The sequence below is a fragment of the Rattus norvegicus genome, chromosome 1, assembly GCF_036323735.1.
Source record: "Rattus norvegicus strain BN/NHsdMcwi chromosome 1, GRCr8, whole genome shotgun sequence".
Taxonomy (NCBI): Eukaryota; Metazoa; Chordata; class Mammalia; order Rodentia; family Muridae; genus Rattus; species Rattus norvegicus.
The window spans coordinates 214,108,028-214,180,116 of NC_086019.1; the positions used below are offsets into that span (position 1 = coordinate 214,108,028).

The 72,089-nt window shown below is 41.4% G+C and overlaps 2 protein-coding genes and 1 long non-coding RNA gene across 8 annotated transcripts; 1 reads left to right on the forward strand and 2 right to left on the reverse strand.

Moving 5' to 3' along the window:
• Positions 1-972: 972 nt before the first annotated feature.
• LOC102551693 (uncharacterized) lies at positions 973-2,136 on the reverse strand. Of its 4 annotated transcripts, none has more exons than XR_010061192.1 (3): positions 1,996-2,136; positions 1,433-1,489; positions 973-1,324 (listed from the first exon to the last, which is right to left on the reverse strand). It is a non-coding gene; the product is annotated as an uncharacterized LOC102551693 (long non-coding RNA). The 4 variants fall into 4 exon arrangements; XR_010061193.1 differs by having other exon boundaries at positions 1,897-2,036; XR_010061191.1 differs by having other exon boundaries at positions 1,861-2,001.
• On the forward strand, positions 2,100-43,071 carry Atl3 (atlastin GTPase 3). Of its 3 annotated transcripts, none has more exons than NM_001044241.1 (13): positions 2,100-2,398; positions 19,767-19,981; positions 20,187-20,330; positions 26,440-26,544; positions 27,744-27,794; positions 29,364-29,420; positions 29,698-29,790; positions 31,080-31,218; positions 38,730-38,857; positions 39,394-39,450; positions 40,293-40,364; positions 41,667-42,098; positions 42,840-43,068. In NM_001044241.1, exons 1-13 carry the CDS (start codon positions 2,368-2,370, stop codon positions 42,924-42,926), a joined length of 1,611 nt encoding a protein of 536 aa, NP_001037706.1. In that variant the 5' UTR covers positions 2,100-2,367; the 3' UTR covers positions 42,927-43,068. The 3 variants fall into 3 exon arrangements, with proteins under 3 accessions (NP_001037706.1, XP_017444746.1, XP_006230874.1); XM_017589257.3 differs by having other exon boundaries at positions 2,253-2,384; positions 42,840-43,071; XM_006230812.5 differs by lacking the exon at positions 2,100-2,398 and adding an exon at positions 2,562-2,692 and having other exon boundaries at positions 42,840-43,071.
• Positions 43,072-69,286: 26,215 nt separating this feature from the next.
• On the reverse strand, positions 69,287-70,630 carry Cdca5l1 (cell division cycle associated 5 like 1; the record flags this gene model as incomplete). The annotated part of the gene is made up of 1 exon (XM_039098061.2): positions 69,287-70,630. A coding segment is annotated over one exon (615 nt), but the record flags the coding sequence as incomplete, so codon positions are not given.
• Positions 70,631-72,089: the final 1,459 nt, after the last annotated feature.

Consider the following 72,089-nt stretch of genomic DNA (forward strand, 5'->3'; position numbering starts at 1 on the left):
ACACAGAAGTTGAATTGGCCATCTTCTGTAATTAGTCAAGGCCTCAAGTCGAGTGACGGGGACACCAACCCAGCCACAAAATCTTCCACTTATAGTTTGTTCTGCCTGCACAGTGTTCTGGACCAGAACCTAAAAAAATCATCAGAGACACCAGAGAGACTTCATCCAGTAACTGATGGGGAACAGATGCAGAGTCCTACAGCCAAACCGGTTGTAAGTGGAGCTCTGGGGGTCCTGTGGAGGAGGGGGAGGAGGGATCAGAGGAATCAGAGCAGTCAGGGACACCAAAGAACACAGAATCAACTAAGACTTACTGGGGCTGGAAGAGATCAGAGAGCCTGTCAGGATGTGACCCAGGTCCTGTACATATATGTTCTGGCTGAATAGCTTGATGTCCTGTGGCAGCTGGGGCTGTCATTGACTCTTCTGCCTGTTTGTGGGAACCCTTTCCTCCTACTGGGTTGCCTTGATCCAGCCTTGATGTGATGGTATGTGCCTGGTCTTATGCCATTTGAATTGATGTCCTTGGGAAGCCTGTTCTTTTCTGAGGGGAGGTGAAGGGGGTTGCTTATGGAGGAGAAAGAAGGGGAGGGAGAGGTGGGGGAGGGGAGGGTGGAGAAACTGCAGTTGGATGTAATGTAGAAGAATAAAAAATAAAAATTTAAAAAGGAAAATATATTTTAGGAAAGGAGACTGGAGAATGCTAGGATGTGTGGGTGATTTTAAATTCTTACACAACATTTGCAATTGTGACAAAGTCATTGACCTTTGGCTCTCCTATTTGAGCAAGTAACAATGGATTTGGGTTATGCCCTTTAGGTCATGCCTTCTTAATCTCTTCCCCTGATGTTTACTTCTAGTTTCTTGATAGACCAGGTTGGCCTATGCTGTGTTACTTTTTCTTGGGAGAGAGAAAGGCCTAGTCATTCTTGGGGGAAGGGCACTGACAGACCAAAAAGAATCCTATTCAAGTTCAGCTTGGTGAACCATTGAATTTATTGAGGCCACTTATAGGTACATGGGTGACTCAAGGCAGTTACATCACCAGGAAGTCCCTTGGGCAGTTTAATGGGCAACTATACCAAATTAAAAGTCTCACCTGTAGCAGGGATGATTCACAAAGAACCCACACCACTGAGGAGTCCTTGGGTCACTTATGGGAAGCTTCAATAATGGAAGAGTCCTGGTCAACTTGCTCCTGAATATGGACCTTTTCCTCATGAGGGGATATTAATAGGCCTAGTTCCATGAACCTCTCCTGTGGCTGATTCAAGACAGCAACGGTCACGTTCGTCTTAGATCTAATCTGGTTTAAATCTAAAAGCTGGAAGAGAGTTTCCGAAGTGTTTAGAGTTTGGGGATGAGGGGGCACAAAAAGGGGCTAAAGAAGTGTAAACAGGATTTCTTTAGGTAGGCTAAGAATAATCTTTACCTCATTACCTCAGGCTTCATTGCTCAGGAAGTAGATAGCTGAAAGGCTTGGCAGGGTCTAGAGGGAAGAAAGTGAACACTTGCTGAATGAATGAAATAATGGAGAGGGCAAATGGTGGTCACGGGGGCGATGCTACCTACCTCCATCTGTAGGATTTGTGAGAAAACTATTCAGTCACGGCAAATTGTATTGTCACAATATGTCAAGTATGAATAAAAGCATTTCCCAACAAACTTCCTTTTGAAAAGTAATTTTGAAATAAGGTCCTATGAGCTTAAAGCTCACAAAAGGTGGGTCATGGCTTAGAATAGAGAAACTCTAGCAGAGGTCTCACTAAAAGAAAACAAAACAAAAAAACCCAACAACAACCCTCCCTCCCCCCTTTTGAGAAAGAGACTCGCTATGTAGTTCAGGAAGGTATCGAACACCTGATCTCCTCCCTTGGTCTCAAGTACTGAGATTACCAGCGTGCCACCGGAGTCCGATTTAGTAAGGTCTTTCTTTAGCTTTTAGTAAGACTTGGTCAGTTCAGAGATTAGGGATGATGATGATAATGAAGTCACCATGGTCTGTCCTTGTGAAGTCAAAGTCATCAAAGCGTTCACGTCATCACGTCATCACGTCATTCTTTCAGACCACCACCTGTAGTCCTGGCCAGCGAGGAACACCAGAGCCCACCACACGGGCCGGGTTGGGGCTCCCGGCGGGAACCGGGTGGCCGAAACCCGGCCCTGGTCTACGTTTTAGGCGCTGGGCAGGGTCTGCCGAGAGCCCTCCTCGTTTTCTCCCTTTGCAAGGCCTAATGGGAGTTGTAGTTTAGCGGTAGGAAGACCCGCTCGCCCAGTCCCTTCCCCCCATTTCCTCTACGCCCCGGATGAGGGCGAAGACTCAGGACAGCGGGGCCCGGCCCAGAGAAGGCCGAACTACAATTCCCGATGGACCCGAGATTCCAGTACGCAGTCACAGGTACCCGCGGCAACGCTCTGGCGCACGCGCACAGAATGGTGGCGGGACTCGGCCGCGTGCGCTTTCCCGCCCTCGTCACGCCCTGCGCCGTCGGCAGGGCTGTCTCATAAGCTGTAGGCTCTCTCTACGCGCTCCTCCTTCTCCGTTTCTCCCGAAGTCCAGGCCCCGCCTGTTTCCCTCCTCCAGGGCCGCCTCAGCCCGCTCCTGTCTTCTGTGCCTCTGCTACTTCTGCTGAAGGAGGAGGCTCCATGTTGTCCCCTCAGCGAACTGCAGCGGTGGCATCGAGAGGAGCAGGTGAGGCGTCCAAATTTTCCCGGACCCGCTCCGTGGTCACCCACGCCGCCTTTCAGTGCTTTGGCTCTGAGGTGACAAGCCGCCCCCGTCGCCATCATTTTTGGTGTGGCGGCAGGGGTCTGCACCGCCCGGTGTCTCGCCTCCGAATTCAGGGCCGGGGCTCCTGGAGCAGGGAACGTTCTCAGTCTCAGCCCGGAGCCTGCGCGGCCTGGTGGTCTGGCCCGTCGAGCTCCGCCCTGTGCTGGGCAGGGCGTGCCGGGCGGTGGCGCGCTCCGGGTCGGGAAGTGAGACTGACGGTCTTAACGGGCCGGGATTTGCGGGAAGGCTTTAAAGCGCTGGATGCTGCGGTGCAGCCTCGTTTTATTTTAATCGGAAAGACCTTGAGTCTTAATAAAGACTTAATAAAGGCAAGTCTTAATAAAGTTCGTTTTCCACCCGCGCTTATCTTATGTTAGGAGATAAAAGAACTTGGCCTAAATTTGGTTTTGTTTTGCAAGTTTTTTTTTTTTTAATTAAGTTTACTTTCCCCGAGACATAAAATGAGGTAGTAAAAGTACTAAATTAAAGCCAAATAGTCCCACCATAAATTCACAGATGCGATTTTGCCTGTCATTTTACCTGGCACTGTGCTTTTTAATGGGTATGGCCCTGAAATGATTGCCAAGTTTCACTTGCGAAATCTAAAGGAAAAAAGAGTCAACAGTAGTGTTTGAAGAATTTTTTTTTTTTTTTACCAAACCCCAGTCTTCAAATTTGAGTATGAAGTGGAATGTTTTGTGAAAGGTGAAGAAAAAAACCTAGCAGACTAAAACAGCATGGGTCTCAGTTTTGTTTTGGAGAAGTGGAGTTAAGTAAAATCTATGTACAAGTTACGGACTTGTAACTTGTCACGTAGCTCCGTACAAGTTGGAACGTCAAATGAGGGCTGTTTTGCTTCCTGCGGAAACCAGCTTGTATTCTAGAAATTCCTGTGCAGTTTTAACGTGAATGAGGAAAGGAATGGTTGAAAAAAATTTTTTTTCACATAATGAAGCATATCAATTAGGCCAATACCAACATACTATTTTATTTGCAATGGTGTACTGTATCTTGCAATAGTCTTAACCATAAGAAAAACAGTTGGGGGGGGGGGTGCATGCCTTTAATCCCAGCATTTGGGAGGAAGAGTCAGGAGGATCTCTTGAGTTCAAAGCCAGCCTGGTCAACAGAGAGAAAGTTCTAGGACAGCCAGAGCTACACAGAAAAACCATGTCTGGGGTACAGGGGAACAAAACGAACCAAACCAAATAACAAAAACAAACCCCCCAAACCAAACCCACAAACAACAAAACAAAAGACAAAGAGGAGGGAGGTGTGATTGTATACCATAATAATTTTCTTAGTGTTTAGTAAATAAGACCAGTTTGTTATGTGGTGGTAGGGATTGAACTCAGTTTTTTGCTTTTGCAGAGCTTAATCCTAACCCTAGTTACTAGGGCTCCTCGATATAGTGTTTTAAAACAAATGTTTTTTGAATGGCCATGTCTTTAATCATCATAGCCCTTGAGGGGCAGAGACAGTCAGGATTGTGTTTGGCTACATAGTGAATTTGAAGTTCAGACTCTTTCTCAAATTTCCACCCCCAAAAAATAGGAAGAAAAGAAATTGGTTTATAAATAAAAGTTATAGTCACTAATTAAAACAAAATAATGGAGTGGGGTTTGGTGGCATAGAGCTGTGACTTAGCACTCTGGAGGCTGAAGCAGGAGGATTTGTTCTGAGAAACCACGAAAAAATCCTAAAGTGAATAGTAGAGACTCACGTAAAAGAGAAATGTGAAGTCCGCCCCTGCCTGTCCTGGGAGCAGCTTAAATGGATGTGAACCTGTTTGGAAATTGATAATAGAATTTACCCATAGTAGGCCAGCCCGATGGCTCGGCAGATAAAGGCACTTTTTACCATCTAAGCTTAGCCAAGGTTTGCTCCCTGGAACCCACATCATACAGGGAGAGAACTGATTCTTACGAGTTCTTCTCTTGACTTGCACATTCGCACTGTACATGTGAACACACATTAGATAAATAAACAAGTGTAACTTAAAATTTTATCTGTAATGACCAGCATGTCTGTTAATCTTTGGTTTTCTTTTTCTGAGACAAGGAATCTTTTACGGCCTAGGCTGGCCTCTAGTTGAGGAGGACCTTAAACTTCTGATCTGTTTCTGCCTTTGAAGTGATGTGATTGCAGACTTGTACTCATTGCACCAGATGCCGTTAAAAGTTCCTTATGTGTTTTGTGTTGAGAAGTGTTAAAGTAAAACAATGACATTTTAATATTCGAATTTTAAAACATTTTCCTGGTTGTCTGTCAGATTCTAGGAGCATATTTAATGCTTAGGGGAAATAGTGAGGTCCTCCTAGGCCGTAGAAGATTCCCGTCTCAGAAAAAAATGGAATATAGTTTAAGACCTGGGTTGTTTTAGAGCTGTGGTTATGTTCTCTAGGAGCTTAAAGCCTGCATATGCTTGGGTTAAACTTGTTGGGTCTTGAGTGCATTGATGCAGGTCTTTAATCCCAGCACTTGGGAGGCAGAGGCCAGCAGATCTCTGAGAGTTCAAGGTCAGCCAGGACTACATGATGAGTAGGACAGCTAGAGCTACACAGTGAGAGACCTTGTCTGGAAAAAACTAAAAAAAAAAACCCAAAAACTGGATCTCAACAAAAAAGAAAAAAAAAAAACCCTGCATAGCCATGGTTGGCCTGAAACTTTTGTAGATGAGGCTGATCTTGAACACACGGAGATCTGACTCCCTCTCCCCAGTTTTCGGATCCCCACTATTCTAAGCACAACTTATAGATCCTGATTTTATTTATTCAGGGTCCAGGAAACAGTGAAAAGGAAAATCCTCATTTTGCATATTTATAATCAAATTTCTCCAATGGTAGTTGTATACATTTCAATAATTTATTTGATAGAAAATAAAAAATAAGCATTTGTTAGCTATTAGTATTTGTTGAAATTTTGTTGCTTCTTACAAATTAAAAAATGTTATTTGAATTTCTTTTGCTAGAACATGCTAGATATCTCACAGCTAAAAGTATGTTATAAATAAAGTGATAGACTTTACTTATGGCTTTATTCATACATAGTAAGTAAAGGAATAGAGTAAGAGCATGGTTACCTTGAAATGGTAAATCTAAGCTGAGTAAATATTGCCAATTAAGATATTCTTGTTTTTAAGCACCTTTTCTCTAAAAAAGCCTTTTTTAAGCTCGATGTGGTGGCTCACATTTGTAATCTCAATATTTGGAAGGTGAGACAAATTGCCGTGCATTTGATGCCATGCTAGACTACATAGTGAGTTTCAGGACAGCCTGAGCTCTAGAATGAGACCCAGTCTCAAAAAACAAAAAGTAAACGCAAACAACAGCAAAGAAACCAATCCTGACTAGGAAACAAGAAGAAACCAAGAAAGGTTTATTTAACTGTAATTTGATTAATTAAAACTTCTAGATTAGTTAGATTTCCTGTCGGAGGCAAGTACAGTCACTATAGGCAGAAGCAGGCAAATGTCTGAGTTCAAGGCCAGCACTGTCTACAGAGCCAGTTCCAGCACCACACAGAAAAACCCTGTCTTGAAAAAAACAAACACAACAACAGCAAAAACAAAAAGAAATTTGTTCAGCCCTTCCCCAGGACTGGAGAGATGATGGCTCAGTGGGTTAGCAGGTTTACTGCTCTTGTAGAGGATACATTTGGTTCCCAGCACCACAGCCTAGTCTGTACCTTCTGCTACAGTGGATTAGTTGTTACTCTCTGGCCTCCTTGGGCTCCCAAATGCATGTGCTGCTCATAAATTCAGGAGAGTACACACATGTATACATGAAAAAAAAAGTCATAGCCAGGTTGTGATGGCACACACATTTAATCCCAGCACTTGGGAGGCACAGGCAGGCGTGGTCTACAGGGCAAGTTCCAAGACAACCAGGATTACACAAAAAAAACCCTGCATTGAACACCCCCCACCCCCCAAATCTTCAGATTTTTTTTTCCTCTGGCTGATAAAAGGCTGAATAATTTTTATTTTTGTTTCAAGATGAAGGAGTTTCTGTGTTGCCTAGGCTGTCTTTGAACTCTGGATTTAAGTGATCCCCAGTTCAGTGACTGCTGGTATATACCATCTCAATTAACTTTTGATTTAAATTTTAGATTCAGCCCTGTCTTTGTAGTTTCTGAATTTTATTTAGTTAAAAATTATTATCATCATTAGTGTGGTGTGTGTGTGTGTGTGTGTGTGTGTTCATGATGGATGTGTGTGGGTGATTATTCCATGGCCTGTATATGGAGGTTGGAAAACAACTTAGTATATTCATTTCTGCATCTGGGTTCCAGCGATGGAATTCAGGTCAGCACACTTTCAAGGTAGAACCTTTACTTGCTAAGCCTTCGACTGCCAAGTTTCTGAATCCTAAATACTAGTCATACTTTGTTGTTAAAAACCCACAACACATTAGATGTTTCTGTCAGCAGATAAAACAGTTTTGTTTAGCATCTTGTGCTAAAGCACTAAGATTGTCTATAGTAAATGAGTTGGAAAAAACTTTCCTCCTAAATGCTTTAATTAGAATATACATTTTTCCCAGTGTTCTGGTTGGTTGAGTTTGAGTAGCTTCCTGGGAACAAGGTTTTCTGTGTATCTACTGGCACATTTACTGCCTTAAGGTAAAGTACAACATAGAAACTGGAAAGAACAACACCCTGTAGTTGTGGAGTCAGGGGAGGGCTTCTTAGCTTACTTCCCTTGTCTGCAATGTTTTCTCTGGCTGTGTGAATCAGGAGCTGTAAGGACTGCCAGCAAAGGCAGGCCATGGAAATGGTATGCCTCTTTTTGGGTGTGTTGCTCTTGCCCTTTAGAGAATATGTTATTTCAGAAGGGGACTGGAAAACTCAGGTCATGACTCCACCATGAGTCATATAGTCTACTGAGCAAAATGTTTTTGTAACTTTGGTTGCTGTGCTTTTAAGACTCCTGGGCAGAGAGAATGAGTACTGACGACGTTTCTAGCATAGTAGTTCTTTTTATTTAAGTTGTTTTACTTGTTTGGTTTTTTTTTAAGAGACATTTTCTGTGTATGTTTTGCCTGCATGTATGTATGTGCACCATGTGCATGCCTGGTGCCTGCAGAGATCAGAAGAAGGCATTTTATACCCTGGAAATGGAGTTATGGATAGTTGTGAGATGCTCTGTAGGTGCTGGGAGCCAAATTGCAAGTCCTACAAGAGCAACAGCTGTCTTAACGACTGAGTTATCTTTCCAGCTCCTCGGTGGTACTTAATAGAAGATGATTTTTGTGACTATGTATCTTTTAAAAATGTCTGTAGGTAGTTTTGGATGTCAACCTATGGGTACTACTGATACCACCATTATGTAGTGGGTTCAGACTAGGGATGCTGCCAAATCTCAAGTAGTCTGTAGAATCCCTTTCTCCACAAAGGGTTTTCTGGCCACTAGTTGTCAGTATTGCCAAAGCCGCCAAACTTATCCTACACTGTAATTAATCCATTAAATTAATTTTTTGAAGTAGCAGTGGTGACTGCTTTCAGTTAGCCATTTTCATTGAATACCTCACTCTTCAGATGGTATTCTTAAATACCGAGAATCACATAAACTTACTCATTATGGGACTGGGCATGTACCACAGTTGGTAGAATACTTGTGCAGCATGCCCTGAGACATGATTTGTATTCCAGAACCCCCATGAAACCGGGCCAATGATCCCAGTATTCAGGAAGTGAATTGTGGGGGATCAGAAATTCTTCGGTTATTCTAGCAAGTTCAGGGACTCCCTAGGCTACATGATATTCTATCTCAGACACATAAACCAAAAACCTTACTAGTTTTTTGTGTGTTTCTGTTTGTGTATTTGTGGTGTTTGGGATCAGATCCAGAGCCCTGTGCATGTTAGACAACTACCCTACCACTGAACCATACCCTTAGTCCTCCTAATAATGTTCTTATGGTTGAACTTGAAATAGAATAGGTTTTATGTATTCTTTTATAAGATTGAAAAGGCTAACCATGATTACTAGCCAACCTATGCTGTGCTTTTTAACCTATGCCAAACTTTTTTTTCTTTCCTCTTTGGCAAGGGAGACAAGGTTTCTCTGTTGTGTACCTCTGGCCTTGAACTCACAGAGCTTCACCTGGGGTCAAAGTTGTCCTCTATTAGGATCCTGTGCCAGATGGTTTTTGTTGGTTTAGGTATTAAATCCAGGACCTAGTTTATCCTAAGCATGTGCTACAATGTTGAGCTACATTCCTAGGCTTCCCAGCTCCCTCTATCCTATTTTAAGACAGGATTTTACTATGTGGAACTTGCTGTGTAGAACAGGCTGGCCACAGAAATCCCACCCTTCTGCTTTCCAACTGCTGGGATTGAAGTTGAGAAGCATAATTTCTGGCTTTGTTTTTAAGGCCTGTAATGTAGGAATCAGTGCTGTAATATCCATCTAACAATTTTCTAATTTACCTGTTAGTCTTTTAACTTCATTTTTTATTCAGTGCCAGTGATTGTCATTTTAGTGTGGAAACTATATGGAATGTAGTTTATTAGGGAGATTGTTTGAATTGGTCTATTAAACCTCTTGGTTAATGTGGATTAGATACATTGTGCCAAAAGTAAAGGTAAGTCAGCAGTTCATAAGTAATCAGGCAAAAGGTTGTAATGTCCTCATAAGCTGTTAGACTACTTTTGAAGATTACTTTTTCATTACTAATGATTTTCAACATGCTAAGATGTTGACAGAGTTATCAAGAGCAATTTTCAGCAGTAAGTAATCAGACAATACAGATAACTGCATTTCTATTTTCTTGAAGCAAAGGCTTAAGTTTATGTACATGGATATGGATGTTACTCTTGATAGGCCAGAGTTTTGCATATTTTCATGTCTCACATCTGTTGCTCACATTTGTGTAAGTGCTTATAATCTATTGTAGCATCTATCTCCCTCCTGTCTCAGTGTGCAGGTGGGTACTTTGGAAAATAACTGCTTCTTTAAAGGGAAAGGAGACTATTATTCTTGAGATTAAATGAATCAAGAATTTTGAGAGATAAGCCAGATGTGGTGGCTCATGCCTGTAATCCCAGCAGATATCTGGGAGGCCAAGTAAGGAGGATTGCCCTGAGTTCTAGGCTAGCCTGACCTACAATGTGGGACCCTGTCCCTGAAAACAACCCCAAACCAAAAACATGACAGAAAAATGTAGCAGTTAGATTTTAGAGCTAAACAGATAGTTTCTGCCTGGCTTTGTAGCACAAATGGAAATGTTGATTTATTCAGTGGTTTATTCAGTGCAGAACCAGGGCCAGAACTCTAGTATTGTCATGGAGGGTTTTCTTCCCCGCACACTGCCTCATTACAGTGATGACTTTTGCCTTTAATCCCAGCACTGTAATGCCAGCGACTCTGGAGGCTGACGCAAGAAGATTGAGAGTTTGAGGTGATCCTGGGCAAGACCTTGTCTAAAAACAAAAAGCTCAAATAAAAATACCCCCAAATAACCTTTGCTAAGGCAGACACTTCAGTTATGGAAGTGAGAAATGATGACAAGACTTGGTAATATATTGCCTATAGGGAGATAAGGCTGGGAGAATGCAGAGGACTTGGGAGAGATGGAGTAATTGAGAGGAACCATTTTGAAATACTAAGTGTAGACTTGTAAAAATGTCACCACTGGGGCATTTTGAAAGGAGACTGGAGGTGAACCAGTCAGATCACACAGGCTGAGTGGTAGAACTGGAATAAAGACTTGTCTCCTGACTCTTCAGGTCAGTGTGTTTGCACATAACCCTCCTGCTAGTATGAGTGGAACATTTAGTGACTGTACTTAGTTAGGCCTTTGAACATGTCATTTCTGAGGTTAGAGAGGTGGGGAGTTAAAGTATTAAAATACAGGGTAGAAAAAGAAAGAAAAATGGTAAAAAATGAGCATAGGCTTAATATTATAAAATAGAGAGCTTATTGAAGCTGGCCAGAGTGGCCAGGTCTGTAACCCTAGCACTTGGGAAGTAGTAGTAGAGATTGGGAGTTCAAGGTCAGCCTTGGCTACATTTTGATCTTGAGACCCTCTGTTTCTCCTAAAAAGCTCAGGAACAGTAGGAACTGTAGGAGATTCAAGAGGAGCATTGGTGTAAATCAGCCACCGAGGGTGAGGAAAGAAAAGAACTTCAGGGAGATGCCAAAGGGCATGCTAAGATTTATCCTGAATAGAGGTTTTATGTTGCCCTCCCCCCAACCCCCTGCAAGAGAGGAGGGAGAGACAGGGTCTCTGTGTAGCCTAGGTTTGCCTCAAACTTTCAATCCTCACTAGTTCTAGGATTAGCAGGTTATAACTCCTAGTCTGATTGCTAAATTTTTTTGTGAGGGTTGTTTGTTTGGGAGGGGGATAGAGTCTCATATAGTCCGGAGTATCTTTTGTCTCCCTGTGTTTCTGAAGCTGGCCTAAAGTGCTTGATTCTCTTTTGCATGAGGGATTGCAGGCATGTGCGACCATTCCTACCTGATTATTATGGTCTGATAATATTGTAATGAATGGAGTAATAGTATGTATAGATCTCAGTGGAAACAGGAATATGGGTAGGGAAACTGTTTATTGAACACCTAATATGTCAGATGCTATTCTTTAGCCTTTAGATTTGTTTTGTTTTTGAGACAGCTTCTCAGTATATAGGCCATTCTAGACTTGAGCAGATAATGTAGCATAGTTTGGGTTTGAATCAACTTGTTCTTACTCTTCCTCCTTCTTGCAGCTGGGTATTAGATTTATAAATGGAGGCTGAAGTGGTTATGTTTCCTAGAGTTACACTGAGACAAAGTCATAGGCTTTGGTTATGTCACAATTTTTGTTGTCTGTTGTTTGTGGGCATTGTTGGGCATTGTTCTGGGGAGGTCATAACATTGAACAAAAGACAAAAAATTCCTGCCCTTATGGAACTTATGTTTTGGAGTAGAGAAAGCCAAAATTCAGGCTTTGTTCTGATTCTAGAGCCTATTTTCTTAATTCATTTTATTATACTATTTTAGAGGGCAGGTCAGATAGCTTCCAGTACTTACTGCTAAGCCTGTCATCCTGTGTTCAACCCTTAGGACCTACATGGTAGAAAGAGTGCACCAATTCCTGTAAGTTTTCCTCTGCTGTCTGTATATGTAACTATACACCAGTGCAAGCATACACACAGTCACATAGAGACACACAATAGGATGAAAATTAAAACTAAGTACTCAGAGGGTAGGGTGGGTGATCCAGACAAGGGTAGTTGAATATTGAAGTCTAGGTCAAGAGCAAGAAGCATTTCAGACCTTGGGAATAAGTAGTTGCATAGGTCATCTACTTGAAATTGTGGAGTTAAGACTTGAGCCCTGGCTTTCTCCCCGTAGAAGTACCAGTGAGAATGCATTTTATAAGTAGGACAAGAACAGTTAGGATAGGATGGGGAATAGTGAAAGTACTTACAGGATGGAAACTTAGCTTTGAGCTTTCAGTCCATAAATTGTTTTATTTTGTATTTTTGTATAGCCAGGGGTAGAACACAGGGCTTTATACATAGGCAGGCCTCTGCCACTGAACTGTATCCCTATACCTTATAATTTTGATAGCTTTTAATGTGGCGTCTTCATGGTATTTATATTTTAGTTTTTTTGAGACAGGGTTTCTCAGGACAGTTCTAGCTGTCCTGGAACTTGTTCTGTAGTCCAGGCTGGCCTTGAACTCAGAGATCTGAATGCCTTTGCCTCCTTAGTGCTGGGATTAAAAGCATGCACCACCATTGCCTGGCTATAATATACTTAATATGTAAAGAAGTCTAAGAGTTAAGCCTCAAGGGATGAGGTAGTGATGTAGTTAAAGGAGCAACAGAGATAGTGACTGTGCTAGATTGAGAAGGGAAAGGGAATGCTGGTAAGAACAGGACTCTTTAAGTTTTCATATTTTATTTTACGGAATCTTTTTCTAAATTATATTATATTTTACTTTTTTAATTATTCACTTCACATTCTGCTCACTGCTTCCCTCCCAGACACCCCTTCCCACATTCTTTCCCCCATCCACCTTCCCCCTACTCCTCTGATTGGGTAGGGGCCCCCCCTTAGGCATTCCCCTCACCCTGGTACTTTAAGTCTCTTCGAGGCTAGGTACTTCCTTTCCCACTTAGGCCAGACAAAACAGTTTAGCTAGTAGAACATATCCCACACACAGGCAACAGTTTTTGGGATAGCCCCCGTTCCAGTTGTTCTAATTAAGGAATCTTAATGATTGTAGAATTCAAGATAAATCAGCAAAGGCCCTTTATCTACAGTGGGAGGAATTAAAATGAAGTTTTTTTTGGAAATCAGTTATTAAAACCCTGTTGTCTTTAGGAAGCAAGATGGTGATGGTATGGTAAAAAGTAGGGTGCTCAATGTATATAAATTGATTTGCTGGTGATGTGTACATTTCAAAATGTTTTTTTTTCTTTTTTCTGTTTTTGTGACCCAAATCAAAGAGACACTGTGAACATGGTCCTTTTTAGCCTAGAGGATGTTAATGACTGCTTATATTTCCAATGAAGGGACACGTAGGGTCACCCCAGCTCTCACACTAATATAGCCTGTTTTTCTTTACTCTTGTCTAATGTATTGCAGGAACCAAGAGAGGTATACATGAGCAACAACTTCCTTTTCATTCTCTATGTCCTCAGCAGTGTCCACTTTTCTTGCCATGCAGTTCATTGTGTATATTGCATATCTTTTTGTCTTTGGATCATTCTGTCTTGCCTATAATCTGTACAGTCTTATCTTTCATGCCTTTTGGCTGATAGTGCCACCAGCATCTTTAGGATCCTAGCCTTTGACTGTGTAATACTGCATATCACCCATGTTTGCTGTGTGTCATTCTCATTCATTTATGCTGAAATAGAAAAATAGCTGGAATTGAATGGTCTAGTGTATAAACTTAGTAATAAAAATCCTGAGAGACTCTTGTATTGGTTACTTGATTTGGTTGTATTTGAAAGTTGCTATGTTACTGAGTTAAACAAAATACAAACCTTTCTTTCCCATAAAAGTGAATTGGTGGGGCACTTATGCCCTGATTGTCTTGTGCTGGTGTTCTAGGGTGTTGCCCTCCTGTGCCTGGTCCTCACTGACTCACTTCCATCTCTGCATCTATCCTGTTGAAAAGGGGAAAATCTGGAAATTGCTTGTATTTTTTTTTCCAGTTACTCCACTGGTCAAAATTTTCATGTGTCATATGATCACAAAGTTGGTCTGGAAATGTATTTCTTTTGGGCAGTTATAAATCCTGCTAAAACCTTACATAGAGGAGGGGGATGAATTAGACAGTAATGATGCATTGTTGTTAAAATTCCATCCCATAACTCTGTTTACTTCTCCTAAGGGCCCAACCATAAACCAAGGTGTAATTCTGTCAGAGTACACTGGGTAAGTTTATTGAGCTTCCCTGCAGGGCACAGGTGAAGGATTTCTTACAGGGGTGTGAGGGCTGCTTCTCTCAATGGGTCACATGGAAAGCCTTTACCTAGAATGTCAGTGCAAATAAGGTATTGTTGCATACAGTAGGTTGTCTCAGGGTTACTATTGCTGTGATATAACACTATGACCAAAGCAACATGGGAGGAAAGGGTTTAGTTAGCTTAAGCCTCCGTGTTACAGTTCAGCAGCAAAGGAAGTCAGGACAGGAACTCAAGCCAGGCAGTTGGAGGCAGAGCTGATGCAGGAGGAGTACTGCTTGTTGGCTTATTCCCCACGCTTTCTTATAGAACCTTGCTCAGCCTGGTTTCTTACAGAACTCAGGACTACCAACTAGTGGTATCTCTACCCATAATTCACCCTTGACTCACTAATTAAGAAAATGCCCTAAAGGATGTCTACAGCCTGATCTTAGGGAGACATTTTCTCAATTCAAGTGCCTTCCTCTCTGATGACTGTCTAGTGTGTGTCACAAAACTAGCCAGCAGTAGTGGTAGGTAGTGGCTGGATACTAAGGGTAGGGTCCTCAAACTGCCACAAAGCAGTGTAAACAGTCAACAAGCCTACCTGGGATAATCATTTTCTAAGAGGCCAACAGCTGAACATCTCAAGGTGGCAGTTGTTTGGTTGCATATGTATACGAATGCCATAATGAAACCCATTACTTTGTGTGACTGCCTCCTCCCCAAGAGAAACACACACATACACACAAAAAACCCAACCCTGCTACATAACAAGGAGAAATCAGAGAGTACTGGTGTGTCAATACAAAAACTGAGCTTTCAACTTAAAAGGGAATAAGAGATAGTTTGTTCTGGAGCCATATTTGAATGTCCATGATCTGGGAATATAAATTTAGACTACGCTAAATCTTAGGAATGAAGTTTTGTAGTTTTACATAATGTAAAAAATCAAGGCAAGTTTAAAATACATTGGTGGGTATAGCAGAGAAATAGTACAAGAAGATAGGGGAAGCTTTTTTGAGGCCTCAAATGCTGGCTGATGACAACATTCTTTAGCTTTTAGGTTGGTGAAAGCTAGTGGTCTACTAAGTTAATAGATTCCAAAAGACTTTTTATCTGTTAGTAACTGGATATTAGTTAACAGAGAGATGGTCAAGGTGATGTGTTTATAAAAAGATAAAGAGAGAAGGGGATATGTTTGGTGTAGGTATAGGTGTAGGGGAAGGGGTGCCACTGAGGGCCCTTGCTGAGGCATCCCTTCCCCGAGGGAACAGCCACAGATGGTATAGTATAGAATAGAGTTTATTCAGGGCATGGGAAGGGGAGTTAAGAGGGTAGTAGAGGCAGGGAAAGGCAGAGAGAAAGAGTAGAGAAGTAGAGGCCTGCCATGAGCACTTGGAGAGAGGGGGGAAGGGAAGGGAGAGAGAGTGGGGCAGGAAGGCAAGAGCAAGAGAGGAGCAAGAGAACAAGAGGTATGGGTGGGGGTAGCAAGCAGCCCCTTTTATAATGTCAGGCATACCTGACTGTACCAGGTAACTGTGGGGCAAAGCTTAGAATGCTAATACAAGGTATCTTAGGGTTTCCGTTGCTATGAAGAGATACTATCAGCACAGTAACTCTTATAAAGGAAAACATTTAATAGGGGCTGGCTTACCATTTCAGAGGTTTAGTCCATTACCATGGCGGGAAGCATGGCAGTGTGCAGGCACATAGGGTGCTGGAGCAGCTGAGAGTTCTACATCTTGATTCACACAGGCAGCACTATACCACCACACTGGGTGTAGCTTGAGCATAAGAGACCACCAAACCACCCCACAGTGATCCACTTTCTCCACTAAGGCCACACATGAATTTATGAGGGTTATACCTATGCAAATCATCACACAAGGAATCTGGGAGCTAAAGCTAGTCCAGATAAGGTGATGAGCCAACCTCTCCACATTACTACAGTTCTAATCAGTCAGCAGTCTCTACAGACACAAGAATTTCTTCTCAGCCACAGTTGAATTTTGTTTTGTAAACTTCTTTGAGTTCTGTACATTACATAACACTGGGTTTTCCTTAAGGAATAAACTGGGGAGCTGGAGAGATGGCTCAGTGGTTAAAAGCATTGACTGTTCTTCCAGAAGTCCTGAGTTCAATTCCCAGCAACCACATGGTGGCTCACAACCATCTGTAATGGGATCTGATGCCCTCCTCTGTTGTCTCTGAAGACAGCAACAGTGTACTCATATACATAAATAAGTAAATCATGAAAAAGGATAAACTTCCCAGATTTTTCTTTTTTTTTTTTTTTAAGTTATAGGAATGGAACCCAGGGACTTGCATGCATGCACTGGGCAATGACTGTACTACTGAGCTACATCCCAGCCCAGGTTTTCTCAGTTCTTTTGTATGAGAGACTGAAGAACTTTGGGTCTTGGGTTTATTTGCTGCTGTGGCAACAGTTAATCTAAGATAGATAGATAGATAGTGGCACATGCTTGTAATCACAGCACTTGGGAGGCAGAGGCAGGAGAATCTTGAGTTTTAGGCCAACTTCAGGTACATAATAGACTCCAGATTCTTTTTTTAAAATTCCCTTTCCTGTATGTGTGTGTACGCATGTGTGCACACATGTGTAGGTATACTTGGAGGCCCAAGATTGACATCAGGGCCTTTTGTTGATTTATTCTACCTTTGTTGACCCAGGGTCTTTTACTCAAACCCAGAGCTCACAGATATAGCCAGTTTAGTTAGCCAGCTTGCTCTGGGGAGCCAACCTTGTGAGGTTAGAATTACAAGCAGGCTGCCATAACCATCGTGGGTTCTGGGGGTCTGAGTTCTTAAGCATTTTTAACTTCTAAGCCATCTCCTCAGCCTGTTTTTTTTTTTAGCTTTATTTTTTTAAAAAAAAATTATCGTATGTGTATGAGTGTTTTGTTTGCGTGTTTGTGTGTTCTCTACAGGCACGTCTGCCACTCAGAGGTCACAGAACAGAGTGTTGGGTCCCCTGGACTGGAGTTACAGATTGTTGTGAGATGCCCTGTGGGTGCTAGGACCCCTCTAAAAGAGCAACAAGGGCTTTAATAGCTGAGCCATGTCTCCAGCCCCTGTTGTGTGTTTGCTTGTTTGTTTGTTTGTTTTAAGACAGTCTCATTTTGTGTTCCAGGCTGTCTTAGAGCTCATTATATTTCTTTTAAGTGGTATTTTTGACTCATCCAAAAATTGTCTCCAACCTCCACATACATGCACATACAATAATAACAAATAATTTTTAAAAAGTAAATTTGTGGTAGCATACACCTTTAATCCCAGAAGTCAGGAGGCAAAAGCAGACAGATCCCTGAATTTAAGGATTGTATAGTTGAGTTCTAGGATTACATAGTGAGACTGTCTCAAATTTTTCTTTATAAATACATTATATATGTATGAAAATGCCATCAGGAAACCAATTATTATGTCTAATGAATATGTGTTAATATATTACATGTGGAAACCATAGGACAATTTTCAAAGTCTGTCCTCTCTGTTAGAGAATGAGTTCTTGTTATAGAAATTATTTAATCTCAATGGAGGGGGCTTCTACCCTGCCTTTGATCATTCAGTTCCTGGATAAAGGGCAACTACTTTTATTGTTATAATAAGCCTTAATCAGCATTATAGCTGGGCAAATATCTACCCTCTAAGCTATTAGAATCTATTTCCCCACTAATATCTGCAAATTAAAATTTACCATGTTCCATCTGGGCTGCTCTAAACTTCAGTTGGCCAGCCTTCATGGCCATGCTTTTATGACTCAGTTAATTTAGCATCTTCTTTCTCTCCTCCTCCCTCTGCTCATGGTTCTCCTCAGATCCCAAGCCTGGGACTGCCCCCCCCCCCCCAACTCCTGCCTATCTCAATTCTGCACAGCCATAGGCTGTAGGCATCTTTATTCACTGATCAGGGATAACTTGGGGGGCAAGATTCTATAGCATCACTTGGGTCTAAGGCATCCTGGGTAGGGCGGGCATCCAGGCCTTGGGTGCCAATATTTAGTATTACAATACATAGCAAAAGACCAAACCTCAACAATTTCCCATTTTCCTGTTTGGCCAGGTATTGTTTCTGCTGCTAGCTGGCCTTGAACTCCCTAGAATTAATTCTACTGCATCTGGCTTCTTTATGTGAGTTCTGGAGACTGAATTCTGGTCTTCATTCAGGCTTGCAGGACAAATGCTTTTACCTGCTGATCCATCTCACTAGCCCCATGCATAATGTACTTCTATTACCCTCTCCTGTTCCCCTCCTTCTCCCATTGATTACTTTTTTCTTCCCACTTAGTTCCTCTTCTACTTTACTGCTTTTATTATTATTTTTTGATCCACTGAGTTTTATTAGGGTTATTTACATAGTCCTGGGTAAAGCATGTTTATAGGAGTATGAGACTCCTTATCACTGAAGAAAATATCTCTCTGTCTCCCAGTAAGCATTACTTGGCTATAGATATAACTCAGAGAGGTTTGTCTCCATGAGCCCCTTAGCTACCATTATCTGTTTGCTGGTCTTCAATGGGTGTATCCCTTCATGGGCTTTTTCTCCTATGACAGGGTATTGACAAACCCAATCTTGTCTAGTTGTTGTGCTGGTGATTGTAACTGCTATAAGCTCAGGAGTGCAGCAGGGATACCATGCTCTGAGGAGACAGTTCCATGTGCTTTTGCCCTTCGTCCAACTCTTAACCTTCTTTTTTTTTTTTCTTTTTTTTTGGTTCTTTTTTTTTTTTTTTTTTCGGAGCTGGGGACCGAACCCAGGGCCTTGCACTTCCTAGGCAAGCGCTCTGCCACTGAGCCAAATCCCCAACCCCTTAACCTTCTTTTTAACCTTGTCTTCCATGATGATCTGTGAGTCTTGGCAGGGGAAACTGAACATTGAACAGCTCTTTATTCTCAGCCCCCAACCAGCACCCTGACCAGTTCTAAGTCTCTGCACTTTCTGCTTTCTGCTCTTACTGGGACCTTTAAATTTTTTTTTTTTTAAGAGAACCAGCCTCTTTTTTTTTTTTTAAAGTATGTATTTATTTCATGTATGTGGGTACACTGTCGCTGTCTTCAGACACCAGAAGAGGGCATCAGATCCCATTACAGATGGTTGTGAGCCACCATGTGGTTGCTGGGAATTGAACTCAGGACCTCTGGAAGAGCAGTCAGTGCTTTTAACCACTGAGCCATTTCTCCAGCCTAGACCTTTTCATTTTTTAAAAACAATTGTATCTATTTGTGTGTGTGTGTGTGTGTGTGTGTGTGTGTGTGTGTGTGTGTGTGTTGATGTCCTAGCACATCAGCTTATACATTCTGTGTGTGGTGATCAGAGAACACTTCCGGCATTGGTTCTCTCCTTTCAGAATGGGGGTCCTAGAGATTAAACTCAGGCAGCAGGTAACCTTTACCCAGTGAGCCATTTTGTAGGCCTCTGGGATTTTTTTAATTGACAAATATTTTTTGTGTTGATGAAGTTCTAGTGGTACTCCTTCTTTTACAGTTATTCCATATATGTCTTTGGAAAGCTTTTCTCTTTCAGGTGTGTGTGTAACTTAATTTTTTTCTTAATTTTTAAATTTTTTTCTGGTCTATAAATGAGCATAGGTGATGCCATGGAGAATGGAAAACCTGGTCCAGTGCAGGTCGTTTTGGTTCATAAAGAGCAGCACTCCTTTGAGCTAGAAGAGAGAGCCTTGGCCAGCGTCCTCCTCCAAGACCATATCCGAGATCTTGATGTAGTGGTAGTATCAGTGGCTGGTGCTTTTCGAAAGGGCAAATCCTTCATTCTGGACTTTATGCTGCGATACTTATATTCTCAGGTAAGTTAATTTCAAAGTAGAAAGTGAGAAAAATAAGCTCATGAGCTATCCTTGATGTCTAAAATTGCATAAGATTTGGTGAGGGTTGGGGTATGTAGTATAGTGGTCAAGTGTTTGCCTGGCATGTGTGAGGCCCTGTAGTTTATCCCCAGTACTTCTGAAAATGAAACCAAGGATGTAACAGAACATCTTATTTTTCCTATAGAAGGAACATGGTCATTCAAATTGGTTGGGTGACCCAGAAGAACCACTGACAGGATTTTCATGGCGCGGAGGCTCTGACCCAGAAACTACTGGGATTCAGATTTGGAGTGAAGTTTTCACTGTGAAGAAGCCATGTGGGAAAGAGGTAAGGATGTTGAAAGAAAGAAAGAAAGAAAGAAAGAGAGAGAGAGAGAAAGAAAGAGAGAGAGTAGACATTATAACAGAATAACCAAATGAAAACTTGTATTTATTTTGTTTTCTTGAGATAGGTGTGGTTTTTTGTTTTTGTTTTGTTTTTTTTTTTAAGTAAGTTTGCCAGGCTGGTCTGGAACTTAGTAGGTACCCCCAGGCTGACCTTGAATTCTGAGAACCCTCCTTCAGCTGCCTGTGTTCTGAGATCATAAGTGTGGGGAGAGGAGATGGAGTCACGTGACGAATCCTGGGAATTCCGACTCTGGAGAGCAGCATCAGGGTGCAGATCTGAGTGTATTACCCAGTACATTAGCTTATATACAGTGTGTGAGCCAATCGTGTCTCACCACATCATCACTGTCTTCTAGTGAAAGCCTTGCTTGATGAGGGTACTCTGAAGGAGTGGGGGGGAGTATCCACACCTGTTAGGACTTCCATGAAGACAGGGGAAGCAGCTATGCTCTGGCCTCAGTTCTTTGCTGTTTCACTGGTGTTCTGAGAGCAATCTTAGATCTATGCCACGTGAAACAGATCAGGACTCTTATAGCCTATGGTGCCTAGCTCTCTGTCCCACTTTTTCCTTCACAAGGTTTCCTTATTCCCCACACATGGGTGCATACTACGTTGCTTGATTCTAGACGAGAACTTTAACATATGCAGTGTTACTCCAATCAAATAATAAATTGGATCCTTCTAAGTCATGATAACTCCTAGCTCCTAACGTAATTGCTTTTTTCCTGTTGAGTTATTTGATAGTAAATCCTGCAGTGTACTCATTTAAATCCTTTACTAAGTAGAAAACTTGATGCTGGGAGGTATCAGTATACATTTTGTAATAGAAATGTTTGCTTTGTAAAACTGACTACTCACTCAAACCTTCCTTCCATCCTTGAATTCCGTTTATGAAAGAACCACTCTGATGTTAAACAAAAGTGTTGTCAAATGAAAGAAAGCAACTGTTAGAGCTGTATGTGCTATTCATACGTCTTAGGTCACAACTTGGAGGCCGGCCTGGGCTTCTCAAAGTGTACATAAAAGCACTTGGCATGGTGACTTCTGCCTGTAATTCCCACATTCAAGAGGCTGGGGCAGGAAGATTGGCACACATTTGAGGCCAGCATGCCCTATAAAGTGTGGGACCCTGTTTCAAAGATGACAACAAAAAAGTGGTTTGGAAGTTTACTGCGTTTGTCTGTGACATGAGACCATTTCCATCAGTTTTGAGTACACACATAGCTTCTGCTCTTCAGAGGACTTCCAGTAAGTCCTGTTGTTTCCTCTTTAGTCTCATTTTTCTAGTTAGTAGACACATGTGATTGTGAGCTTTTGTTTAATTGGGTATCATGCCGATGAAGTGTTTTTAGTCTAAACATAAAGCTGAACAGGTATCATCACCACCTGACTAAAACATTTCATTTCCTCAGAAGAGGCCTTTAGTGTTAGCAGTCCCTTCCCATTTCCGTCTTCTTCCAGCTCCAGTCTCTACTGATTCACTATTGACTGAGCTGGCAGGAGGTGCAGCCTGGTTGGAGAACTAGGTGTGCTTGCACTTCACCTTCCTTTCTCTCCCTTCCTTCCGGTCATCGTCTCCCTTTCTCTGCCTTCTTGTCTTTTTTTGTATTGGGGAGTGAACCTAGTGTTATGTGTATGGTAGGCAAATGTCCTGCCTCTCAATTACATCTCCCCATGGAGCCGGCTGTTTATATTATGTAAGTGAAATGATATGTATTTTTTGGGTCTGGCCTCCTTTATTCAGCCTAATTCTCTCTCTTTTTTTTCTTTTTCTTTTTTTCGGAGCTGGGGACCGAACCCAGGGCCTTGTGCTTGCTAGGCAAGTGCTCTACCACTGAGCTAAATCCCCAACCCCCAGCCTAATTCTCTTAAAGCATTCATTATTTCTTTACGCCCTTCCATGACAACAATATTCCATTGTATAAGAATACTATACTTTCTAAAAAATACATCTGTTGTGAATATTTGGACTGCTTATATCTTTTTTGTGTTATAAATAATGCTGCCTGTACATGCCTGTGATCTTAGTACTTGAGAAGCTGAGACATGAGTTTCAGATTAGCTTGAGATCCTGTCTAAACTAACCTCTTCCCTCAAAATAAACAAAAACTCAGATCTGGAGAATTAGGTCAGTGTCTCAAGAGCGTTTGTTGTTGCTCTTTTGGGACTTGGGTCCTCTAAAACACTCGTACACACAAAATACTCATGTAGTGATAATTTTGGAGTTTCGGTTCTTTGAAAAACAGAAATATTATGGGAATGTGCTTTCCTTTGAGCCCAGGTGTGTGGATATGGGACTACTTTGGCTCTGATTTGCCTCATGTTCTAGCATACAGGTTGGAAGAGCTATCTTTAGAAGGTATTAGGCATCTTGGGCTTTTTTTTTTTTTTTCTCTAAAGATAGTCACAGGGGCTGCTGAGATGGCTCAGTAGTAAAAAGAGTTGATTCCCTGCATCCATATATTGGGCTAACAGCCATCCATAGACCCAGTTCAGGGGGTCTGATGCCTTGCTCTGGCCTCTGTAGGACTGCATGCACATGATACACAGAAATAACTTGCAGGCTGAACACCCATACACACAAAAAGAAGTAAGTTTAAAAAAATTAAATTAGTCAGCATTGCCGTGTGATACAGAAACACATTTAACATTTTCCCCAAGAAGTTCTTTTGTTGAAGACTTACTGTGAGGTTGTTCATCCCATCAATGGTGACCCACTGGGGAGTTCATACTGACTTGACTCTGAGACAAAGGCTTGCCTTAGCCCCTCCTGTCTGTCTCCAGCTTCCAGTCAACTGCAAAGTGAGCTAATTTGCTCCACCCTGAGCTTCCCACCATGACAGTCAGCCCTGCATTATCATCATTTCTGTCATGTACAGGTTGGCCTCCAGCCCTCAGCAGTAAACAGCTAAAGATGAAAATTTCTGCAGCTGTGACTGAAATAAAATTTTCCTCCCTTAAGTTGTGTATCTCAGGTATCTGTCACAGACATGAAAAGTAAACATATACAAGAGCGCTTCAACCCTAGAAAAACGTGTACATAGATGTTTATGGCAGGTACTGTTTTTTAATAATTTTTGGATGTCTTTTTTTAAATTATTTTGTGTATATGAGTGTATAGTTATTTCTCTACTTTCTTCTTTCTTCTACCCTTCACTCTTCCACCCTTTCAACCTCTTAACCCTAAATAAGAGAGAAAAAGGGGCAGAGAGGAAAGGAAAGAGATCCCTGAATAAAGTCTGGGTTCTGAAATGGGAGACATCACTATACCACTTCCTGCTCATTATGGGTGTTGAGTTCCTTGGGACAAGTTTGATCTTCACTATAAGGCTATCTAATTTCTTCTTGTTTCTTCTTTGGGCTTAACTTCTTAACGACCCAACAACAACCCAACAACATTTTCATTCCCTCTGAGAAGTCCCAATTCCAAATATCACAGTCTCAGAAACTGTTTGAAGCTGGTGATGCAAGAGGTTCTAGTTTCTAGCTCTTGATACTATTGTTTCTTTTACTTTATTTCCTTTTTCTTTTGAGTAAGGTTATATTTTTAAATCAAAGCTGGTCTTCAATGTGATACCTTAGCCTCCAGAGTCCAATATACTTATTTGTTCTTTCTATGTGTATTAACTTATTTGATGGCTTGTATACACCTCTCAATGGCCCCCATTCCCTGTTTTGAGACATCTTGGGGTGGAGGGAATGAGTGTGTGTGTCTGTGTATATTTTTGTGTTGGTGCATATGTGTTTGTGTAGAAGCTTGAGGTCAGAGGAGAGTCTTATCCTTTGGTGTCATCCTTAGGAATGGTTTTTATCTCTCTTGAGACAGTGTCTCATTGGCCTGGAATTTTCCAATTAGGCTAGGATGTTGGCCAGTGAGCTGCACAGGTTCTCCTGCCTCTGCCTTTCCAGAGTTGGTATTACACATGTACACCATGAAGTCTAGGATTTTCACATGGGTTATGGGGATCCAAACTCAAGTCTTCATGCTGTGAGGTAAGCCTTTTACTGACTGAGCCATCTCCTCTCCAACTCCATTTTGTGTGTGTGTGTGTGTGTGTGTGTGTGTGTGTGTGTGTGTGTGTGTGTGTGTATTTAATGGCCAGTTTAGTAGGTAGGAAGTGGTAAGTCATTGTGGTTTTGATTTTAATTTGTATTTTACTAGTGACTAATAGTATTGTATTGAACATTTTTTTCCAGGTACTTAAGAGCCATTTAGACTTCTTTGGAGTAATGTCTATTCAAATCAAATCCAAAGTTTAAAAAAATTTTTATTCTATGTGTATTGGAGTTTTGCCTACGTATATGTCTGTACCAGATATGGTATCTGTAAATATAACTGATATCTGTGCAGGTCAGAAGAGGGCATTGGATCCTCTGGAGCTGCAGTTACATATAAGCTGCCTTGTGGGTTCTGGGAATTGAACCTAGGTCCTCTGGAGGAATAGCAAGTGCTCTTAACCACTGAAGTTCCTGACTTATCTTTGTAAATTAGCCTACAAAGTAGCAGGTTTCCTTGTGATTTTTCATACGTACTTAGTTTTAGTTGACCCTTTCCCTCACCTCCTCCGTTTTGTCCCCATTCCCATTTAAGTATTTTCAGTTCCCAGTATTCCCCCTTCCACTTTAAGATCACATGCGTTCTACTACTCCCACCTCTCTTAGAGCTTCCCAGGGATGGGTGATAGGGGGAAGGGCTACCTGGGGGAAGGACGGAGAGGACAGGAGAGGGCTGAGATCAGGATATAAAGTGAATAAATAAATTAATGAAAAATAGAAGAAAGAAAAAGCTTCCCTTTCCCTCTCTTGTGGGCCCCTTTCTAGGTTTTGGCCTCTACATTTCACCCGCATAAATGATGCATATATGAAAAATTAGAAAACATGGATGTTTGTGTCTCTGAGTTTGGGTCACCCTGGTTAATAAACTACTTTTCATTCCCATCCACTTTCTTGGGAATTTTATTTTTCTTCATGGCTGAATGAAATTTTTTTTGTTTACATTTACCACATTTAATAAACCTAGGGTGAGTTCATTCTTATTGTAAATAGAGAAGCAGTGAACACAGAGGAACATACATCCCTGTAGTAGCATATGGAGTCCTTTGCTATGCATATGGTGGAATAGTGGGATCATACGGGAATTCTATTTTTATTAATTTTTAAGCCACTGCTCTCCATAGTGACTATTCCAGTTTATATTCTCAATAAATAAATATTTCAGAATGTAATTAAAATATTAAAAATGAAATGCCTGGTGGATAGTGAGATAAGTGGCTGGCTGTAACATTGATGTTTCCCTCTGGTGGGATAATTTCATCCTTCTTCATATTGTTGCATGTGCTCATGTGCTGTAACATCTCACTAGGTCAGAGCAGATACTCCCTAGTGAAGTACTCTTACCAAAGCAGCACCTAATTGCTTTCCTGATAGAACCTATAAGCAGCGTTGAGCAGCTCATGTAAATGTTACTTTCAATTTTTCTTTTTGATTTTTTTGAGTCAAGGTCTCATTCTATAGCCTATGCTAGACTATTCCTTATGTATGCCAGGCTGATCTTGAACATACGACTGTCCTCTTGCCTCAGCTTCTCAAGTGCTGGGATTACAGGATTACTGTGTACTGTAGGAATAAACTCTTGTGCATTGTATGTAGGTATCACCTGTCAGTAAAGAGATGAATAGCCTATAGAAAGGCAAGATAGAATAGGAGGTGGGACATCTGATGTAGAAGAATTTTGGGAAGGAGTTGTGCAGGAGATTTACTACCCAGACTTGAAGGAAGTCAGACGTATGAACCTGAGGAGAGATAACCAGCCACATGGCAGACATAAAATAGTGTAAATGGGTTAATTGAGTTATGAGCTAGTTGGGGAACAAGCCTAGTTTAAGGCCTAGGCATTAATTCATAAACAGGCCTCTGTGGCATTATATGGGAACGGGGGTGACATAGAAAAGCCCAAATGGTTACAGTGTACTTTTAATTTACTCTTTGCCTTCTCCTCTTCATTTTAACATTTGATTTTCTTTCTTTATTTCTCTATCTCTTTTTTTAAGGTTGCAGTTGTTCTGATGGATACCCAGGGGGCCTTTGACAGCCAGTCAACTGTGAAAGATTGTGCTACCATTTTTGCTCTAAGCACTATGACTAGTTCTGTTCAGGTAAGATCCCCTCTGTTACTTTCCTTTGTCTATTTCCCCCTTCCTCCCTTCCCTTTTTTTCTCTCTTCCCCAATTCCTCTCTCTCACCCTTCTGGGGATTCAGCCTAGGATTTTGAAAATGCAAGGCAATTATTTTACAGTGAGCTCTGTAGCCTGTCAGTTATTTTCTGTTACTGCAATTTTTGTGGTTGTAGGATTAGGACTCTTATATACACTTGCCTACTTCTTCGTGAAGCCACACTAAGTATAATAAAATAAAACTTAATATCAAACTCACAGGACAAGGAGGATATGAAATAATATGACAGTACAAAGAACTATACATACGTAGTTTATATATTATATATAATTTGTGTATAGTTATTTATTTCAGGCCTACCTGCCTAGGAATAGTGCCACTTACAGTGGTCTAGAGCCTTCCATATTAGTCACCAATCAAGAAACTCTCTTCTTGGCTCAGTGGTTAAGAGCACTGTCTGCTCCTCTAGAGGACCTGGAATTGTTAATTCCCAGCACCTGCATGACAGCTCACATCTGTCTGTAACTACAGTTCTAGGGGATCCATGGCAGGAAGCCTGCATGTGGTACACATACCTGTGCCCAAGTACCTACCCTTACACATAAATAAATTAAATAATCTTGAAAGAAAAAATGTCTTTTAGTTTCAGGCATAGGACAATCTAATTGAATTATTCAGTTGAGGTTTCTGATTTCCCAAGTGACTTCAGGGTTGTGTCAAGTTGTCAATAAAATTTAACCAGTACAAACTATATGCATAACTTAAGCTCTTAGAAGCACAAAAATAATTATTTTTTCTACTTATATAATTATATACATAATATGTCAGAAAATCTCAAACCTCTTAAAAACTATTTTAAATTATAAATAAGGAATTTTGTAATTTTAGCCTTATATTTTATTTTTTTCTAAAAGACAGATAATACTGCTTGCTCTGTATTGTATAAGTATGTATGTATATTTATATACATATGTTTATGTATATATGTGTGTATGTATGTGTATATATATATGTGTATGAGGCATATATATATATGCCTTCACGGAGGATATATATTGCATACATATATATTGCTAAAATATAAATTTTCATTGTACAAAGTGTCATCCAGTGTTCTAAGCTTATTTGGAACTTGTTTGAAGCAAGCCTGAGTGTTAACAATCTTGATTTTGTTTTCTAGATTTACAATTTGTCCCAGAATATTCAGGAAGATGATCTTCAGCAGCTACAGGTAACATGAAATGGTACTGGGAATAGTGAGTAAATGATAAAATATCATGTATTTTCTAGCCTATGTGGAATCTAGACACGAAGGGGGTGTGTCTGAGTACAGGAAGAAGACAGAGAATAGGAGGGATAGGATGAAAAGGCTGTGGCTGGGTGGGGCTAGGAAGAGAGGCTTGGTCATTGAAGTGCCTGGTAGGCAAGCATGGAGACCTGAGTTTGAGTCCCCAGAGCTCATGTAAAGTGAACAACCAGGTGTAGTGGTGCGTGCCTTTTATCACAGCACTCAAGAGGTAGAGGCAGATGGATCTTTGTACGTTTGAGGCCAGGCTGGTCTACCTAGTGAGTTTCAGTGTGGTAGTCTGCTAACCCCAATGATGGAGAGGTAGAAATAGGTTATCTGGAGCTTAATGGCTAGTAGTCTAGGAAACTGGTTAGCTTAGGTTTAGTGAGACACTGTCTCATAAACAAAGGTTGAAAAGTATAGAAGAAAAAAAAAGAAAAGTATAGAAGAAACCTGACATAACCTCTGGTCTCACATAGACATGTGTATATATACACCAACATGTGCATTTACATGTACATACGACATACACATTACACAAACAACAGCAACACAGCACAGATATACACATAAAAAAAGAAATAAAAGCAAACAGCTGGAGGTGGACAGGGTCTCTGTGAGTCCTGAGCCAGCCAAGGTTTTGGGGATTGGATTTGGGTTGGGTTCTCGGGCTTTTACCTACTGAATGGTTTGCTTGGTCTTTTCGTTTTGATTAAGACTGCACACACACTACTCTTGCATTCATTTCTTTGGTAGAGGGGAGAGACCTGGGGCGATTTCCAAACATTGCTTCAATTGGTAGTCCCACTTCCTCACCCCTCTTTGGAGGAACTCAGGTTTTCATTTCTCAGTTGTTTAAGGATTCTGTTGAGAGAATATTTTACTTCTTGGATCTCTGTTTCCTCCCATTTGTTAACAGGGCAGAAAAAGCCAGAACTGGACACTTGCCATCTATTTCTTTTCTTCTGTGGTATTTTTGACAAGTTATTTGTACTGCCATATTATTTCATGTCCCCCTTATCCTATGAATTTGATAATTAAACTTTATTTTATTACACTTAGTGTGGCTTCATGAAGAAGCAGGCAGTATGTGTGGGAGTCCTAATCTTAGTGAAGGTGCTCAGTCGTTTGAATTGGGTAGCTACTTACATAGTGCCAGGACTTTTGCTGTGGGAGATAACACAAATGGAAATGTCCCTGCATACTGGTCTGAGTGCTCATAGTGACTAAAAATGCTCATGGCGATTAAAGGTAACTAGGCCCAGCCAAATGAATATTTACTTTTTTTAGATTTATTTTTTTGTGCATGAATATTTCTTCCGAATGTATAAATATGCCTGGTGTTGGATGGAATTTGTGAACCTCCATGTGGGTGCTAGGAATTGAACCCTGGTCCTTTGGAAGAACATGCTGTTAACCATCTTGCTAGATCCCAAATATTTTGCAAAAGAATACCTTAAAATTATTTTAAATAAAGTTGTCCTACAAGTCATTAACTTCTCTTTTTTAAAGCTCTTCACAGAATATGGCCGTCTGGCAATGGATGAAATTTTCCAGAAACCTTTCCAGGTAAAGCACTGTGAATGTCATTCATACCTTTGTTTAGTTTGCAGTTTAGCAATTACAGCTCACAACCCAGAGCTGCCTGTTTTTATTATAACCTGTAAGCTATAGGGATATTTTCTTTTTTTTGAGACAGTCTTGCTAGATTGCTCAGGCTGGTCCCTTTCAGCATGCCTCTGCCCCCTTTGAAAAAATTAGCAGAAAATATTGTGGTAATAACTGTAATTCATCTTGAATATGCACTTATACAGTGTTGTAATTCTGTTCTGCTCTGTCACAACAGACATTAATGTTTTTGGTTCGAGACTGGAGTTTTCCTTATGAATATAACTATGGACTGCAAGGAGGAATGTCGTTTTTGGATAAGCGTTTACAGGTAAGTAGGAAATCTGAATGGTTTTCTAAAGTTAGTAACTTTCCCATTTCCTTTTGAATATTGTCTTTAAAAAATATCATTGAAAACGATACTCTGGGGTGCCGGAGAGGTGGCTCAGCGGTTAAGAGCACTGACTGATCTTCCAAAGGTTCTGAGTTCAAATCCCAGCAACCCCATGGTGGCTCACAACCATCTGTAATGAGATCTGATGCCCTCTTCTAGTGTGTCTGAAGACAGTGACAGTGTGCTTATATATAATAAATAAATTTTTTTTTTGGTTCTTTTTTTTTTTTTTTTCCGGAGCTGGGGACCAAACCCAGGGCCTTGCGCTTCCTAGGTAAGCGCTCTACCACTGAGCTAAATCCCCAGCCCCAATAAATTTTTTTAAAAAAAGAAAATGATACTCTTAAATTTTATAAATATTAGTATAAACTAGGATAATTTTTTGTTTAAAATTTTAAAAATTACATGTATTTATTTGTGTGTGTGATAGAGAAAGAGAGAAGAGTGCTTCAGTACTCATGTGATGGTCAGGGAACAATTCTTTTCCATGTGGGTCTCAGGGATTGCACTCAGGTTGGCAGACTTGATGGGCAAGTACCTTTACCTGCTTAGCAGAAAGATGGCAGTCTTTCTGGCCCTAGTATAAGTTTTTTCATGGTAAAATTGAAGAACCCCCTGGTTCTTCTATATAATATATAGACACTGTGGAGAGAAACTCTGAGCAAAAGGCCTTTGTAATTGTAATTTCCAGTTATTTTGAATCAGGTTCTATATGTGCCTTTAGACTATATTTAGGATTGTAATTCTGTTCTTACTCAATATTATTATTTTTTCTTTTTTTTCGGAGCTGGGGACCAAACGCAGGGCCTTGCGCTTGTTAGGCAAGCGCTCTACCACTGAGCTAAATCCTCAACCCCTTACTCAATATTATTTGCCTTGGCATATATATATAAACAAGCCTAGCCTGTTCCTAAAACCAAAGCACAGGAGACCTTTGTCAGTCACTGCTAACTTATTGGATCCTTCTGGCCTACAAGCTTTCTGTTCTCCTTATGTGTTGTGCAATACCTTGTGTTGTGCAATACCTTTGAAAACCAAGTCTTTAGTCTCTACTCTCTGTTAGCTATGAGAGCCTCATGCACATGTACACTTACTACTTCTTGGGGCTGTGGCTCTTCCCATTGGTCACTGTGATCTATCACTCAGGAAGTCTTCTTTCCTTTGTCCTGATGCTAGTGAAGAATACCAAATTGTCTTTGGCTTGTAAATTTGATTTTCCTTGGCAGGTGAAGGAACATCAACATGAAGAAATTCAGAACGTTCGAAATCATATTCACTCATGTTTCTCGGATGTCACCTGTTTTCTCTTACCACATCCAGGGCTCCAGGTGGCCACAAGCCCTGACTTTGATGGGAAATTGAAAGGTGTGTTACAGACGTTGCTGTTGTACATGTGATTTGATCTTTGGAATTCCATAATGAGCAGTAAGAGTCAGTGATGATGAATCAAATGGATGCCATGAGAATAAATGTGGTCTCATAGAAAGAACAGTGTTAGTATAGTTCAGATTTCCCTCCTGCCTTACTCTGACCATCAGAAGTACTTTGCCAGTTCACTAACTGAAAATGAAGTACTGTTCTTCAGGGCTCTTCCTAAGAATGTAGTTTCTGCTTTATAAGAGATCAAAATGCTAAATGAAGGAAGACTGGAATCTAAGACATCCAATATTTTTCGAGTAAAAATATCTTCTCAGGAAAAGTACCATGATGCACAACCAAGCACTATTTATGCTCGACTCCTTTGTGTTTTTACCAAAACGAGATGCTGGGTCATAGGCTAATGTCAGGAAGTTCTGCGTCAATGGTAGGTTAGAGAATCAGAGTTGGGATGCTTGGGTACCATTATCTTATTTTTGTTCCTTATTCCTGGAGGCCCTGAGTCACCTGATGGCTGTCCCACAGTTTATACTTGTTTTTTTTTTATTAAAGATTTATTCATTTATTATATATAAGTACACTGTAGCTGTCTTCAGATACACTAGAAGAGGGCTTCGGATCTCTTTACAGATGGTTGTGAGCCACCATGTGGTTGCTGGGAATTGAACTCAGGACCTCTGGAAGAGTAATCGGGTGCTCTTAACCGCTGAGCCATCTCTCCAGCCCCAGTTTATACTTGTTAAACAGTTTGTTGATAGGCTGATCTGAATCTCTTAATTTTCCCTAAAACACCGATAATAGTTGTTGTCAGCATTGCAGTCCAGTTGGGTTCCCAGTGTTGTGCAAAATGCTTTAATACTAAGCTCACAGTAATTCCATGAAGTTACATCATTTTATTTATCTCTATATCAGGAAGCTGGCAAAAATGAGGAAAGTTAAGCAACTCACTCAAAGTACTTAGCTAAAAGCAGTGGGGCAGAGGTGCACAACTGGGTACTGGTGCCTTAAAGTCTGCACCGTGGAAATAGAAGTTCATTGTTGTTTGGAGGAAGTCTTTATAGAGTATGTTCATGTTGAGTTACCAGGACAACTTGCCCTTTAAGAATAGCCTCAGTAAATATGAAATATATAATTTTCATTCTTTTTGATTTAGTTGCTCTAAGAAGAATAAATAATATTTGTTTAAGTCAATATGTACAGACATGAGGCTACAGAGATAACTCAATAGTTAAGAGTGCTCTTGGGTTCTATTCCCAGCACCCACATTAAATGGTTCACAAATATTTGTACTGTAGTTTCAGGGAATATGATGCCCTCTTCTGGCCTTCCTGGGTACTGTCATGAACATAATGCACTTGTGTGCATGCTGCCACATACATACACATAAACTGAAATGGAAACTCAGCCGTTCTTTTTTTTTTTAAGATTTATTCATTTATTATATGTAAGTACACTGTAGCTGTCTTCAGACACACCAGAAGAGGGCATTGGATCTCTTTACAGATGGTTGTGAGCCACCATGTGGTTGCTGGGAATTGAACTTAGGACCTCTGGAAGAGTAGTCGGGTGCTCTTAACCGCTGAGCCATCTCTCCAGCCCTCAGCCGTTCTTTAGGTTTATTCTATGTGTGTGAGTGTCTTGCCTGCTTGTATGTAATATAGCACGCGTGTGTGTCCTGTGTATGCTGAGCTCAGAAAAGTGTGCTGGGTGCCCTGGAACTGGCGTTATTTATTGTCATGAGCCTCATGTAGATGCTGGGAACTCAACCTGGGTCCTCTGCAGTGACAGGTATGCCTGTCTGCGGAGCCATTTTCTCTTTTTTTTTTCCCCCCAAAGATTTATTTTTTTATTTAATGCGTATGGGGTTTGCCATCTTATATGTACCATATGTATGTGCAGAGGCCAGAAAGAGGGTGTCTGATCTTCTAGAATTAGAGTTATAGATAGTTTTGAGCCATCATGTAGGTGCTGGAAATCAAACTGGGATTTTTTGGAAGAGCAGTGCTCTTAAGTGAGCCGCTTACTCCGCCCCCACCCCATTAAGAAATCTTTTAAAACGATTTACAGACTAGCTGGTCTAAGTCTTTGAAGCACTGAATTTGAAAGGCATAACCTTTACCATCTGTTTGACACTTGTGTGATTGGCAGCTTTCCTAAAGGGGATACTGTGAGATCTTGTTGCTCAGTGATTGAGAGAGTCAAGAGTGAGGCCTGGTTTTGGTAGAGATATCTGTTTAGGTAAACAATGGAGCTAGAACCTGTAACCTAAAAAACTGGGAGAGAATTTTTTAGAGTTAAGTAGGGAGAAAAAGTTAAAGTTAAGTGCATTCATGTGTTCGCATCCGTGTGTGTGCGTGTGCATTGTGTGTGTGTGTGTGTGTGTGTGTGTGTGTAGTGTGTAATGATATATATATCATATGATATATATATATATATATCATATGATATATATTTTTTTTCCTTTTTTTGTTTTTTGTTTTTTTTGTTTTTGGAGTGGTAGGATCTCTATAGCTCAGGCTAGCCTCAAACTCACTTGATATCCAAGGGTAACTTTGAACTTCTCTTCCTGCCTCTCCGTCCTGACTGCTAGGGTTAAGGTATTCATTGCTGTGCCCGGCTGGTAGTGTTCTTCCAGGGTTATGACACTTCATTTCAGTTGTATTTTTACCAAATCCAGACTGTTGAGTTTTTGCTTGTTTTGAGTTAAGGTCTTGCTGTTTAGCCCTTGCTTACCTGGGAGTTGATATGTAGACCAGGCTGGCTTTGAATTTGGAACAGTTGTCCTGTTTTCACTTTCTAAATGCTGGAATTGTGGACACGTTCATAGTGTCCAGTAGGTGAGCTGAGGGGGACAGATAGGTCAGTGACTTTTCATGTCATGCCCTTGTCTCATGGGGAACTCAGGTTACCAGGTGTATGCACAGGAAAAATGTCAATTTTTTCCTGTCTTAAGGCATTTTGATATTTCAAAGCCATCTATTTTGAAACTCAGTTCATTTTAGCATTTTTATGTAGAAAGCAGGTAGTTTTTAAAGGTTGTGTGACTGTGACCTGTAGGTGTATGTATTGAAAATATGTAAACCTTTATAACAATCAGAAAAACACAAATATATTATTAGTATGTTATCGGTTTGTTGTTTTTTGTATTGTTTTGTTTTGGCTTTGACTTTTGGTTTTTCAAGACAGCATTTCCCTGGATAACCCTGGCTGTCCTAGAACTCATTCTGTAGACCATGCCAGTGTCAAACTCACAGAGATCCACATACCTCTGCCTCCTGAATGTTGGGATTAGAGGCGTGTGCCACAACTATCTGACTAAATTTAATTTTTAAGTGCTTTGTTCTTGGATCTAGTATTCTGTTTTAAGAGTTTATCCCAAGGAACTGCCCAAATAAATGAGTAAAAATTGTGTTTTTATATATTTTATGTATTTTATATATGTATATTTATATATGTATATTTATACATATGTATATATGTATATTTAATATTATGTATTATATACCTATTTTATTATACATATATTTATTTATATAATACACAATTATATATACATGATGTAATATTATATATTATAATAAGGGATAACTTCAAACCAAATGTGTACTTATGAGGATTAAAGTTCAGTCTTTAGCCAGGTGTGTGTGGTAGTGCACACCTGTGGTTCCAGCACTAGGAAGGCAGAGGAAGGAGTATCAAACTTTAGGCTAGATTGGGCTATATAGGGAGTCCTTGTCTCAAAAATTAAAGAAAGTAATTACTAAAAAGAATTAGGTAGGGGCTGGAGAGATGGCTCAGCTCTTAACCTCCGAGCCATCTCTCCAGCCCCCAAATAAATAAATCTTAAAAAGAAAAAAGAATTAGGTAGATATTTGGATGTATGTGTATGTATATACAGAGAAGTCAGGGGTAAATTATTAAATGTCGAATAAAAAATAAATTTGAAAATAATTTGATGAATGAATCTGATGCAAAAATTTAAGTCATAATGTATTGTTTGAGATACAGTCTTGCTTGAATAGTAGCTCTTTGCTAGCCTCAAACTAGCTATCTACTACAGCCTACCCTTGAACCTGCTCTTCTCCTGTTTTGTTCATTCCAGTGCCAGGATTACAGATTAGTATCACTGTGCCTAGTTTCCAAGTACTTGTAAAAATGAAAATACTTAAAAGTATAATTTTTCTTTTTACCTCAATTTCAAAATTTATGTATGTCTAAGGAACTATAGTATAGTTAGGTACTGTATAACTTTTCACTCAACGATGACTTTTGCGCAAATGGTCTCAGAGATAATAGAGCCCATATGTGTCATAGTCCGCCCTGTGTAGATTGTACTTACACACTCACAGTGTAAGTACTCACAGTAGCACAGTGAGGAACTTACCTGATGACACAGTTCTTAGACTATCCCTGTTGGTAAGTGATACATGACTCTACTTTTAGATTTATAGATGGATATTTTTATAGTTTTAGAGAAGCTTTTAAGGTTGAAGGCTTTATTTATTTTATTATTGTTTATGGACTGCTGCTCCTTGTTAGTCAAGGTCAGAGGACAGGTTTGTGGAGGTGATTCTCTTTTATACTTTAGTGGGGTCCAGGTCAGTAGATCTGCATAGCCAAGCCTCTTTTAGCCACTGAGGCATATTGTACCTGCTTCTTTTTGGAGCCCATGTCTTGCTGTGTCCTAGAATGGCCTATAACTCATTATAACAGCCCATACTGACCTTGAACTCAGTCCTTCTGCCTCAGCCTCTCAAATTCTGGGATTTTCAGCTTGTGCCTTCAGGCATGGCTTTATTGAGTTTCAGTGAAGAATAAATTCTATGTTGAAAAACATAGAAGACATGTAAATATTTGATAGGACTAGTTTGAGAGCCACACAGGTTTTTAAAAATTTTGGAGACACAGGGTCTTGATACACAGAGTTCAAGCTGGCCTCTAACTCTTTAGGTAGCCTGGGTTGGCCTCAGCCGCTCAAGTCCTTGTGTTGTAGGTGTGTGTCACCATATCTGGCACATAGCACATGTGATTGACTTTATTGGGGGTGTAGTTGTAGGTAGGACTGTTGTGGGCTGGCTCAGCAGATAAGGAACGGCTCCCCCTGCCAGACTTGGTGATTTCAGTGCAGTCTCTGCTCAGACAGAAGCTGAGCTCCTATTTCTTGCAGATAGACGATCAACTGCTTTTTGAGACTTTTACCTGTTTCCTCAGAAGCAGGATGCTGTTCCATCAGCATAAAGAAAACTTCACAGGAGTAGGGGATTGCGGAAAGCAGCTATTTAAGTGTTCCCTTTAACCAAATGCCAGGGCTTAGTCTTCTTTTATGTCCTGAGAAACTGGGCTCAACTGTCAGGAGACAGTTCTTTTATGATTTAAAAGCTGTTATTTTTGGAATAGCCTTAGTAGAGACATGAGTAGTCTGAGATCTGTAAATCTTAGCATCTGCATCCTACTTGGTCCCTGTGTTTTTTAAATAGTACTTCAGTGTCATGAAAGTTGAAACCATAAAAATGTTTAAAAATAGATAATATGGGCTGGAGAGATGGCTCAGAGGTTAAGAGCACTGACTGCTCTTCCAGAGGTCCTGAGTTCAAATCCCAGCAACCACATGGTGGCTCACAACCATCTGTGATGAGATTTGATGCCCTCCTCTGACCTGCAGGCATACATGCAGGTAGAATACTATATACATAATAAATCTTTTTAAAAAAATAGATACTATATTTTCATCCTTAAAAAGAAGGCTGGAAGCTAAGTGGTATGGCTGCAGCAGCTCACACCTTTCCAGTACTCAGGGGGCAGAGACAGGTAGAGCTCTGTGAGTTAGAGGGCATCCCGGTCTACAAAGAAGTTCCAGGACAGCCAGAGCTGCACAGAGAAACCCTGTTTCAAAAAACCAGTGGCTCACTAAGCCTATTGACCAGGGTTCAGTTCCTTTAGACTCACATAGTAGAAATAGAGTGACTACCACAAGCTGTCCTCTCACTTCCACACACACTCTGTGGCACACATACACATGCACATGTGTGCACATGCACAAATGTACACATTTTTAAAAAAATTCCCAAAGGATTAAAAGGTATTGAATGAAATTCTATTTTGTGTAGGGTTCTATAGTTTAATATACATAAGCATACTGTAGAACAGTATAGTTTCTACCGCTTTATACTTTCAGTATAAAAGATCCAGTATAGAAAGATTTAAGATAGAATTTTTTAGCGTTTATTTTTATTTTATGTGTGTGGGTTTGTCTGCACATGCGTCTATGCACTGAATGGGTATAGCCTGCTGAGGCCGGAAGAGGGCTCAGAGCCTCTAGCACTAGTTACAGACTGTCATGTGTCACCGTGTAGGTTCTGGGAGTCTACCTCTCTCTGGGAAGAGCAGCCAGTGCTCCTAACTGCCGAGCCATCTCCAAACTCAAGTGTGAGGTTAACAATGTGTCCTACCTTTTTATTTCTTAAAATTTAATAGGTTCATTTTTATATTATAATTAGATTTATGGAGTGCTGAAGATCTTTTCTGTCTTGACATTGGCAAAATTTTATTTTCATTTGGCAGTTGGAAACTCATAAAGACATTAGAAAATTTGTATAAATCTTATTGCTGGTAATTTAATTCTCCTGCATCTTCATAGTTGGATTTGTTTATTCATACTTTGAAGAAAGAATGTTTCTATCGATGAGTCCCCTGATTTTGCTTTGAGAACCTTATGCAAACAGCAATGAGTACATCACTTTCCTGTCATAATGGTCTTTTTATCTTAGGGTGGCCTGGGAGCCACTGAGAAGATACTTAGCAAGTAGCAGAAGGTACAAATGCTACTACTTCTTCAAGTTTTATTATCTTGTTTTATTTTTTTTAGAGATAGAATGAATGGGCATCCCAGGTTAGTCTCAAATTCACTGTGTAGTCCAGGCTGACCTTGAGCTTCTTGATCCTTTGTCAGGACCCCCTGCTGGGATTGTGGGTGTGAATCATAGTGCCAGGCAAGAGCTTTCTCTTTTAAGACAAAATCTTAGCAAAGACAAGGCAAATAAATGGTGACTTCCTGTTTATTTTAAGAGATAGTGTATGGGTGCAGCAAAAACAGGGGGCAAGCGAAGATGTAATTTTGTTTTTGAATACACTCTTTTAATTCTGTAAAAAGCGATACTGACTTGGGAGGCAAAAGCAAGAGGATTGCAAATTTGAAACCAGCCCTGGGTAGGTAGTCAGGATTCTGTCCCGAAAGCCAAACCAAGCTAAACCATGTAATTTCTTAAAAAGCAAGAGAATAAATGAAATATCCCAGAATTGAAACCAAGATGAGGCTATTCTGGATATTCTGCTCTGAACTGGACAAGAAGGAAGGTTACAAATGTAAGTGCATTAGGACAGAAGTCTATCAGCAGCCTGGTCACAGCCAGAAGATAGCAAGCATAGCCATAACTCCCTTTCTCTAGGAGGTTTTTGTGCTCATTTTGGCTTCTTGTGTCTTTCTTTATGACCCTGTATAGATATTGCTAGTGAATTCAAAGAGCAGCTACAGACTCTAATACCATATGTACTAAACCCATCTAAGTTAATGGAGAAGGAGATCAATGGTTCAAAAGTCACCTGCCGGGGACTCTTGGAATATTTTAAGGTAAATATGAATTTTAGTTCTAATTTGCTTTGTGTAAAGTTGATTTTAATATTAGTAATTTTCTGGGGGAGATGGTCAGAGGTATTTTACGATGTTAGTGTCCTTACAGAAGTGGGCCACTGGGTGGCAGTATGGGCATAAGAACCAAATGATGTTCTTTGCCCTCTCTTGGATTAGTCATTCCTGTGTCTTCAAGGAAGATGATGTGGACAGAAGCTGGTTAGGAGGTTGCTGTGAGTAGGAGATGCACACATGGGACAAAACTGTCTCCAGGTGGATGATCTCTATCCACAGGTTGTGAGACCATTGTGCATGGGGGACTGAGTGGAATCCTGACTTTGGCAGGCATGTGTGCTTGAGAATATAGATAACTCAAAATGCTAACATGCACTCAGAGGTGTGTCGTGCTTCTGCTAATTCTTGATTGTTGATCTAGGATTTTAGGAAAATGCATTTGTGTGGTCTCACTATTTTAAATATGAGCAAATATTTAGAATTACATATTTTTGTGATAGTTTCTATCTTTATATTTTAAGGCATATATTAAAATTTACCAAGGAGAAGATCTGCCTCACCCGAAATCCATGCTTCAGGTAATGAAGTTTTTGGTATTCTAAGTGACATTTTTCAGTTGATAGAATTGACCCAAATAGATACAATTGAGTCCTGAAGAAGAGAGCAAGGCCACTCTCGTTTAATCGCCTTTCTTTGAGCATTAAGAGTGTTCTTTACAGCAAGTGTATGTACCTCTGCTGTGTCTGTGCTCTCTATAGAGCAGTCAGTGCAGTCGGGGCTGCTCTTCAGGGCACAGTGGGAAGCTCTGCTTTGTTTGATTGAGTTGAAAAGGGTTCTCCGCTCATTTGTTTAAAACAGCTTTTCACTTTCATATGCTGAATATGTGGATATTTCTTGCTAAATACTGATTTTTTTAGTAGCAAAATATTTTCACAAAATTGTTGGACCTTGTGACTTGTAGTATAATGAAAAATGTCCTCCCCCTCCTCCTCTTCCTCTCCTCCTCCGCCTTCTATATCTTCTCTTTCTTCTCTACCTTCTACCTTCCTCCCCTTCCTCCTTTTTTTTTTTCTTTGAGGCACTGGGATGGAGCCCAGGTGCCTCACCCCTGTTGCTAGGTAAGCGCTGTGCGCTGAGCTTCATCTCCAGCCCAGAGCAGCATCAGCCATCAGCCAGGTTTAAAGTTAAGGAGATTATATTCTCTTGAGCTTTAGAGCTTTGGTTTATGGTAAAGATTCTTAAGTGTCAGAATAGATGTTTTGGCACAAAAATTGGTGAAAGTATGTATTTTATAAGTTGAATTATATGGAAATATAAAAAAATAACAGGCCTATAAGGAAAAATGGGAATAGGAAGAGCTATTTTTGCTTGTTTCTGGGAACATGTTACGAGAAGTATTCCACACTTTCTTTCTTAAAAGGCCACTGCTGAAGCCAACAACCTGGCAGCCGCAGCCTCTGCCAAAGACATTTACTACAGCAGCATGGAGGAGGTACGTGGGCAGCCCTGTTCTGAGGCGGCACTCCCTACGCACGGCTACTGCACGGCTACTGCACGGCTACTGACTCCAGAGGCCCAGCCTGGATCCCCTCAGTGTAGCCTTTTTGTTTGTTAGAGACAGAGGTCTATGTAACCGGCTGGCCTGAGGATCCTTGTGCCAGTGGAGGGTGTCTGACTGCACAGCCTGCACCTCACTAATGCTGCTCCACAGGAATGTGCTTTAACAGTTTGTTTTCACCCATGAGTCCTTGTGTGTGCATGCCACATAGACATGGTGTTCATGGAGGCCAGAAGAGGCATGGGAGCCTGTGAAGCTAAAGCTCCAGGTGATTGCGAATGGCCTAACGTGTGTGTTAGAGATTCAGCCTGCTTGTCTATAAAAGCTGGAAGCCCTCCATTAACTTCTGAGCTGTCGCCTCTTAAGATGATGAGACAGAAGCTGTCTTCCAGGTCACCCTAGTAATTGGGATGTTCGGATTATTACATTTTAATTTTTCTTTTCTTTTGAAACAGAGCCTTTCTATGTAATTGGGATCTTCTAGTTGTTTTTATTTTTCTCAAGATGGAGTCCAAGTTGGTTGCAAATTCATAGCAATTTTTTTTGTCTCAGTCTCCTGAGTCCCAGATTACAAATGTGTGCTGCCATATCTCTTAAGAGTTTCTGTGTATATCTCTGTACCTGTAGGTGCCTGAATGTACCAGAGTCACACATCGACCTCTTGGAGCCTTAGTACAGGAGGTTTTGAGCTTCATGATGTGGGTGTGGGGAACTGAACTCTGGTCCTGTGAGAACAACAAGTGTTCTTAGCTAGTAAGCCATCTCTCCAGCCTCCCAGGGTCTGGTTATTAACCATTTCTAACCAAGCTTCTAATTGATTTTTGTATTTTTATACAATGTCTGGCTTTGACCTTGGATGTTTGTCTTTTCTGGCTTTTCTGACTTGTCATTTAAGCAGAATCTCGTGTAGCTTAGGTGGCCTCAAGCTCTTCAGGTAGCTGAGGATGATCTTGACTTTTCTGATCCTTCTGTAACTGCTTGTGGAGGGTCAGGACTACAGATCTGTGTCACCATACTGATTTATATGGTAGTAGGATTAAACCGAGGCCTCTGTGCATGTAAGGCAAATACTTTAACATGTAGGTTATATCCTTAGTCTCCCTTGAATATTTTCTGAAGTTAATTTCTAAGCTTTTTTTCTAAACTCTTAAGAGCATTCTAATCTTTACTGTGTCTTTTTACTTATTTTATTTGGCATGTACAAGAATTTTCAGCGTGTGTTCTTGTCATTTTTAGATTTGTGGGGGAGAGAAACCTTATTTGTCTCCAGACATTTTAGAAGAAAAGCACCAAGAATTCAAACAACTTGCTCTGGACCACTTTAAGAAGACCAAAAAGATGGGTGGGAAGGATTTTAGCTTCCGTTACCAGCAGGAGCTAGAGGAGGAAATCACAGAACTGTATGAGAACTTCTGCAAACACAATGGTAGCAAGAACGTCTTCAGCACCTTCCGAACCCCTGCAGTTCTGTTCACAGGCATAGCTGTGTTGTACATAGCCTCGGGCTTAACCGGCTTCATCGGGCTTGAGGTTGTGGCTCAGCTGTTCAACTGTATGGTTGGACTGCTGTTGATAGCACTCCTTACCTGGGGGTACATCAGATACTCCGGGCAGTATCTTGAGCTGGGTGGAGCTATTGACTCTGGTGCAGCGTATGTGTTAGAGCAGGTAAGAGACTGAGGGTCTGTGGTGATTGTGCTTCTGTAGTAACAAGAATTTCATAATGAAAAAGGGGATAAGCCCATTTTCTGATGGGCCTTACATTTTATTCATTTTTAGGATATTGATATTTAATCCTGATGTTTTGTTTAATGCCTGAAAATGGCCCCTTAATGCAAAAAGGGGTCTTTTTGTAGAAGAGGATGAACTTGAACTCTGGAACTCCTGATTCTGCTGTCTCCAAATAGCTTTTAAGTGCTACAGATGATGTGGGTATGAGTACATACTATCTGCTAGACGTGGATGAGCTCCAGTTTTCATATTTTATTTTTTGAGACAGGGTCTTTTTGTAATCTAGGCTGGCCTAGGGCTTACTGTGTAATACATTCATAATCTTTCTACCTTGGCCTCCGGGACTGAGTCTGTAGGTATGTACCACTACAACTGGTCATTTTGTATGTTTTTAGGACTAGTTTCTTTTTCTGTGACATAAATAGGTTAGTCAGGTGAATGGTATGTAGCCAGGGGAGCAAGCCTTCACCTCCACAGCAGAACAACAGATGCTTTTCTGACACTTAGGAGTCAGCCTTGGCATCATGGTTTCCTTTCACCATGGTCGTCTCAGTTCCGCTGCCTTTTCAGCATGCTGCTGATGGGGAAAGATATTTGGAAGTTATCTCCTAGGACTTAGGTTTTTCATGCCCTGTTTTAATTCATTAACTAATATATGGACTAAATGGATTTTTGCAGGCTTCTTCTCACATTGGTAATTCTACTCAGGCTGCCGTAAGAGATGCCATCGCTGGGAGACCACCTGCTGATAAAAAATCTCAATAGCATCTTAATGGGAAGATCCAGCAAGAGCCCAGTCAGCGTCTGGATTTCTGCTAATGCCATCACGGGTTCAGTTCCAGGGGAATGGCAGATCTGAGACAGGGCACTGTAGTAAATGAGCTGACCTTGGCTATAGTTTCCACTTGCACTTGTCTTGGAAGCAGTGCTTTTTCTTGCTGTTACAGGCTCAAGGCTACTCTTTTCTCTATTCTCTGCTTTTTGCACTTTAAGGGGTGGGTGGGGGCGAAAAGGAAAACAAACGCAGCTTTTAAGTCTTTGACGTGCCACACAGTGCCTTTTAAGACCAGTACATCCCTCTGCAGCCATGGAGGCTGAGGAATGGAGGACAACCTCATGAAATGTGGTTTTGTTGGATCAAGTTCTCTTCTGGATTTTGGATTTTAGTTCTTTTGTACCTTTGGAGATTTGTCTTTTAAAAAAGTTTACACAACTTGAAAAAGGCTGAGAATGAAAGCCCACTGAAGTGACACTTATTACACGTAAACCTTTTCCCTAGTACTGGTGACTGAACCATTGCCTGAGTGTGCTAAGCAATGGCCTAGCCTGCAGCTGCCCTCAGCCGCTTGCCTGTGCGACTCAGATCTTGAAATTACTCTGCTCCCAGGTGGTTGTGAGCTTTCCATCGTCCTCCTCCCTCCCTAACTTCTCAAGTAGTTGAATACAGTACAGACTTGTGGTCCCATCCTTGCTTCAAAGCCTTATTTGTATGAATTCTCTTTGCTATGCAGCATGAAAGAAGTTAAATCACTTAATACTGTTTCAGATTGTAAGGTTTATACCGAGAAAGCTGGCAGTTTTGTTGAACTTGCTTTTTTATTTTTATTTTATTTCTATAGCTTCTTTCTAGAAAAGAGGCAACTATCCTTAAAAAGGCAGTGATTCATAATAAAAGGAATGAGCTAGAGACTGCATGGTAAAATTGTAGTTTGAATGAACCTTGTGACCTCTGATAAGTCATCTTGAATTTATGTCTTGGTGAGATTCACTGTACATTTATGTCAGTCATAAAAATAGTCATTTTCAACAGAGAAAAGGCATTATCAAATATTACTCCTTTTAATTAATGATCACTTTCATTTTATCTAGTGCTAATACCAAATGATCTGATCTAAAGTCTTTACTCAAACTGCTATGTGTGTGTGTGTGTGTGTGTGTGTGTGTGTGTGTGTGTGTGTGATGGTGTTGCCCTGGCATAGACCAGACTAGCCTTGAACTCATAGAGATACTTGTGCCTCTGTGTACCATTGTGCCTGGGCCCAAACTTTTTTATTTTGTATACTATCTAATGTTCATGATATCAAAGCTAGACTGTTAATTTTATTTAGTAAACTTTCCTTTTTTTCCCCTCCACTGAAGAAGTATGTATATTTAGTCTAGCCAAACTATTTAAAATACCTCTTTAGCTGGGTGGGTTAGCACATATGTTTAGTCCCAGCACTTGGGAGGCAGAGGCAGGTAGATCATCTCTGTGAGTTTGAGGCCAGCTTGGTCTACAGAGTAAATTCCAGGATGGCCAGGGCTACACAGAGAAACTGTCTTAAAAAAAAAAACAAAAAAACAAAAAACAGAAAACAAACATTCCCTCTTGATTCTTCTTTTGGTTAGACTAGCAGTTTTAAAATAATTGGCTTAGGAAGGACAATTGCTCAGATTCTAAAATTTATTTTTTTACATCTCCCTTGATTATGTGATAAAGTTTTGTCTATTGCTTTTTTCTTCGACCTGTAATAGTGAATTATTGTGGACTTAAACCTTCTTAAAACATACCTGAAGGTATAGAACCCTCAATTTTTGAGATAATTCGAATTTTGTTTTGGGAAGGAGATACAGAGTTTTGGAAAAACCTAGTGTAAATTTTATGTATGTGGGGTATGAATGGAAGGTAGGAGAAAAGGAAGTCTTGCACTTAGTTTTATCACAGCTTTATGTTTAGTAACAGTTTTCCAGTCAAACGTGTAATGAATCCTGAATTAATACTAAGCATTTTAAATATTTTCATACCATCTTATCCTACAAATGTTGGTAATTTTTCCTGTTGTTCTGACATTTGGGAACAATTGCAGCTTGTTTTAAAACTATTCACTGCTCATGATTGATGGCTGACTGTAAGGGCCTGGAAGCTCTCTCCTGGTGTAGTGCAGAGTTTTCAGGTGATGTCTCCTATCTGAAAGCTTGTATTGAGTTACTCCTGATACTGAGATAAAGTCAGACAGGGTTTTGGGGACAGGGTTTTGTTATATAGTCTAGGTTGGCCTTCAGCTTACTTTGTCATTTAGACTGGCTTTGCATTTAGGTTCTGCTGCCTCCGATTCCCCAAGTGCTGAGCTTGTAGGTGTGTGTCCCCACACCCACCTCTGCTTCTACTCTTAATGGTGAGGCAGATGATGCAGGGAAACTTTGTCAATGCTTCAGTATTACACCTGCGCGCGTGCGCGTGTGTGTGTTTAAAGTGAGTATTCCATTAATTAACTAACTCTGCTCCTGGGACATGTTTATAAAGTTTTCTTTGAGGGTTATTAGGAGTTCTCTTTGGCCTGTTTTCTAACTTTAAATTGTTGTTTTTCTATCACAGTTTTCAACACAAAATGCCTTTTTATTACTGGCTCGAAATAGTTCTGAGGAGATTCATAACTGGTTGAAAGAGTCTGTTAACAACTCCAGCCTTTTCCTTGTGGCTCAGGGATGTGAGGGAGTCAGGCAGTGTCCCTGTAGGTGTTCTGTGCAGGCAAAGTTACTTTGTGCACTCCTGTCACCATGTGGAGCACATTTATATAATCATAATGGAGATTTCAGAACATTAAGAATAACTTACTGTAGGAAAAGCTAATTGTTGCTGGGGATGTTTTTTTCTTGCTTTGGGGTACAGGGGACATAATCATAGGGCTGTGTGTGCCAGGCTGTGTGTGTGCCAGGCACTCCCTCAGGGCTGTGTGTGTGCTCGTTCTGTCCACCAGGTTTGCCTCTTGTCATCAAATGGATAAAGTCAAAACTTTGTTTCACTGAGAAATCTCTCATCATTTACTTGCGATAAAATTTGAGCATCCCTTTTGAAGAGTACCAAAAATATGTCTCATAGATGTATGTGGCTTATTTCTGTCCTTCTTCCCTCCCTCTACTCCTTTCTCTCTTTCTGTGCAGCCCCAGCCAGAGGTTTTATGTTTGATAACTCCTGTATCCTGCGTCAAGCCTCTGATTGGTTATTCTTGATTCACTTCCTCTCTCATCAAGACAGATAAGCACTATTTTCCTTGTAGTTTCTTCAGTAGTTCACACATAGTGGTTGGTACCTGGGATATGTGAATAAGACAAAAATTCAGTATGTTAATATAAGCCCAAGCAAGGAAAGAAATTTCCTCCCCCCAAAAGTACCATAGAAGTATCAAAAAGACCTATTTTGTTTGTGTAGGTTTTTTGGAATGTAATTGAGTATGATTTGATTTTTTGTGGGGAGGGGGTCAGAAGTGAGGCCATAAGGAAGCCTCATTTAGCAAAGTGCAAAGTAATCCTGTCTGAGTGGCCTGTTATAGTGGCTACAGTTGTTTTCATCAGGAGTTGTACTTGGACACTGGTTCTCATCCACCTTTTCATGCTTTAGACTAATCTAGGGTGTATGAAAAGAAAATGAGACTCTGTCTTGTAGCTAGGGATTGCTGAAGTGCTTTTCTGCTGTGGCCCTGGGATCACCATTTATAAACATCAATAGGTGGTGGGTGGGTGGGGGTGGGGATGAATGGTCAAGAATGAACTGATCCACAGAATGGGAGTACCTAGACAGGAAGTGCACTTCTGCTGCCAGATCTGCTCCCCCAGACTTTACTGTGTTTAGAACCATCAGGGTATCCTGATTCAGACGCTTGTCCAAGCTTTTTAAAGCTGTCATAGTGCCTTCTCTTAATGTCTGCCTTCACACACTAACAGGTAATTGGGATTTTTAAAAATGTTGATAGTGTCCTGTCCCACACCCTGAAAAAGCCCAACTGGGTACTGTGACTTGAATCCCTACATCTTTTGTTGTTTTGTTTGAGAAAGAGTCTCAGTGTGTGAACCTGTCTGTTCTAGAACTCACTATATAGACCAGGCTGGCCTTAAGCTCACAGAGATCAACTTGTCTCTGCAAATCCTGAAATCTTTTACACACACAAAACCCTAACATGTTAATACCTAATGAACAAAAAGGATGGGATCGTAACTATGAAGTCGTCACCTATGTACCCCACAGCAGGGACCAGAAAGCCTTATGGGAAAGAATTTCATGAGCTAGAGCTGAAGTGCAGTGTTCTGACAAAGGGGCAGTCACATTGATGCCTAAACCTTATAGTTCAAAAGTGATGAAAATTGTTATGAATGTAAGCCTTACAAGAGTTAAATGTTGAATATACACAGTTGTTCTCAATTTTATCTTAAAAATGACTTGTTATACTTTCTGATAGGTCGTTTGCCTTTGAATGGCTTTAAAACTATAATTTTTTAAAAGCACAATGGGAATCGATGATGTTTCACTTTTGGGTTGTACATTTAATGGATTAAAGATCACACCACCACACCACTTGTGTTTGTTGTTACTGTTCTTGTGGAAGGACCTATAGAACAGAGTGCGGCTTGGTCAGGGAAGTTAGTGACCTGGTCAGAGATGGGACAATGGCAAGGCAGCTCACTTTTCCCTCCACAGTGACATTGAACCTGGTTAGCAGTGAGCTAGTAAGGCTGTTGTGTCTTCCAACTGTAGTCTCACACAGTGGGGAGGATAGGGAGAGTGTGCTGAAATATTTCCTCTCCACAGGTGACCGGGGAGGCAATGGGGAAGTGGCACTGAGTTTCTCCAATCCTGAGAAAGCTTTGTGGTGGTTGTTTTGTTTTTTAAAAGTCTCACTATGCAGCCTTGCCACTCACTATTGGCTGGCCTCAGGATAGAGTTCAGGCTGGCTTTAAACTCACAGCAATCACCAGCCTCTGCCTAGAGCAGCACTGGGATTGGAGGAGTTTGCCACTACACCATGTGCCCCCCCCCCCCCTGCTTTTCTCTTCTCTTTCCTTGTCAGAACATGGTTATGGTACATGGTGAACAATGCCTTGGGGAACTGTGAAAGAGTCTCCAGTAAAAAATGCAGAGAGCCATTTACTACAAGTGCATTTGTTCCCTTGATTGTTTACAAACATGATTTTGTGCCTCTGACAAAAATTGCAATCGACTTATAAGACATGTTACTTTTTGGATGTAGGAAGATAGCTGTAGAACCCAGTTTGGTGAAAGGACATGATGAGTGCTGTCCTCAGTGTGCTCTGAATCTGGATATGGCTGCTTTCTGCTTTTCCAGATATAATAATCAACAGAGCTCGCTAGGCAATTGTGTTACAATTGTTCTGTCTTGAGAGACGGTTTTTAAGTTGGTCTGTTCTGGGAAAGGGATGCTCTGTTGATATTTATTATGTGTTTATTGGCATTTATTTACATTTTTTTGGACTCGACTTTCTTTGGCTCATTGCTTTCTTTGTTGCATTTGTATATATAATGCACTGAAACTGAAGTAAAATTTTCGACATTAAATTGTAGTCCTTACTCCTTAACATCCTCAAATCCTAGGTCTCGGGCAGATCTGCATAGGTCGATGAAGGTCAACAGTTGCTCAGTTTGCCCTTACACTATTTATCTGATTAATACTTGATTCCGCTTCTACCTATCTTGTCTGGGATTATAGGATCAAGTTGTGCCACATCCAATTCATGTAGTGCTGGAGATGGAAACAATAGAAGAGTAGTTATAACGGTGAGACAGGGCAGAGGTCCTCCATCTTATGTTATTGCTGAGGCTGTTTGTAGGTTTAGCTAGATTTTGATCTTGATGGAGAATCTGTGGAAAATAATCCAACTCTTGGAACCTGAGGTCAAGATACTCTAACTTAGCTTCTGTTAAACTGCCTATTTGTGTACTGTCCACCAGCTAACTGCTTATCTTGGCTTCTGTTATACTGTCTGCTTGTGCAAGACATTCCTGTGTAACTGCTGAGGGAAGTAGATGTGGGTTTTACCTTTAAAAACCCCTTGCTCTAAATGCTTGGGTCCCAAATATGTGAGTAGTTCCTACCAACTGGAATAATGATTTTTGACTGGATAAATGTTACAACTTGGATGGGAAAGATTTCCTGACATTTTGGAGCCAAGGATTACAGCAAAGTCACAATACAATAAACCTCACAGAGGTTTATTAGGGGTGGGGGGCAAGAGGGTGGCTACTTATGCTCTGGAGAGGCAGCAGAGAATTGAGCAGAATACATGGTTTATTTAGGGATTCTTATGGGTGGGATGCAGGCTTTCCAGGGTGGCCTGGGAGTAGAGGAGTTATGTGACCTGATCTTGGGTCAAACATATATTTTATTTCCTAGGCCTGGCCATTCAGCCTCGGGGCTGGGAACTGCCTTTAGGGCCATCTAGGAGATGGGGCCTGGCCACTTTACACCTCAAGGGACTGGGAATGGATGTAGGGCCTTTAGAGAACTCTAGGGGCAAGCCGTAGCCTTTGGAGCTCCTCAGGGACAGGGCCTAGCTGGTGGAGCTCCTTAGGTTGAGGCCTACTAGATGGGGCTCCTGGGAGTTATGGGGGTGGGTGTGCTGCAGCTCGAAGGCCTGAAGGGGTTAGGCCCAGCCATCTGAGTAATCTAGGAACCTCCTGGCCAGAGGTCTCCAGGCATGCAGGCCTTGCTTACAAAGAGACTGAGCATGGCAGGGAAAAGGCCCTTCTGCCTCCTGACTTGCCATGAGTAGCCAACAAATTGGCTATAAACTTTGTATGAGTGGTCTTCTCTGGTGGGCTTCTCATTCATTTTGGAGGCCCCCAGCAAGATCTCCAGAGACTGAATCCTGGCACTTTGGGGCATCAGGATTCCAAGAGCAGTGAAGAATATACCAGCTGCAGAGAACTCTGAGTGCTCTGGAGGCATCCTGACACTGCTACCCAAAAGAAAAAAGGTACGCCATCTGGTCTGAACACTTTGGGAGGTAAGTATGGTTTGTAGGAGATGTCATTTGGTTAGGACACAAGAGGGGAGATCAGAAGCCATCATAGATGCTGTCTGGGACCCAAGTGAAATGTGAGACATCACCTATAAATCTGTGTGCTCCTTTTTGTGTTTGTTATTTGTCTCGGTGTGACTCTGTGTCTCCTTGTGTGTTTGTCTGTTCTGATGGTTAGATAAAATCGAAAATTGAACTGGGAGTGAAGTATCCTGAGATCGCAGCTACTGCTGTCCTCAAGGTAGCAGATACATGGTTGGGGGCAGTGTGTACCCACCTGCACTGAGCGCCCCATCCTGTGGGAGACTGTGGCCACTGCTGGCTGCTGCTGTTACTATAGCAGCTCTTGCAGCACTCGAGTAGTGAACTACCAGTTTCCCTGTAATAACCAATGACTTTCTCTGGTACAAGACCCTACTCCTTGGCTTAAGAACTATGTCATTTTGTTGGCCTCCTATCCTTTTGGCTCAGTCAGGTTCCCAAGAGAGACCCAAAGCTGCTTGGATCTCTCAGCTCTCCCAAGGAAATTGACCTTCCTCCATCTCTCACTCCAGAGCTCTTCCTTCTGCCTTGTTGAGTTGATTGACTCCTGCTTGCAGATCCTGGTCCTATTCTCTGTGTGGCAGTGGAGAGAAGCCTAGCCTCTCGTTGTTGCAGGGTTTATGGGAAACTTTGACATCTAAGCCGAGTGCACACAGGGAGGAGGAAATAGTTCACTACCCACTCCGAGCAGCTGGTTGCCCCAGTGGAAAGGGGCAGTCACCCCCGGTGCACATATTTGTGTGGGGATGATGAAGGTCCAACTCCTCCCATGTTCAGGCTTTATGCTCCCTTCCTTACCAGCGACTTGTATAACTGGAAGATTGCAGAATTTTCCCTTTCCTTCAGGGAAGCCTTTACCAACCTTTCCCAGGGTAAAAGGGTATTGGGCACTTTCTCTCCAAATAACACAGGGAGGATTCAGCAGCCAGAAAACCTTGTAGCTTATCCAAGTTAGGTTACTCAAGGACTTAAACAATTGCCCGCTGGGTTTGTGTCATGGTTCTGTGAGGCATATTGGGTATTTACTCCCATAGACTTAAATGGCTTTGAAAACCAGCAAACTGCTAATATTACCTCTGTTGTGTAGTTGGCCTCAGACATAAGGAGAAAGCTCTAGAAATCAGATGAATTTGGAGGGGTGAATGGGCCTCAACTTTTAAGAAAATATTCACTTTACAACCCAATATCAGCTCTTTCTCTCCTCCCAGTACCCCTCATGTAAGTCTTTCCATGGCCTCAACTTTTTTTTTTTTTTTTAGGAATTGCTCAGAAAGCTTAAAACAGCTGAGATTCAGCCAAAGACAAGGAAAGAAACTTTCCCCTACAGTCTCTGCTGCCTTTATAGAGAGAGACAAAAGAAAGGACATAGGGGAAATAGACCCGGGGAAGGATTAAAAAAACTCACTAAGCTTCCTGGTTGCTGCCGCAGCAGAGAGCTCGTGGGCACCGCCCCGAGGGCGAACTTGGGCCTCGGGACCACGGGTGGGACCGATTTTTCTGCTTCAGGGGACCTGCCTGGTGGGCTCGGGACACACGGACTCGGGGCTCCTCTGGGACCGGGCGCTTCCTGTGTTTGCCGGGGGTCCCAGGCCCGCAGATCCCGGCCCGCAGCGGCTCTCTGCTCGCAGGCCCGGTGGGGGAGAGACCTCACCACCTGGTCAGGTGGGCGCTCCTGAGGCTGCGGAGCGGAGGACACCGCCGGCACTGCCCGCCCCTGCCCATGTCCCTGGGCCAAGAGGAGGCTGTGTACGGCCTCTGGGTTCCCATGGGGGAGGGTCCAGGAGCAGCAGGACCTTTGCGTCTGAGACACTGCGGGAACCTGAAGGGACCTACCAGATGGACGGTTCTCTGCACCCAAGTCCCGTGGGAGGGAGAACTGGACCTTCAGAGAGGCAGACATGCCTGGGAAACCAAAGGAGACTGCACTCTGCACACATCTCTGACGCCAGAGGAAAACACCAAACGCCATCTGGAACCCTGGTGCACGGAGGCTCCCAGAAAGGGCGGCGCAGATCTTCCTGGTTGCTGCCACCACAGAGAGCTCGTGGGCAGCGCCCACGAGCAAACTTGAGCCTTGGGACCACAGGTAAGACCAACTTTTCTGCTGCAGGAGACCTGCCGGGTGAACTCAGGACACAGGTCCACAGGAACAGCTGAGGACCTGTAGAGAGGAAAAACTACACGCCCGAAAGCAGAACACTCTGTCCCCATAACTGGCTGAAAGAAAACAGGAAAACAGGGCTACAGCACTCCTGACACACAGGCTTATAAGACAGTCTAGCCACTGTCAGAAATAGCAGAACAAAGTAACACTAGAGATAGTCTGATGGCGAGAGGCAAGTGCAGGAACCCAAGCAACAGAAACCAAGACTACATGGCATCATCGGAGCCCAATTCTCCCACCAAAACAAACACGGAATATCCAAACACACCAGAAAAGCAAGATCTAGTTTCAAAATCATATTTGATCATGATGCTGGAGGACTTCAAGAAAGACGTGTAGAACTCCCTTAGAGAAACACAGGAAAACATTAATAAACAAGTAGAAGCCTACAGAGAGGAATCGCAAAAATCCCTGAAAGAATTCCAGGAAAACACAATCAAACAGTTGAAGGAATTAAAAATGGAAATAGAAGCAATCAAGAAAGAACACATGGAAACAACCCTGGATATAGAAAACCAAAAGAAGAGACAAGGAGCTGTAGATACAAACTTCACCAACAGAATACAAGAGATGGAAGAGAGAATCTCAGGAGCAGAAGATTCCATAGAAATCATCGACTCAACTGTCAAAGATAATGTAAAGCAGAAAAAGCTACTGGTCCAAAACATACAGGAAATCCAGGACTCAATGAGAAGATCAAACCTAAGGATAATAGGTGTAGAAGAGAGTGAAGACTCTCAGCTCAAAGGACCAGTAAATATCTTCAACAAAATCATAGAAGAAAACTTCCCTAACCTAAAAAAAGAGATACCCATAGGCATACAAGAAGCCTACAGAACTCCAAATAGATTGGACCAGAAAAGAAACACCTCCCGTCACATAATAGTCAAAACACCAAACACACAAAATAAAGAATATTAAAAGCAGTAAGGGAAAAAGGTCAAGTAACATATAAAGGCAGACCTATCAGAATCACACCAGACTTTTCGCCAGAAACTATGAAGGCCAGAAGATCCTGGACAGATGTCATACAGACCCTAAGAGAACACAAATGCCAGCCCAGGTTACTGTATCCTGCAAAACTCTCAACTAACATAGATGGAGAAACCAAGATATTCCATGACAAAACCAAATTTACACAATATCTTTCTACAAATCCAGCACTACAAAGGATAATAAATGGTAAAGCCCAACATAAGGAGGCAAGCTATACCCTAGAAGAAGCAAGAAACTAATCGTCTTGGCAACAAAACAAAGAGAAGAAAAGCACACAAAAATAACCTCATATCCAAATATGAATATAACAGGAAGCAATAGTCACTATTCCTTAATATCTCTCAACATCAATGGACTCAACTCCCCAATAAAAAGACATAGATTGGGTTGGGGATTTAGCTCAGTGGTACAGCGCTTGCCTAGGAAGCGCAAGGCCCTGGGTTCGGTCCCCAGATCCGAAAAAAAGAGCCAAAAAAAAAAAAAAAACCACAGATTAACAAACTGGATACGCAATGAGGACCCTGCATTCTGCTGCCTACAGGAAACATACCTCAGAGACAAAGACAGACACTACCTCAGAGTGAAAGGATGGAAAACAACTTTCCAAGCAAATGGTCAGAAGAAGCAAGCTGGAGTAGCCATTCTAATATCAAATAAAATCAATTTCCAACTAAAAGTCATCAAAAAAGATAAGGAAGGACACTTCATATTCATCAAAGGAAAAATCCACCAAGATGAACTCTCAATCTTAAATATCTATGCCCCAAATACAAGGGCACCTACATACATAAAAGAAACCTTACTAAAGCTCAAAACACACATTGCACCTCACACAATAATAGTAGGAGATTTCAACACCCCACTCTCATCAATGGACAGATCATGGAAACAGAAATTAAACACAGACGTAGACAGACTAAGAGAAGTCATGAGCCAAATGGACTTAACAGATATTTATAGAACATTCTATCCTAAAGCAAAAGGATATACCTTCTTCTCAGCTCCTCATGGTACTTTCTCCAAAATTGACCATATAATTGGTCAAAAAACGGGCCTCAACAGGTACAGAAAGATAGAAATAATCCCATGCGTGCTATCGGACCACCACGGCCTAAAACTGGTCTTCAATAACAATAAGGGAAGAATGCCCACATATATGTGGAAATTGAACAATGCTCTACTCAATGATAACCTGGTCAAGGAAGAAATAAAGAAAGAAATTAAAAACTTTTTAGAATTTAATGAAAATGAAGATACAACATACCCAAACTTATGGGACACAATGAAAGCTGTGCTAAGAGGAAAACTCATAGCTCTGAGTGCCTGCAGAAAAAAAAACAAAAAACAAAAAACAAAACAAAACAAAAAAAAAAAACAGGAAAGAGCATATGTCAGCAGCTTGACAGCACACCTAAAAGCTCTAGAACAAAAAGAAGCAAATACACCCAGGAGGAGCAGAAGGCAGGAAATAATCAAACTCAGAGCTGAAATCAACCAAGTAGAAACAAAAAGGACCATAGAAAGAATCAACAGAACCAAAAGTTGGTTCTTTGAGAAAATCAACAAGATAGATAAACCCTTAGCCAGACTAACGAGAGGACACAGAGAGTGCGTCCAAATTAACAAAATCAGAAATGAAAAGGGAGACATAACTACAGATTCAGAGGAAATTAAAAAAATCATCAGATCTTACTATAAAAACCTATATTCAACAAAATTTGAAAATCTTCAGGAAATGGACAATTTCCTAGACAGATACCAGGTATCGAAGTTAAATCAGGAACAGATAAACCAGTTAAACAACCCCATAACTCCTAAGGAAATAGAAGCAGTCATTAAAGGTCTCCCAACCAAAAAGAGTCCAGGTCCAGACGGGTTTAGTGCAGAATTCTATCAAACCTTCATAGAAGACCTCATACCAATATTATCCAAACTATTCCACAAAATTGAAACAGATGGAGCCCTACCGAATTCCTTCTACGAAGCCACAATTACTCTTACACCTAAACCACACAAAGACACAACAAAGAAAGAGAACTTCAGACCAATTTCCCTTATGAATATCGACGCAAAAATACTCAATAAAATTCTGGCAAACCGAATTCAAGAGCACATCAAAACAATCATCCACCATGATCAAGTAGGCTTCATCCCAGGCATGCAGGGATGGTTTAATATACGGAAAACCATCAACGTGATCCATTATATAAACAAACTGAAAGAACAGAACCACATGATCATTTCATTAGATGCTGAGAAAGCATTTGACAAAATTCAACACCCCTTCATGATAAAAGTCCTGGAAAGAATAGGAATTCAAGGCCCATACCTAAACATAGTAAAAGCCATATACAGCAAACCAGTTGCTAACATTAAACTAAATGGAGAGAAACTTGAACCAATCCCACTAAAATCAGGGACTAGACAAGGCTGCCCACTCTCTCCCTACTTATTCAATATAGTTCTTGAAGTTCTAGCCAGAGCAATCAGACAACAAAAGGAGATCAAAGGGATACAGATCGGAAAAGAAGAGGTCAAAATATCACTATTTGCAGATGACATGATAGTATATTTAAGTGATCCCAAAAGTTCCACCAGAGAACTACTAAAGCTGATAAACAACTTCAGCAAAGTGGCTGGGTATAAAATTAACTCAAATAAATCAGTTGCCTTCCTCTATACAAAAGAGAAACAAGCCGAGAAAGAAATTAGGGAAACGACACCCTTCATAATAGACCCAAATAATATAAAGTACCTCGGTGTGACTTTAACCAAGCAAGTAAAAGATCTGTACAATAAGAACTTCAAGACACTGAGGAAAGAAATTGAAGAAGACCTCAGAAGATGGAAAGATCTCCCATGCTCATGGATTGGCAGGATTAATATAGTAAAAATGGCCATTTTACCAAAAGCAAGCTACAGATTCAATGCAATCCCCATCAAAATACCAATCCAATTCTTCAAAGAGTTAGACAGAACAATTTGCAAATTCATCTGGAATAACAAAAAACCCAGGATAGCTAAAGCTATCCTCAACAATAAAAGGACTTCAGGGGGAATCACTATCCCTGAACTCAAGCAGTATTACAGAGCAATAGTGATAAAAACTGCATGGTATTGGTACAGAGACAGACAGATAGACCAATGGAACAGAATTGAAGACCCAGAAATGAACCCACACACCTATGGTCACTTGATTTTTGACAAAGGAGCCAAAACCATCAAATGGAAAAAAGATAGCATTTTCAGCAAATGGTGCTGGTTCAACTGGAGGGCAACATGTAGAAGAATGCAGATCGATCCATGCTTATCACCGTGTAGAAAGCTTAAGTCCAAGTGGATCAAGGACCTCCACATCAAACCAGATACACTCAAACTAATAGAAGAAAAACTAGGGAAGCATCTGGAACACATGGGCACTGGAAAAAATTTCCTGAACAAAACACCAATGGCTTATGCTCTAAGATCAAGAATCGACAAATGGGATCTCATAAAACTGCAAAGCTTCTGTAAGGCAAAGGACACTGTGGTTAGGACAAAACGGCAACCAACAGATTGGGAAAAGATCTTTACCAATCCTACAACAGATAGAGGCCTTATATCCAAAATATACAAAGAACTCAAGAAGTTAGACTGCAGGGAGACAAATAACCCTATTAAAAAATGGGGGTCAGAGCTAAACAAAGAATTCACAGCTGAGGAATGCCGAATGGCTGAGAAACACCTAAAGAAATGTTCAACATCTTTAGTCATAAGGGAAATGCAAATCAAAACAACCCTGAGATTTCACCTCACACCAGTGCGATTGGCTAAGATTGAAAACTCAGGTGACAGCAGATGCTGGCGAGGATGTGGAGAAAGAGGAACACTCCTCCATTGTTGGTGGGATTGCAGACTGGTGCAGCCATTCTGGAAATCAGTCTGGAGGCTCCTCAGAAAATTGGACATTGAACTGCCTGAGGACCCAGCTATACCTCTCTTGGGCATATACCCAAAAGATGCCCCAACATATAAAAGAGACACGTGCTCCACTATGTTCATCGCAGCCTTATTTATAATAGCCAGAAGCTGGAAAGAACCCAGATGCCCTTCAACAGAGGAATGGATACAAAACTGTGGTACATCTACACAATGGAATATTACTCAGCTATCAAAAACAATGACTTTATGAAATTCGTAGGCAAATGGTTGGAACTGGAAAATATCATCCTGAGTGAGGTAACCCAATCACAGAAAAACACACATGGTATGCACTCATTGATAAGTGGCTATTAGCCCAAATGCTTGAATTACCCTAGATGCCTAGAATAAATGAAACTCAAGACGGATGATCAAAATGTGAATGCTTCACTCCTTCTTTAAAAGGGGAACAAGAATACCCTTGGCAGGGAATAGAGAGGCAAAGATTAAAACAGACACAGAAGGAACACCCATTCAGAGCCTGCCCCACATGTGGCCCATACATATACAGCCATCCAATTAGACAAGATGGATGAAGCAAAGAAGTGCAGACCGACAGGAGCCGGATGTAGATCGCTCCTGAGAGACACAGCCAGAATACAGCAAACACAGAAGCGAATGTCAGCAGCAAACCACTGAATTGAGAATAGGACCCCCGTTGAAGGAATCAGAGAAAGAACTGGAAGAGCTTGAAGGGGCTCGAGACCCCATATGTACAACAATGCCAAGCAACCAGAGCTTCCAGGGACTAAGCCACTACCTAAAGACTATACATGGACTGACCCTGGACTCTGACCTCATAGGTAGCAATGAATATCCTAGTAAGAGCACCAGTGGAAGGGGAAGCCCTGGGTCCTGCTAAGACTGAACCCCCAGTGAACTAGACTGTTGGGGGGAGGGCGGCAATGTGGGGAGGATGGGGAGGGGAACACCCATAAGAAAGGGGAGGGGGGGATGTTTGCCCGGAAACCGGGAAAGGGAATAACACTCGAAATGTATATAAGAAATACTCAAGTTAAAAAAAAATGGGGTACAGATCTAAACAAAAATTCTCAACTGAGGCTGCCGCTGCAGAGAGCCCCTGGGCAGCACCCCAGGAGCGAACCTGAGCCTCGGGACCACAGGTAAGACCAAATTTTCTGCTGCAAGAAAGCTGCCTGGTGAGCTTGGGACACAAGGAAGCAGAATTTCTCTAGGACCGGGCACGTTCTGTGTTTACCAGAAGTCCCACACCCGCGGATCCCGGCCCGCAGCAGCTCTCTGCTCCCAGACCCGGTGAGAGAGAGACCCAACCGCCTGGTCAGGTGGGCACTCCTGAGGCTGCAGAGCGGAAGAGACCACCAACACTGCTCACCCCTGCCCACATCCCTGGCCCAAGAGGAAACTGTATAAGGCCTCTGGGCTCCCGTGGGGGAGGGCCCAGGAGCGGCAGGACACCTGCCTGAGACACCGCCGGAACCTGAAAGAAACAGACCGGATAAACAGTTCTCTGCACCCAAATCCTGTGGGAGGGAGAGCTAAACCTTCAGAGAGGCAGACAAGCCTGGGAAACCAGAAGAGACTGCTCCCTGCACACACATCTCGGATGCCAGAGGAAAAAGCCAAAGACCATCTGGAACCCTGGTGCACTAAGCTCCCGGAAGGGGCGGCACAGGTCTTCCTGGTTGCTGCCGCTGCAGAGAGCCCCTGGGCAGCACCCCACGAGCGAACTTGAGCCTCAGGACCACAGGTAAGACCAAATTTTCTGCTGCAAGAAAGCTGCCTGGTGAACTCAAGACACAGGCCCACAGGAACAGCTGAAGACCTGTAGAGAGGAAAAACTACACGCCCGAAAGCAGAACACTCTGTCCCCATAACTGACTGAAAGAGAGGAAAACAGGTCTACAGCACTCCTGACACACAGGCTTATAGGATAGTCTAGCCACTGTCAGAAATAGAACAAAGTAACACTAGAGATAATCTGATGGTGAGAGGCAAGCGCAGGAACCCAAGCAACAGAAACCAAGACTACATGGCATCATCGGAGCCCAATTCTCCCACCAAAACAAACATGGAATATCCAAACACACCAGAAAAGTAAGATCTAGTTTCAAAATCATATTTGATCATGATGCTGGAGGACTTCAAGAAAGACATGAACACACTTAGGGAAACACAGGAAAACATTAATAAACAAGTAGAAGCCTACAGAGAGGAATCGCAAAAATCCCTGAAAGAATTCCAGGAAAACACAATCAAACAGTTGAAGGAATTAAAAATGGAAATAGAAGCAATCAAGAAAGAACACATGGAAACAACCCTGGATATAGAAAACCAAAAGAAGAGACAAGGAGCTGTAGATACAAACTTCACCAACAGAATACAAGAGATGGAAGAGAGAATCTCAGGAGCAGAAGATTCCATAGAAATCATTGACTCAACTGTCAAAGATAATGTAAAGCGGAAAAAGCTACTGGTCCAAAACATACAGGAAATCCAGGACTCAATGAGAAGATCAAACCTAAGGATAATAAGTATAGAAGAGAGTGAAGACTCCCAGCTCAAAGGACCAGTAAGTATCTTCAACAAAATCATAGAAGAAAACTTCCCTAACCTAAAAAAAGAGATACCCATAGGCATACAAGAAGCCTACAGAACTCCAAATAGATTGGACCAGAAAAGAAACACCTCCCATCACATAATTGTCAAAACACCAAACGCACAAAATAAAGAAAGAATATTAAAAGCAGTAAGGGAAAAAGGTCAAGTAACATATAAAGGGAGACCTATCAGAATCACACCAGACTTCTCGCCAGAAACTATGAAGGCCAGAAGATCCTGGACTGATGTCATACAGACCCTAAGAGAACACAAATGCCAGCCCAGGTTACTGTATCCAGCAAAACTCTCAATTAACATTGATGGAGAAACCAAGATATTCCATGACAAAACCAAATTTACACAATATCTTTCTACAAATCCAGCACTACAAAGGATAATAAATGGTAAAGCCCAACATAAGGAGGCAAGCTATACCCTAGAAGAAGCAAGAAACTAATCGTCTTGGCAACAAAACAAAGAGAATGAAAGCACACAAACATAACCTCACATCCAAATATGAATATAAAGGGAAACAATAATCACTATTCCTTAATATCTCTCAATATCAATGGCCTCAACTCCCCAATAAAAAGACATAGATTAACAAACTGGATATGCAACGAGGACCCTGCATTCTGCTGCCTACAGGAAACACACCTCAGAGACAAAGACAGACACTACCTCAGAGTGAAAGGCTGGAAAACAACTTTCCAAGCAAATGGTCAGAAGAAGCAAGCTGGAGTAGCCATTCTAATATCAAATAAAATCAATTTCCAACTAAAAGTCATCAAAAAAGATAAGGAAGGACACTTCATATTCATCAAAGGAAAAATCCACCAAGATGAACTCTCAATCCTAAATATCTATGCCCCAAATACAAGGGCACCTACATATGTAAAAGAAACCTTACTAAAGCTCAAAACACACATTGCACCTCACACAATAATAGTGGGAGATTTCAACACCCCACTCTCATCAATGGACAGATCATGGAAACAGAAATTAAACAGTGATGTCGACAGACTAAGAGAAGTCATGAGCCAAATGGACTTAACAGATATTTATAGAACATTCTATCCTAAAGCAAAAGGATATACCTTCTTCTCAGCTCCTCATGGTACTTTCTCCAAAATTGACCATATAATTGGTCAAAAAACGGGCCTCAACAGGTACAGAAAGATAGAAATAATCCCATGCGTGCTATCGGACCATCATGGCCTACAACTGGTCTTCAATACCAATCAAGGAAGAATGCCCACATATACTTGGAAATTGAACAATGCTCTACTCAATGATAACCTGGTCAAGGAAGAAATAAAGAAAGAAATTAAAAACTTTTTAGAATTTAATGAAAATGAAGATACAACATACCCAAACTTATGGGACACAATGAAAGCTGTGCTAAGAGGAAAACTCATAGCGCTGAGTGCCTGCAGAAAGAAACAGGAAAGAGCATATGTCAGCAGCTTGACAGCACACCTAAAAGCTCTAGAACAAAAAGAAGCAAATACACCCAGGAGGAGCAGAAGGCAGGAAATAATCAAACTCAGAGCTGAAATCAACCAAGTAGAAACAAAAAGGACCATAGAAAGAATCAACAGAACCAAAAGTTGGTTCTTTGAGAAAATCAACAAGATAGATAAACCCTTAGGCAGACTAAGGAGAGGACACAGAGAGTGCGTCCAAATTAACAAAATCAGAAATGAAAAGGGAGACATAACTACAGATTCAGAGGAAATTAAAAAAATCATCAGATCTTACTATAAAAACCTATATTCAACAAAATTTGAAAATCTTCAGGAAATGGACAATTTCCTAGACAGATACCAGGTATCGAAGTTAAATCAGGAACAGATAAACCAGTTAAACAACCCCATAACTCCTAAGGAAATAGAAGCAGTCATTAAAGGTCTCCCAACCAAAAAGAGTCCAGGTCCAGACGGGTTTAGTGCAGAATTCTATCAAACCTTCATAGAAGACCTCATACCAATATTATCCAAACTATTCCACAAAATTGAAACAGATGGAGCCCTACCGAATTCCTTCTACGAAGCCACAATTACTCTTACACCTAAACCACACAAAGACACAACAAAGAAAGAGAACTTCAGACCAATTTCCCTTATGAATATCGACGCAAAAATACTCAATAAAATTCTGGCAAACCGAATTCAAGAGCACATCAAAACAATCATCCACCATGATCAAGTAGGCTTCATCCCAGGCATGCAGGGATGGTTTAATATACGGAAAACCATCAACGTGATCCATTATATAAACAAACTGAAAGAACAGAACCACATGATCATTTCATTAGATGCTGAGAAAGCATTTGACAAAATTCAACACCCCTTCATGATAAAAGTCCTGGAAAGAATAGGAATTCAAGGCCCATACCTAAACATAGTAAAAGCCATATACAGCAAACCAGTTGCTAACATTAAACTAAATGGAGAGAAACTTGAACCAATCCCACTAAAATCAGGGACTAGACAAGGCTGCCCACTCTCTCCCTACTTATTCAATATAGTTCTTGAAGTTCTAGCCAGAGCAATCAGACAACAAAAGGAGATCAAAGGGATACAGATCGGAAAAGAAGAGGTCAAAATATCACTATTTGCAGATGACATGATAGTATATTTAAGTGATCCCAAAAGTTCCACCAGAGAACTACTAAAGCTGATAAACAACTTCAGCAAAGTGGCTGGGTATAAAATTAACTCAAATAAATCAGTTGCCTTCCTCTATACAAAAGAGAAACAAGCCGAGAAAGAAATTAGGGAAACGACACCCTTCATAATAGACCCAAATAATATAAAGTACCTCGGTGTGACTTTAACCAAGCAAGTAAAAGATCTGTACAATAAGAACTTCAAGACACTGAGGAAAGAAATTGAAGAAGACCTCAGAAGATGGAAAGATCTCCCATGCTCATGGATTGGCAGGATTAATATAGTAAAAATGGCCATTTTACCAAAAGCGATCTACAGATTCAATGCAATCCCCATCAAAATACCAATCCAATTCTTCAGAGAGTTAGACAGAACAATTTGCAAATTCATCTGGAATAACAAAAAACCCAGGATAGCTAAAGCTATCCTCAACAATAAAAGGACTTCAGGGGGAATCACTATCCCTGAACTCAAGCAGTATTACAGAGCAATAGTGATAAAAACTGCATGGTATTGGTACAGAGACAGACAGATAGACCAATGGAATAGAATTGAAGACCCAGAAATGAACCCACACACCTATGGTCACTTGATTTTTGACAAAGGAGCCAAAACCATCCAATGGAAAAAAGATAGCATTTTCAGCAAATGGTGCTGGTTCAACTGGAGGGCAACATGTAGAAGAATGCAGATCGATCCATGCTATCACCCTGTACAAAGCTTAAGTCCAAGTGGATCAAGGACCTCCACATCAAACCAGATACCCTCAAACTAATAGAAGAAAAAGTGGGAAGCATCTTGAACACATGGACACTGGAGAAATATTCCTGAACAAAACACCAATGGCTTATGCTCTAAGATCAAGAATTGACAAATGGGATCTCATAAAACTGCAAAGCTTCTGTAAGGCAAAGGACACTGTGGTTAGGACAAAACGGCAACCAACAGATTGGGAAAAGATCTTTACTAATCCTACAACAGATAGAGGGCTTATTGTAGGGAGCGGCGCGGTAAAGCAAAGATGGCGCTGACATCCAGCTCTGTCTGAATGTAAACAACTTATCCTGCATGGGCAGACTTGTCCCCTTGCTAGGGCGGCCGTAGGATAATGAGGTGATCCCTCGCCCTCCTGTGGTGAACAAGAGTACTCCACATGCGTGAGTTTTGCACCTGGCTCAGTCTGGCCGCGGGCGGTACTATGCTAATGAAGTGGTTTATGCTGAGCCAATCTCTGGAGGACAAGTACCTGGGGTGATAGTGGGGAGATTCGCGCTCTGCCAAGCCCTGGAAGATATTTAGCATAAGACCACAGCCTGTTGTGTATATAAGGCGAGCGCCTTTGCTGCTCGTGGTCCCCATGTCAACAATGAAGTGGTCCTGCAATAAAGGCTGTTGAGAAGAATCCGACCGTGTTGCGTCTTCCTTGCTGGCCGAGGTGGGCGAGACAGCTTATATCCAAAATATACAAAGAACTCAAGAAGTTAGACTGCAGGGAGACAAATAACCCTATTAAAAAATGGGGGTCAGAGCTAAACAAAGAATTCACAGCTGAGGAATGCCGAATGGCTGAGAAACACCTAAAGAAATGTTCAACATCTTTAGTCATAAGGGAAATGCAAATCAAAACAACCCTGAGATTTCACCTCACACCAGTGAGAATGGCTAAGATCAAAAACTCAGGTGACAGCAGATGCTGGAGAGGATGTGGAGAAAGAGGAACACTCCTCCATTGTTGGTGGGATTGCAGACTGGTACAGCCATTCTGGAAATCAGTCTGGAGGCTCCTCAGAAAATTGGACATTGAACTGCCTGAGGACCCAGCTATACCTCTCTTGGGCATATACTCAAAAGATGCCCCAACATATAAAAAAGACACGTGCTCCACTATGTTCATTGCAGCCTTATTTATAATAGCCAGAAGCTGGAAAGAACCCAGATGCTCTTCAGCAGAGGAATGGATACAGAAAATATGGTACATCTACACAATGGAATATTACTCAGCTATCAAAAACAATGACTTTATGAAATTCGTAGGCAAATGGAGGGAACTGAAAAATATCATCCTGAGTGAGGTAACCCAATCACAGAAAAACACACATGGTATGCACTCATTGATAAGTGGCTATTAGCCCAAATGCTTGAATTACCCTAGATGCCTAGAACACATGAAACTCAAGAAGGATGATCAAAATGTGAATGCTTCACTCCTTCTTTAAAAGGGGAACAAGAATACCCTTGGCAGGGAATAGGGAGGCAAAGATTAAAACAGACACAGAAGGAACACCCATTCAGAGCCTGCCCCACACGTGGCCCATACATATACATCCACCCAATTAGACAAGATGGATGAAGCAAAGAAGTGCAGGCCGACAGGAACCGGATGTAGATCTCTCATGAGAGACACAGCCAGAATACAGCAAATACATAGGTGAATGCCAGCAGCAAACCACTGAACTGAGAACAGGACTCCCGTTGAAGGAATCAGAGAAAGGACTGGAAGAGCTTGAAGGGGCTTGAGACCCCATATGAACAACAATGCCAAGCAACCAGAGCTTCCAGGGACTAAGCCACTACCCAAAGACTCTACATGGACTGACCCTGGACTCTATAGGTAGCAATGAATAGCCTAGTAAGAGGACCAGTGTAAGGGGAAGCCCTTGGTCCTGCGAAGACTGAACCCCCAGTGAACGTGATTGTTGGGTGGAGGGCGGTAATGGGGGGAGGATGGGGAGGGGAACACCCATATAGAAGGGGAGTGGGAGGGGTTAGGGGGATGTTGGCCCGGAAACCGGGAAAGGGAATAACAATCGAAATGTAAATAAGAAATACTCAAGTTAATAAAAAAATTATCAATAAAATCATCAGATCCTACTATAAAAGCCTATCCTAAACTCGAAAATCTAGATGAAATGGATGATTTCTAGACAGATACCACGTACCAAAGTTAAATCAAGAGCAGGTAAACTAAACAGGTTCATATCCCCTAAGGAAATAGAAGTCATTAAAAACCTTCCAACCAAAAAAAGCCCAGGGTCAGATGGCTTTAAGCAGAATTCTACCAGACTTTCAAGGAAGAGCTAATACTAACACTCCTCAAACTATTCCATAAAATAGAAACAGAAGGAACATTACCTAGTTCATTCTATGAAGCCACAATCACTCAGATACCTAAACCACACAAAGACCCAACAAAGAAAGAGAACTTCAGACTAATTTTGTTTATGAATATCAATACAAATGTTCAATAAAATTCTACCAAACGGAATCCAGAACATATCAAAACCATCATTCACCATGATCAAGCAGGCTTCATCCCAGGGATGAAAAGTTTGGTTCAATATTCAAAAATATATTAATGTAATAAACTCAAAGGAAAAAATAACATGATCATATCTTTAGATACTGAAAAAGCATTTGACAAAATACAATGCTCCTTCATGTTAAAAGTATTAGAGAGATCAGGAATTCAAGGGTCATACCTAAACATAATAAAAGCAATATATAGCAAACCAAGAGCCAATATCAAATTAAATGGAGAGATACTTGAAGCAATCCCACTAAAATCAGGGACAAGAATGTCTCTCTCCCTTATCTATTCAATACAGTACTTGAAGTTCTAGCTTGAGCAATAAGACAACAAAAGGAGATCAAATTGGCAAAGAAGTAGTCAAGGTGTCACCATTTGCAGATTATATGATAGTTTATATAAGCAATCCCAAAAATTCTACCAGAGAACCTCTCCAGCTGATAAACAACTTCAGCAAAGTGGCTGGATATAAAATTAACTCAAACAAATCAGTAGCTTTTTTAATACAAATGATAAATGGGCTGAGAAAGAAAATAGGGAAACAACACCCTTCACAATAGTCACAAATAATATAAAATGTTTTGGGGTAACTCTAACCAAACAGTGAAAGATCTGTTTGACAAGAACTTCAAATCTCTCAAGCAAGAAATCAAAGACCAACAAATGGAGAGATCTCCCATGCTCATGTAGTGCTAGGGTTAATGTAGTAAAAATGGCCAAATGCAAACTACAGATTCAGTGCAATTCCCATCAAAATTCCAACATAATTCTTCAAAGATATAGAAAAAGCATTTCTCAATTTCATATGGAAAAACAAAAATTCAGGATAGTGAAAACAATTATTTACAATAACTTCTGGGGGAATCACCATTCCTGATCTCAAGCTATACTACAGAGCAATAGTGATAAAAACTGTATGGTATTGTTATAGAGACAGACGGGTTGATCAGTGGAATATAATCGAAGATCCAAAAATAAAACTACACACTTGTGGACACTTAGTCTTTGATAAAGAATCCAAAAATGTACAATGGAAAAAAGAAAGCATCTTCAATAAATGGCGCTGGTCTAACTGGCAGTGTGTAGAAAAATGAAAATAGATTCATATTTGTCACCTTGCACAAAGTTCAAGTCCAAGTGAATCAAAGACATCAACATAAAACTAAATACACTGAATATAATAGAAGAGAAAGTGGGAAAGAGCCTTGAATTTATTGACATGGGGTGGAGGGATTTCCTAAACAGAACTCTACTGGTTTAGGCTCTAATATGAAGAATTGATAAATGGGACCTCATAAAACTGAAAAGCTTCTGTAAGGCAAAGGACATGGTCAATAGCACAAATCAGTCACCTGCAGATTGGGAAAAAAACTACACTACCCCCACATCTGATAGAGGGCTAATATCCAAAACATAAAAGAACTCAAGAAGCTAACCTCCAAAAAAACCAAACAACGCAATCAAAAATAGGATATAGATCCAAACAGTTCACAAAAGAGGTATAGCTGAGAAGCACTTAAAGAAATGTTCAAACTCCTTAGTGATCAGGGAAATGTAAATCAAAACTACTGAGAGATTCCACATTACACCAATCAGATTGGCTAAGGTCAATACACATATTGGTGAGAATGTGAAGAGGAACACTCCTCCACTCCTGGTGGCATTGCAAACTGGTACAACCCCTCTGGAAATCAATCTGGAGGTTCCTCAGAAAACTGGAAATAAATCTACCAGAAGACCCAGCTATACCACTCTTGGGCATATACTCAAAAGATGCCCCACCATGCCACAGGTGTACATGCTCCACTCTGTTCATAGCGGCCTTATTTGTGATAGCCAGAAGCTGGAAACAACCCAGATGTTCCACAACAGAAGAATGGGTACAGAAAATATGGTTCATTTATACAGTGGAATACTATTCGGCTATTAAGAATGAGGACATCATGAGTTTTGCAGGTAAATGGATGAAACTAGAAAATATCCTGAGTGAGGCAATTTGGACTCAAAAGGACATGCATGGTATGTACTCACTAATAAGTGGGTATTAGCCAAAAAAGTACAAAATACCCAGGATGCAATCCACAGAACTCAAGGTTAACTAGCCAAAGCATCCAAGTGAGGACGCTTCAATCCCACTAAGGAGGGAGAAGAAAGCAATCATGGTGGGTAGAGGCAGGGAGGGACCAGGGTGGGAGACAGGTCAGGAGAAAATGGGAACATGATCAGGTATTTGGGGGAAGGACAGGACTGGAGCCCCAAGAGCCAGTACAATGAATGGAAACAGGCAACCTTGGAGGTGGGAGGTGATGGGACACTTTTAGGATTTAAGGGGAGGGACCTTAGATGAAATGCCCAATGGGAGGGGGACTTGTAGAGTCCACCACCAGAAAAAAGACAGGGCATCAAGTGGAGGGATGGTGTCACCATCTGACAGTTAAAAACTCTGACCCAGAATTATTAAATGGTTAAAAGTACTGCAGGGACAAAAATGGAGAAGAGACTGAGTGAAAGGAGGTACAGCGACCCTCCCAACTTGGAATCCATCTCAAGGGGAGGCTCCAAAGCCTGACAACTATTGCTGATGCTATGGTGTGCTTACAGACAGAAGGCTAGCATGGCTACCCTCCAAGAGGCCAAACAAGCAGTTGACTGAGACAGATGCAGCTACTTACACCCAGCCAATGGACTGAAGTCTGGGACTCCTGTGGTTGAATTAGGGAAAGGTTGGAAGAAGTTGAGGAGGAGGGTGATCCCATAGGAAGACCAGCAGTCTCAACTAACCTGGGGTTCTCTCAGACATTGAGCCAGCAACCAGGCAGCATACATGAGCTGGTCTAAGGCTCCCTACTCATATGCAGCAGAGGACTGCCTGGTCTGGCCTCAATGAGAGAAGATGGCCTAACTCTTGAGAGACTTGAGACCTCAGGGAGTAGGCAGGCCTGGTGGGGTGAAGACATCCTTTTGGAGATGGGGTAGGAGGAATGAGATGAGGAATAATTTGAGGGTGGACCAGGAGGGGGATAATGAATGTAAAAAAAAAAGTGACAAATAATGGGAAAAAAGCCAAAAAATCTCACTAACACCGATGAAGTGTTGGCATATTTGTTTAGCTATTTTATTGGGTTCTTTTATTTATTTATTTATTTATTTATTTATTTATTTATTTATTTATTTATTTATTTATTTTTTATATACATAATTTTGTGATTAATTTGTTCCATCTTTACAAATTTCCATACAGAAATATTTCAATGTTTTTGCAGATTTTTTTTTTTTTTTTTTTTTACAAAATTCTAAAAAGTTTATTTGAAATCAAGCCACCCTTCCCTTAGGCTGCACGGTAGTTCCTCAAAGGCAGACAGGTCTGCAGTGATGGTAACAATTCAGCGTGATCCAGCTTGGGGTCCACAGGAACAGGTGAGAACAAACCCTGCAGGAGCTTTCCACTGAAAGCATCCTGGTATAACAGGTACTTACGTGAGTTCTCATTCTGGCAGCTTCTATTCTAATGAACTTGTAAATGTTGGAAGTCCAATGGCCTTTAAACCATAGCTTTTACCATAATTGAGGAGGTGACAGGCAGGCAGGAGCCGCAGAAACCATGATACATCCACTTGTGTTCCCAGACCCCAATGGTCTTACATGACAATAGTTAAGCTCACAGCAAAATCTGCCATCAGTGCTCCAGCTGTCTAGCATGTGAGAGGTGACGTGACATCATATCAGAGCTGAGACCACGCAGCTTGTATTTAACATGTGGGTGAGGAAAGAGGTCAAAGTAGAGACTATAAACCTGACGTTGGTGCACTGAGGCCCACACTGTCAAGTGCACTCTCTCAGCTGTAAGCAGCAGCACACCCTTCGCCAATGTCAACAGCAGAGAGCAGACACAGACCGGTTCCTACACGACAGTCACTGTGTTAAAAAACCAACTATGCCCCCCTTCTCCTTTCATATCCTGGACTCCACAGACTCAATGTCCAGATCCTCCCTCGAGCATTTAACTGTCTCCCCAGTCTTTTGAGTTCTCTCTACAGAAACAAAGCAGAACACAGAACCTCTTTACTGGTTGGTGGCTTGACACAGCAGCAGGGACGGCCACAGCTAAACCTGTTCCTGACAGTAGTTCTGGCTAAAGCAGAAATGGCTTCTCATTCCCAACACTGTAGAGGTAGAAAGTCCAGGGTAACTAGACACAAGATAAGGGGCCAGCAACACCATTCTGAATAACAAGGCTAGTGAAGAGGAATCCATATATCCTGCTCCACTCAAAGGGCGCAGTATGTACAGGAAGAGGGAAGTCAGCCAGTTCAGCCCAGTGATGATTGGCATCCCAGTCATCTCATTCAATCAGAAGCTCAAACTGCTCAGCAGCTTCAAATTCAGCATTCATGGCCACAGCCCACTTATCCAGCTCTGACTTCGTGATCTCAGGAACCTTCTTCTTTCGTTTCTCTTTCACAATTGGGGGAGAGATTCCAGGGAGCGTTCTATCTGGAACCAAGTGTTTCACAGGCACCTTTGGGGTCTCCATTAACTTTGAACGCACGACAGGTGAGACTCCAGGCAAGTCTTCAGGTCTCTCAAAGCCAAAGAAGGATCGGCGGCCGGGGGTGGAGGTTGAGGCACAATGGAGGCTCTGTAGCCGACTGTAGGACCGCCTGACTTTCTGAGACATTTCCAAATCTCTGATGTCCGGCTCCACTTCTCTAGAGTTAGACTTAACATTCTGAGCGCACAGCACGGGGGTGCTGGAGGGAGTGCCAGGGACGCTACACGTCTTGAAGAGGTCCTCCTTAGTGGGCACCTTGAGCGGAGGGTTGTTCTCTTTTTCTAAGATAAAAGAGATCCTAGGACTCCTGCGAACTGGTGTGTGAACATCTGGGACCTCTACTGCACGAGGTACAATCTTCTTCAAGATGATGGCTTTTCTGACTGGAGCTGCTGGAGTTGTTCTGGTCCACGTGTGTCCTCATGACTGTTCTCTCCTCTCGACCTCAAGGGGAAACTACCTGGTCCCTCCACACCTCCCCCTCTCCTAATTCTTTCTCTAAGGTCTCTTTGAGACTCCGCAGATTGTTTTTCTATACAAGAATTTACATAATCTATTAAGAAGGTTTAGCATAGTTTAAGTAGTCATAACTTTTCAACGAATTTTTAGTTTGTTCCCTCACAGCAATAGTCCCTCAAAAATTTGTAATACATTGTTATAATTTCCTTAATCATGGCACATATTATAGAAAATAAAATTTACATATTTTGTTACCTTTTGTCAAATAACCTATTTTTTATTTGTTCTTATATTTTTAAGTTTTTAGTCAGAATATTTATTTTATTTATAATTTAGAAAACATACATATTTAGATGTTTCTAGATGATATAATTCATTAAGTAAGGACATTTTTGTCTAGTGATTAAAATGATTAGAGTACTTGTTTGATATTAACTGCTGAATTGTATAAGCTTCTTTATTATTATTTTTTTTATTAACTTGAGTATTTCTTATATACATTTCGAGTGTTATTCCCTTTCCCGGTTTCCAGGCAAACATACCCTCCCCATCCCCTTCTTTATGGGTGTTCCCCTCCCCATCCTCCCCGCATTGTCGCCCTCCCCCCAACAATCACGTTCACTGGGGGTTCAGTTTTAGCAGGACCAAGGGCTTCCCCTTCCACTGGTGCTCTTACTAGGATATTCATTGCTACCTATGAGGTCAGAGTCCAGGGTCAGTCCATGTATAGTCTTTAGGTAGTGGCTTAGTCCCTGGAAGCTCTGGTTGCTTGGCATTGTTGTACATATGGGGTCTCGAGCCCCTTCAAGCTCTTCCAGTTCTTTCTCTGATTCCTTCAACGGGGGTCCTATTCTCAGTTCAGTGGTTTGCTGCTGGCATACGCCTCTGTGTTTGCTGTATTCTGGCTGTGTCTCTCAGGAGCGATCTACATCCGGCTCCTGTCGGCATGCACTTCTTTGCTTCATCCATCTTGTCTAATTGGATGGCTGTATATGCATGGGCCACATGTGGGGCAGGCTCTGAATGGGTGTTCCTTCTGTGTCTGTTTTAATCTTTGCCTCTCTATTCCCTGCCAAGGGTATTCTTGTTCCCCTTTTAAAGAAGGAGTGAAGCATTCACATTTTGATCATCCGTCTTGAGTTTCATTTGTTCTAGGCATCTAGGGTAATTCAAGCATTTGGGCTAATAGCCACTTATCAATGAGTGCATACCATGTGTGTTTTTCTGTGATTGGGTTACCTCACTCAGGATGATATTTTCCAGTTCCAACCATTTGCCTACGAATTTCATAAAGACATTGTTTTTGATAGCTGAGTAATATTCCATTGAGTAGATGTACCACATTTTCTGTATCCATTCCTCTGTTGAAGGGCATCTGGGTTCTTTCCAGCTTCTGGCTATTATA

Excerpts from the sequence above, each read along its gene's own strand:
- Atl3 (XM_006230812.5), top strand. The coding sequence starts at position 2,647 with ATGTTGTCCCCTCAGCGAACTGCAGCGGTGGCATCGAGAGGAGCAG. Across the intron at positions 19,982-20,186 it reads TGCGATACTTATATTCTCAG|AAGGAACATGGTCATTCAAA; the intron begins GTAAGTTAATTT and ends TTTTTCCTATAG. Across the intron at positions 26,545-27,743 it reads CTATGACTAGTTCTGTTCAG|ATTTACAATTTGTCCCAGAA; the intron begins GTAAGATCCCCT and ends TTTGTTTTCTAG.